At 44.4% G+C, this 52,345-nt stretch overlaps 2 protein-coding genes across 2 annotated transcripts; one reads left to right on the forward strand and one right to left on the reverse strand.

Annotated features, from left to right (window-relative positions):
• Positions 1-6,156: 6,156 nt before the first annotated feature.
• LOC146989352 (NACHT, LRR and PYD domains-containing protein 12-like) lies at positions 6,157-34,591 on the forward strand. Its single transcript, XM_085772997.1, has 9 exons — positions 6,157-6,252; positions 7,497-8,857; positions 10,751-10,867; positions 16,512-16,795; positions 17,579-19,373; positions 19,472-19,645; positions 27,521-27,694; positions 33,857-33,903; positions 34,044-34,591. The coding sequence occupies exons 1-9, from the start codon at positions 6,157-6,159 to the stop codon at positions 34,580-34,582; spliced, it is 4,587 nt and encodes a 1,528-aa protein (XP_085629123.1). The 3' UTR covers positions 34,583-34,591.
• Positions 34,592-39,010: 4,419 nt separating this feature from the next.
• On the reverse strand, positions 39,011-40,726 carry LOC146989353 (uncharacterized). The gene is made up of 2 exons (XM_085773049.1): positions 40,334-40,726; positions 39,011-40,288 (listed from the first exon to the last, which is right to left on the reverse strand). Exons 1-2 carry the CDS (start codon positions 40,724-40,726, stop codon positions 39,797-39,799), a joined length of 885 nt encoding a protein of 294 aa, XP_085629175.1. The 3' UTR covers positions 39,011-39,796.
• Between the last annotated feature and the right edge of the window lie 11,619 nt (positions 40,727-52,345).

Genomic DNA, 52,345 nt, shown 5'->3' on the forward strand with positions numbered 1-52,345 from the left:
AACTTTTGAATGGGCCACGGGGCTACTGCCGGTTTTGCCATCTCTGTCAACATGGGAATCAAACCCACAATCTTAAGGTGAAGACAGAACTGATCAGACACATGATCACCTTTCTATAAGCACTGATATGGAGGAGCTGTAACCACATTAGGTTAACTGTGTGTGTGTGTGTGTGTGTGTGTGTGTGTGTGTGTGTGTGTGTGTGTGTGTGTGTGTGTGTGTGTGTGTGTGTGTGTGACTATGAGCTGCATCCTGTGTCAGTCTGATTTAGCTGTGTCTGTGTTTATAAACATTTAAACGAGCGCCAGGTGGATTGTTTATGAAGTTAACGAGCTCTGGCCTGAGAATCAGACATTACCACGGCAACTCGAGGTGGTTACCACGGCGATAGGGGCCCCCGCAGGCTGAGACAGACAGAAACGTGGAGAAAAAGAGCCATTTTCTGCCTCTGCACCGGTCTCGCAAAAGGCTTAGCGTGACAAAACGGTAACTCCTATCAGAACAAAACACAGATCAACGTTGCTCTAAGGACTTCCTGAAAAATGTGGTAGGATTTGGTGTTTCTACAGTAAATATTTTGGTGACACTGGCAGTTTTAAAACATCGGTCCGTTCTGCTTCTCTCAGAAAATATTTGTATTGGAGTCAATGAGGAGCAGAGACAGACGTGGCCGCACTCAGAGGCTGATTCTGTAAATTCTGTAAGTCTCTCTGATATTTTGAGCACATGATGAGAAACAGAACAAGTTTGTCTTACAAATTCTGAAAAAATCATGTGTGTAGAGTGTTAAGAACCACTGGGGGCGCGGCTCTGCTGCTGACCCTGTGTCTCACGCTCTCATTTTCTTTCTTGTTTTATGTTTTAAGTAAATATTCCAAGTGTTTTTAACGCAACCCCTGCGCTTGTCGGAATATTCGTCCTGCACCGAATCAAAATCGCCATGGACTTCTCTGCTGCCTACGCTGCTTTGACAGTTTTATTAACTCTGATACCTGGAAACAATACAAGCACTGCTGACAATGGGATTACCCAGCCACCAGTCATCACTTACTCCTGGGAGTTTCTGCTTTCCTACGGGGGTAAAACAAACAATCTGGGAGTTGATATTACCCTACCCCATGAACTGCTAAGGGTGAGAAGAATGAATAAAAAGCAGAAAAGAAAAAAGCGAGGCTCTAGAGGTGGTGTTAAGAACCGGCTAAGAAGACGAGGAAGCCGCCACCCTCTACCGGTGATCACTCTATCAAATGTGAGATCGCTTAATAACAAGCTGGATGAGTTATCGCTTCGCATGATCTATGAGGAGGAGTTCCGACGCAGCAATCTCATCTGCTTCACGGAAACTTGGCTAAAGCTGGACAGCAATGTGGACTTTGAAGGATACATCACAATCAGAGCGGACAGAGATGCGGTAAAGTCACAGTAGTCCATAGGCGGCGGCCTCTGTATTCTGGTTGATAAAAAGTGGGCAACACACTTCACAATTCATGAACAGATATGTGCAAGAGACTATGAGATTCTGGTGGTATCTTTTAGACCATTTTATTTACCAAGAGAATTTGGACAACTTACTTTTATATTGGTGTATGTACCGGGACCCAATAACAAGGAAGCAGCTGACCGCATATCAGACTGCTTTAACAGTGCGCTTGCACGATCAGCTGATCAACCGGTGTTTATCCTGGGGGATTATAACGCGCTTTCCCTAGGAACGCACCTCCCACACTGCAGCAGTACGTTGATTGTCCAACCCTGTAGAAGCAATTTTAATTACTCCTTTTGGTGGCTGGTCCAGACTTAAGCTTGACACATGCAGTTGGTTGAAAGATGAAAGATGACTATGAGAAAAAGTTCCAGTTGGTCCCTTTTTGACCATTTATTGTAAATACAGAGTGCTTTAGATTGATCAACATAACATAAGAACTGGGATTAGACCAGGATTGCAGGCCTCAGCACGGTCAAAAACTTGTTACCTTTCCCAACCACGCCTGGATGCAGTGCTGCTTGGTTTTAAGGCCTCCTGCTCCTCTGGCTCCACCCTCCTCACAGGTGCCCACCAGATGGGGCTAGACACACCCAGTCACACACCCAGTCACACACACTCTCACTCACATAATGACAAAACACAAGTTAATCAGCAAAAACTCATATTGGCTCCTACATGCCGGCCCCTAATTGTTCTTGAAGAGGCAAAACAATTACTTAAATCAAAAGATAAGGAGCCATTTCACTATACAAGTTAACATAATTAAATCAAATTTTAAATTTTTCTATCACGTTAAAGTACACTTATCTTTTGCTCTTTAAGTGTCCTTCCGTGTCCTCATCCTCCAAAATCAGGCAGATCTTGGTCACGGGCCTCTCCAGGACACTTGTTTTTGTACACACTTTTACTACCCGGACATGGTCTTTGGCATCCGGTTTGGCTTCTATGATTTTACCCAGTAGCCATGAGCTGCGAGGGGCAGTGTGGTCTGCTACAAGGACGATGTCCCCGGGAATGAAGTTTCTTTTGGTCCTTGTCCATTTTTGCCGCTCTTGCAGGAGAGGGAGATATTCGAGCAGCCACCTTTTCCAAAATAACTCCACTATGTACTGGACTTGTCTCCAGTGCTTTCTGTGGTACAGATCAGGCTTTGAAAAGACTCCAGGGGGAAAAAGTGGTTTGGTTCTGAGTAGAAGTATGTGATTTGGGGTAAGGGCCTCTAAATCTTGAGGATCATCAGATACTTTTTGTAATAGGCCGGCTGTTTAGAATTGTTTCAACTTCACAGAACACAGTGGTTAGGCCTTCTTCGTCTAATGTTTGCTGCTTCAAGACTCCAAGTAAGACATGCCTTACCATTCTGATGAGGCGCTCCCAGAACCCACCATGGTGAGAGGCAGTGGGGGGATTGAAGCTCCACTGAACTCCCTCTTTCATCAGAGTTTGGTGGATCCTTCTTTGGTCCAAAGTCTTGAGCGCTTCTCTCAATTCTCTCTCTGCACCTACAAGGTTAGTGCTGTTGTCTGATCGTATGTGCTGTGCCTGACCTCTTCGGCATAGAAATCTTCTTATGGCATTGATGCATGAGTCTGTAGTTAAAGAACAGGCCATTTCAAGACGCCATACCTTTTTAGTGTAGTTCTTCCCCTCCGCACCTCAAAAGGGCCGAAGTAGTCAAGACCAACGTTTGAGAATGGTGGTAAATCCGCAGTAAGTCTTTCACTTGGCAGGTCAGCCATCTTTTGTTCGCCGGGGGTGTTCTGCAGGTCACACAATGAGAGAGAACCTTTCGTGCAGCAGAGTTACAATTAGTAATCCAGTATGATTTTCGTACCTCGGATAACATATGATTCCTTCCTCCATGCCCAGTCTGGATATGGATGTGGCGCAGGATCAGAGTGGACACGTGGTGGTCTTTGGCCAGTTTCCTTTCCTCTGGCATTGCTGTTTTTCTCAAGCGCCCACCCACTCTGAGGATGCCATCATCCAACCTTGGATCCAGCCTGTAGATGCTGCTTCCTTTTTTCACACTGGATGCTCCCTCCTGCAGCCTCCTGATCTCCTGTGGGAAACTTTGTCTCTGTACATAGGTAAGTATTGCATTCTCTGCATTTTTCAGATCTCCAGCTGTTATTGATCTTTTCATGTTATCTTTGACAAACCTTGTGTACATTCTGGTTGCAATATGTTTTTTGCTGTGTTCTTCTGAGTGCTTTCCATCTTTTATCTTGTGTTTTAATGCATCCTTCACTTTCAGGATCCATGCCACAGCTACTCTCAACCTCAGCCAGTCTGAAAAGTGATTGAGTAACCTGTCTGTGGGCCTTTCCTCACAGGTCTGCATAATTGAGTTCACTGTTATGGACTTTCTGACCTCTGGGTCAGAACAAAGTTGAATACTGTTTACTGGTTCATTTGGCCAATCCTCTTCTGATGACCAGAGAAACTCTGGTCCACTGATCCATCTGGGATTTTTCATGAACCTTTCTGCACTCACACCTCTAGAGCAGTCATCAGCAGGGTTTAATTTCGTGCCAACATGTCTCCACTGGGACACTTGTGTGGCTTCTCTAATTCTAGATGTCCTATTGGCAACATAGGTGTGGAAGCGAGAGTGGTCATTTGAGATGTATTTTATGACAGATGTGCTGTCAGACCAAAACACAGGTTTGTCTGTTGGTGGTGGTAATTCTGCTTTGAGCATTCTGTCCACTTTGACTGATAGGGCTGCTGCAGCTAACTCCAGCCTTGGGATGGTCTGCCGCTTTAAAGGAGCAACTCTTGCCTTGCCCATCAGGAATGCTATATGGACCTTTCCTTCTGCATTTGTCATTCTGAGGTAGCTGACTGTTCCATAGCCTAGCTCGCTAGCATCAGAGAAGTGGTGGATCTGGCTGTGTATCAACTCACCAAAATCCTTTGGCTTGAAACAGCGAGGAACTTCAAAGTCTGCAAGCTGTGATAGACTGCTGGTCCACTTTGTCCACTGCTCCACTAGCATGTGGGGAATGGTCCCATCCCATCCATAGTTCTGTCGGCACAATTCCTGCAACAACAGTTTGGCTGGCAAGATAAGTGGACATAAAAAGCCTATGGGATTGTATATAGAGCTTACCACAGATAGGATGCCCCTTCTGGTATGTGCACGGTCGCTAATGGTGATGTTGAACTTGAAAGCGTCACGTTGTACACACCACTCAAGTCCTAGGGCTCGTTCCATGGGCAATTGATCTTTGCTCAAGTCCAACTCCTTTACCTCTTTAGCTCTGTCTTCTGGTGGAACGGCAGCAAGGACAGCTCTGCTGTTGCTTATCCACTTTGACAAATGGAATCCTCCCTTATGACAGACTGTGGTGAGGTTTGAGATCAGCTTCACTGCTTCCTGTTCTGTGGGCACAGATTTTAAACAGTCATCCACATAAAAGTTTTCCATGATTGTGTTTGTTACCTCAGGGGGAAAGCTGCTTGCGTTGTCCTGTGCGGTCTTTCTGAGTGCAAAGTTGGCAACGCTGGGTGAAGAGACAGCCCCAAATAAGTGAACAGTCATTCGAAATTCTTTAGGTGCATCATCTATGTTTCCTTGCGGCCACCATAAAAATCGCAGGAAGTCTGTATCACTTTCCATTACCTTGACCTGATGGAACATGGCTTGTATATCTGACATCATTGCTACTGGTTCCTGTCGAAAGCGTGCCAGCACTCCTATCAGTGTGTTTGTCAGATTGGGGCCTTGGAGTAGTTCAGAGTTGAGGAATGTTCCCTGGAATGATGCACCACAATCAAAAACGACCCTAATTGTTTTCTTTTTTGGGTGATATACCCCATGGTGAGGTATATACCAAACTTTCCCATCAGTTCTGTTCACTTGTGCTGGGGGAACAATTTCAGCATAGCCTTTTTGAATGACATCACCAAGGAACTCGGCATACTCCCTTTGATAGTTTGGATCTCTTTTGAACTTTCTTTTTAGACTCAAAAGGCGTTGCTCTGCAATCACATGATTGTTAGGCATTATGATGTTATTCACTTTGAAAGGTAAGTTTATGCAATAATGACCCTCCTTGACCTTAACTGATTCATTAGCAATGTTCAGGAACCTTTTGTCTTCCACTGACATTTCATTTTTTTTCATCATAGACCTTCTCATTGAAATCAGTGTTGTATTGACTCACCAGAAGTTCCTGCAGGTCAACCAAGGAGATCCTATTGGCAGTCACTGTGGCCTTGTCCACACCTTTACCACTGCCTCCTCCCAGTGGGCCGTTAATCACCCATCCTATCAGGGTTCTTACAGCGTAGGGCCCGCTTCCTTGTGAGTTGATCACCTGCCAGGGTTCCATCACATTTGCTGCATTCATGCCAATGAGCAGGTCAATATCAGAGTCTATTTTTGGTAACTGAAGGTCACTGAGGTAAGACCATTCCTTTAAGTCCTCTTGTGTGGGAATGTTGTCCTTTGTTGAAACATGAAAACATGGCGGCGCGACCGACGTTTGCGGCGGCCTCTGCAGATACCGGCGAGAGAGTTTTTTCAGTGCAACAACAGGTAGCCTTGCCCCTGCCCTGCAAATCAGCTGGGCAAAAGTACTTTTACCACCGCGCGGTTCTTATGGACATTAGAAAACGCTGCGGGGACAAAAGACCGAGTGATCTGAACAGGCTGATCAAGAATGGATTGCTACGCCGAGACTGCACAGGGAGATGCCCAGAATCAGCTGGAGCCCCAGCGGAGAGGAAGCACCACCGTAGACGCTGTGACAGGACACGTAAGCGGGGGAAGAGAGCGGGTGTCAACGCAAGGCTAAGGACTGATCCCAGCAGACCAGCCATTCCCTCGGTCCTGTTAGCAAACGTTCGCTCCCTACACAGCAAGATGGAGGATATCGCTCTTTGGAGATTACTGCAGCGGGGTGTCAGAGACTGTTGCGTATACATTTTCACGGAGACGTAGTTGATGGATAAAATACCTGACTCTGGAATTGAGCTATCGGGGCTGACACTCCACCGAGCTGACAGAGTGACATCATCATCAGGTAAACAGCGCGGAGGAGGCTTGGCTGTTTATATAAACAACTCATGGTGCTCTGACGCTAGTCTGCTGTCCAAGACCTGCTCTCCTGATGTAGAGCAACTGGTTGTCAAATGCAGACCTTTTTATTTACCACGTGAACTGACAGCAGTAATCATCATTGCAGTGTATGTCCCCCCCAGTGCAGATGTTAAAAAGGCAATGGAAGAACTTTACTACACAATCAGTCAGTTACAGACTGTGCACCCCCATGCCTTTTATATCATAGCTGGGGACTTCAATAAGGCCAAACTGAAGTCCGTCTTACCTCACTTCCACCAGCATGTGACATGTGCAACAAGAGGGGAAAAGATATTGGACCACTTGTATACAAACCTGAAGAATGCATACACTGCGGCCCCACTACCCCATATTGGCAGCTCTGACCACTTAACCATCCTGCTGAAACCTGCATACAGACCAAAGGTGAGACAAGAGCCACCGACAGTGAGGGAAATCAGAGTGTGGCCACAGGAGGCCATTTCAGCTCTACAAGGCTGCTTTGAGTGCACTCAATGGAGCATCTTCAAGGATGCTGCCACATCCAGGGATTGTATAGACCTGGAGGAATACAGTACGGTGTTGGGGTTCATACAGAAGTGCACTGACGATGTGACTGTGAAGAAAACTGTCAAGGTACGTTCCACCAACAAGCCATGGCTAACGGGGGAGGTTCGTTCCCTGTTGCGGCTCCGTGATGCTGCATTTCGATCTGGAGACAGCAATGCATACAGCAGAGCAAGGAACAACTTGAAAAAAGGAATCAGCGAGGCAAAGAGATCTTTTGGGAAAAAACTATCTTCTCAGTTCACTGACACCAAAGATACAAGACGCTTATGGCAGGGGTTCCAGGCAGCCACGGGTTACAAGCCAGCAGCACAGGTACTAAACAATGATCCATCTCTCCCAGATAACCTCAATAAAAAATTTTCCCGGTTTGAGGTGAAGGACAACAGAACAGCACCTGTGCAGGAACTGCCTTCCACTAACCAGGTACTGCAACTGACTGCAGACAGCATCAAGAGGGTGTTTACCAACATAAACCCACGCAAGGCTACTGGTCCTGATTACATCCCAGGCTGTGTGTTGAAAGGCTGTGCTGAGCAGCTGAAGGATGTCTTTATAGACATATTTAACATCTCCCTCAGCCAAGCCAGAGTTCCCACCTGCTTAAAAAGCGCCATTATAACACCTCTGCCCAAGAAACCAAATCCATCCTCCATGAGTGACTATCGCCCAGTGGCCTTGACCCCTATAGCCATGAAATGTTTTGAGCGGCTTGTGTTGCATCACATCAAATCACAGCTACCGACTTCTCTGGACCCCATGCAATTTGCCTACAGAGCTAACCGGTCCACAGAGAATGCTGTCTCCACCCTGCTCCACCTCACACTGTCACACCTGGAGAATAAGAACATCTATGCCAGGATCTTGTTCATCGATTTTAGCTCAGCGTTCAACACCATCTTGCCACAACAGCTTATTGAAAAGCTGTTGCTGCTGGGTGTGGATCCAGGAATGTGCAAGTGGATCTTGGACTTTCTGACAGGAAGGCGGCAGGCAGTCAGAGTTGGCAGAACAACATCAAAAACAATAGTAGTGAATACTGGTTCACCACAAGGGTGCGTTCTGAGCCCTTTATTGTTCACCCTGCTGACTCATGATTGTGCTGCCACTTTCAATAACAACCACATCATTAAGTTCGCAGATGACACTACTGTCATTGGACTCATTACCAATGGTGATGAGTCGGCGTACAGGAAGGAGGTGGAGCAGTTGGTAGCCTGGTGCTCGGAACACAACCTTGCCCTAAATGTCGCCAAAACAAAGGAGATGGTGATAGATTTCAGGAGGGCTGGGCACCAGCACCATCTCCCTCTGAACATCAACAACTCTGAGGTGGAGAGGGTGCACGACACCAAGTTCCTGGGGGTCCTTCTGACTGACGAGCTAACCTCTAGAGTCAACACCACAGCTGTCATTAAGAAGGCCCAACAACGACTTCACTCTCTCCGACGACTGAAAAAGGTCGACCTTCCTGTACCTGCCCTGACCATGTTTTACAGAGGCACCATCGAGACTGTTCTCACATACTGCATCACATCCTGGTTTGGCAGTAGCACAGCAGAAGAGAGGCACAACCTAAATAGGGTAGTGAGAACAGCAGAGAAAATCATTGGTGTGCCACTGCCACATCTGCCGGACATCCACAGAGTCCGTTGTGTGCGCAGAGCAGAGGACATCTTAAAGGACCCCACACATCCCTCTCACAGCATGTTCACAATCTTGCAGTCAGGAAGAAGGTACAGAAGCATCAAAGCAAGAACCACTCGCCTGTTGAACAGCTTCTTCCCCACAGTGATCAGACTCCTTAACAAAAGAGTGTTTATCTAATGATAACTTTTATTCTCTTTTATTTATGATCATTCATTTTATATGTTGTTTTTAATTATACATGTTTTACTTATTTATTGTTGAAATGAATGCACTGATCTTGACCTCGAACGGTGGATGTGTGAAACATAATTTCGTTTTTATGTGACGCATAAGAATGACAAATAAAACCTATCTATCTATCTATCTTGTTACTGGCATAGACCTCTGAGTGTAGACTTCAGGTAAGGGAATGAAGTTGTTACCTTTGAGTTCACTCACCTCGAGTCCTGACAACAATGTACTCCTGATAGGTCTTTCCTGTGACATTGTTCTCAGCAACACAGTTGTTGGTTTTCCTGCTAAGCCCAACATATGAGCCAGCCTTTCCGTGCAGAATGTTGCTGAACTGCCTGGATTGAGAAGAGCATAGGTGTGAGTGACCTTGTTGTTTTTAACAGACTTTACTTGAACAGGTAAAATTGACAATGCACAGTTAGAGTTACCGGCCCCATTATGCCCACAAACATTGGATGACACCTCCTTGATGCGCAGTGATTCTGTCGTCCTGGAGTCTTCACCTTTGACCTGAAAGTTGATGTGAAGCACACTGGGATGCGTTCGGTTGCAGATTTTGCATGACAGCCATCCTTTGCAGTCTTTGCTTATGTGACCTTTACACAAACAACCAAAGCAGAGTCCTTTTTCTTTTAAAAAGTTCAACTTTTCCCTGTGTGATTTCCTCTGGAAATAAGAGCAGTGTTTGAGGCTGTGGGCACCTTCACAGCTGAGACATGGGGATTCGACATTACTGTTCAAGTTTGAAGTCCCTGGGGTGCTTAATGTTGCCACATTAGTTGCATAATTAAGCTTGGGCCTAAAAATGGACTTGCTTGTAATGGGCCGTTTACTTCTATTTGCAACCGTCTCCTGTATATCACCAAATATTGGGTTAGACCATATCTTTGCTTGTCTCTCAATAAACTGTACAAGATCTATAAATGTTATCTTGTTGTTGCCCTCCAGGATTTCCTGAGCTTTAGCTCGCCACTTGTCTCGCAGCTTAAAGGGTAACTTCATGACAATGGCCTTTAAGGTGGAGGCAACATTCAGTTCATTCATGTAATCCATCTTTGCCATGGCGTTACAACAACCTTTCAGAAACAGGACATACTCATTCAAGGCCTTTGGATCTTCAGGCTTTATAGCAGGCCAGTTAAGAGCCTTTTCAATGTAAGCAGTGGAGAGTTTGTACTCGTTGCCATAATGTTCATGCAACAAGCGCTTGGCTCTGAGGTAACCCTGCTCTCCATCCATGTGCTGACAGCTTCTTACTAGGTCTCTGGCTTGGCCCTTTGTATATTGTTCAAGGTAAAACTATCTGTCCTGTCCATTATCTGTTTTCTTCTCGATGTTGTGTTCAAATGAAGCCATAAATGATCTAAACTGCAAGAGGTCACCATCAAAAATGGTGACAGTTTTAGGTGACAATGTAGATAATTGTTGCTGTTTGAGAAGCATGGATGTAATTTCATTTTGTCTATTTAATATTGCAAGTAGATTATTAGAAGCTACATGTTCCTGCAGTAACCTGTACCGCTCTTGCTCCTGTTCTGACAATGTAGCACCTACCATTTCTGCTTGGGTACTTGCAATAACATTGCTGGGTGCTAGCTGTCTGTATTCTGTACTGAGCTCAGTTCTGCCTGAGTGCTCCAGAGGTTTCACCTCTGGTTGTGAAGCTGCTTTACCTCTCAGTGTTGCATGCTCAGCTGGCCGAGACTGTGTACGCTGTGCTCCTTGTGCTGTCTCTTGAGCTTCAGGGAGCAGCCAACGACCTGTGTGGTCTCCCTGCAGATCTCCATGGCTCCTAGGTACCTGAAACAAAGGAATAGATATGTGGTGCGCTGCGTCCTTGGGACGGACCACTCTTTCCTCAGGTAAGTGAGCCACTGGCTGCAGCGTATCCATGTCAGCGAACTCCAATCTCCTCTCCTCAAAATATGCCTCCATGCCATCAGCTGGGGTAGAAGCCACCTATTCCTCACCACCAGTCAACACTGCAAGTTTGGCATTTACAGCTGACAACTCAGCTTCAAAGTCCGGTCTTCTCTTTTCCTAACTAGATATTCTTCCTCTTCTTCTAGGCCATGCCTTTCTTCTATACAAGCAGCTTTGGCCAAAAGTGCTGCCTTCTCGGCCTGTGCCACCAGACGGGCTGAAGCTGAACTTGCCACTGAGCTTTTAGACGACCTCCGACTTAATGAGGAAATGCTGTCCTTAGGGCCTATTTCCTCTTCTCTCTCAGGTGGAGGTGGAATAACACAGGACTTAATCCACTCATTAGACTTGGACTTAAACTCATCAATAGTAGCTCTCTTGGGCTCAAACCACTGCTCTGTGTCCTGTACACGTTCTTCCTCTGTCAAAAGGTTTTGGTATTGCATGTGCAATTCTTTAAATTCCTCTTCCATTTCTGTATATGTCTGCAAATTTTCCTTTACAGCTTCCAAATTTGCTGGATTAGACATAAACACAGTCAATTTGTTCATTTTGCGAGTCATGGAAGCAATTTTATTCTTTCTGGCATTTTTTGCTTCCTTTCTCTTCTTCTCTAATTCAGACATTTTCTCTTTCTCTTCAGAGTCAACAGGTAACACATCAGGTGAGTCAGTGGCCTTGCCCTCCTCCATTTTGAAACTGAAAAACTGGAGCCCTTTAACAAACTGAAATGTCTTTTTCTTTCAAGAATACAACTCCAGATTCCTCAGATCGATTTAGACCTGAAACATTTAACAGGACTGTGTTCAAGGTGTCAAAATAAACATACCGATTAATCCGATTTGGCTTGGATTCACTCTGGGCCTTCAGCAAGTGACACCTGCATTTCACCTTTGTTCCTTTGTTCCATCCTTTTGTTCCTGTTCATCCATTGCAGGCAAGTTTTTGACTTTTGTAGAAGCAATTTTAATTACTCCTTTTGGTGGCTGGTCCGGACTTAAGCTTGACACATGCAGTTGGTTGAAAGATGAAAGATGACTATGAGAAAAAGTTCCAGTTGGTCCCTTTTTGACCATTTATTGTAAATACAGAGTGCTTTAGATTGATCAACATAACATAACATAAGAACTGGGATTAGAGCAGGATTGCAGGCCTCAGCACGGTCAAAAACTTGTTGCCTTTCCCAACCACGCCTGGATGCAGTGCTGCTTGGTTTTAAGGCCTCCTGCTCCTCTGGCTCCACCCTCCTCACAGGTGCCCACCAGATGGGGCTAGACACACCCAGTCACACACCCAGTCACACACACTCTCACTCACATAATGACAAAACACAAGTTAATCAACAAAAACTCATATTGGCTCCTACAAACCCGTTCATCACACATTCTGGATCTCTGTTATGGCAATATTGAGAATGCATATAAGGCAATATGCAGACCTCCGATTGGTAAATCAGACCACAACGTCATCCACTTATTGCCGAGGTACAGACAACGGGTAAAAACGGAGCATCCCGTCATAAAAACAATCCACGTCTGGGACAGAGAAAGTGAGGACAAGCTAAGGTGCTGCTTTGAAACAACAAATTGGGATGTATTTTTTGACTCATGCAGTGACCCCCATGAGCTGACAGACAACATCAGCTCATACATACAGTTCTGTGAGGAATCTGCAATTAACACCAAGCAAGTAAAAATATTCCCTAACAACAAGCAATGGTTGTCCAGAGACCTCAAACAATGCCTTAATGACAAAAAGGTGGCATTTCTCAGGGGTGACACAGAGGGAGTCAAGGATAAAAAATGGGAGCTCAGGGCCAAGATACAGAAAGCAAAAATTGATTTTAAGGACAAAGTGGAGAACAGTTTCTGTACAGGTAACCCCAGGCAAGCATGGGAGGGACTTAACTCATTGAGTGCCATTGACGTCTATGGACGTCAATCAAAATCCAACGCTTGAGTGCCATTGACGTCCATAGACGTCAAATGCAGTTTTCTGCGGCTGGTAAATGGGGACGCTCTCGCGCTCACTGTGAGTAATTTTGGGGCTTCTGGGATGTGTAGAACGAAGGAGACTGTAGATCAGAGCAAGAAGTGAAGAAGAAGGAGAAGACGAGCGCGATCGGTACAGAGATAAAAAAGTCGGGAAAAGTTTCTATTTCTAGAGAAAAACGATGGGCAGAGCCTGGAACAGGTGTAACGTGGAGCTGGAGGAAAGCTTAGCCACGGATGCTATCAGCATAGCTCCAGCATGAAGTGATCAGAGGAGGCAGGAAAGGTAAACTCATCTAGATGATCAGCACCGAAATGCCGAAGCGGAGGCGGATCGCAGAGTCAGTTTCACCAGTTGCTGTCTAACCGACGTGACGACGAACCGAGAGATCAGCGCGGTGAGTCGCTGCCGCGGCCGCGTCCAGCAGAGAGGCTGAAGACGCCACGACGTCTCCCTCCCTACTTCAGAGACGAGGGGAAGCAGCAGGAGGAGAAGGAGGGGGGGAGAGGAGAGGGAGTGGAGGGGGAGGGGGAGGGGGAGGGGGGCGTAGGAGAGGCAGCAACTGCTCGTACTTGTTGTATTTTAGTTGTTGTTGTTGTTTTGTTTTTTGTTTAGTCTTTTTTTTTTTTTTGGGAGGGGGGGGGTGAAAAAAACATGTGAAATGAAATTTTCAGATGTCTTACATATTTTTGAAGCCAAAATTAAAACGGATAAATCACTATTTTTCTTGAGAGACTCTCTTTCACAAAAATGCATTTTTCTCAGCTTTCTAGAAAAAAAGTGGTCTTTTTGGTGCAACCAGGCTCTATTCAACTTAAGATAAATCAAGAATGGAACAAGGTGCAAACAAATGGTTTTTTCCCTAGTTATATAGAGAGTCTCCTCTTTCCTTTGAGCTGTTTGGTGTTTTCAGAGTCATAGTACAAAATACTCTCTGGGTCTTGACATATTACTCAAAATGCCCCAAAACGCTGGCACCTGGCACTGACCATTTTATAAAAGGTCTGGCACTCAATGAGTTAATAAAATGATGGGAAGAAGGCCCAAAATACTGGAGGACTCAGCCATGGACATTTCCTTTGCAAATGATCTCAACCAGTTTTATGGGAGATTTGACACCTTAGACAGTAAGAGTAAGAGTGATGCCATCTGCACCAATATTCCAAGCAATCCCACAATCCAACTGTCCGAGGAGGAGGTTGGCACCTGTCTTTCTCGGATTATACCCCACAAAGCACCAGGCCCTGATGGCCTACGTGGAAAGGTACTGAAAACATGTGCTGCTCAGCTCACATCAGTTTTAACGAGACTATTTCAATTTTTATTAGTTACTTGTACCATGCCCACTACCTGGAAGGCATCAACGATTAGACCAGTACCCAAAACTACAGGGTCTAAGGAACTAAACAACTTCCACCCCATAGCTTTAACCTCTGCACTGGCCAAGTGCATGGAGAGGGTTGTTTGCAATCATCTTTCCTCATCCATACGACTACAACTGGACCCATTACAGTTCACTTATAAAGCGGGACTGAGGATGCCACGCTCTCCATGGTTAACATGGTTACCAATCACCTTCAAAAGGCAAATACCTATGCACGGATTTTATTTGTTGATTTTACCGCAGCTTTTAACACAATGCAAGTAAATGTACTTTTGCAACGACTCCTGGACCTAGGGCTGAATGGGGGTCTTGTGCACTGAATCACAGATTTTTTAACTGACCGTCCACAATGTGTCAAAGGGGTGCTCTCTGATGAGATTGTTTTGAACACCGGGGCCCCGCAGGGCTGCGTTTGGTCCCCTTTACTCTTTTCTGTGTATACTAATGAAATGACACTGGGCCTGCATAACAGCAAGTATAGACTATTTAAATATGCCGATGATATGGCTCTAGTGGGACTTTTCAACAAAAATTATGATGTTTCAGACTATTTTGCACAGGTCTCTAAGTTCCATCAGTGGTGTGTGTCCAGCTCATTGCTAATTAACATAGGCAAAACAAAGGAGCTGATTTTAAATTATGCAGACTCGCTCCCTCTGATACTATGTGACCAGACTGTGGAAATTGTTAACTGTTTTAAGTACTTAGGATCACTCATAGATGACAAATTGAGATTTACTGATAATACTGACTTCATCCACAAAAAGGCTAGTCAGAGAATGTTTTTAATCAGGAAATTGAGGGGGTTCGGGGTCAGGATGGACATTCTGGAAAGGGTGTATGTCAGCCTGGTAGAAAGCATTTTATCACCGTCTGGTACGGGCACTTGACCCAAGTAAACAAAAATAAACTTAATAGGCTTATCAATACGGCTGGGAAGATAGTTGGCCGTCAACAAAGACCACTAGACAGCCTCTATAACACCGCTGTACAAAGGAAAGCCCTGTCAATAATTAGAGATGAGACTCACCCCCTACACAGTGAATTTGAACAACTTCCCTCAGGGCGGTGCTATAGAGTTCCTCTAGCAAAGAAAAAGATCTACAAGGGCTCCTTTATCCCCAATGCCATCTGCATAATAAACAAGACACAGTAAAGAGGATTTTATTTTATTTTTATTTTTACTATCTGTATGTGATGTGACCTCTGTTGACTTTGTTTTGTCTCATGTAAGCCTTGCTGGCAAGCGTTTGTGCTCTGACTGTTCTGTCTATAAGTGAGACCAAAGATGAATTTCCTGCCTTGGCGGGACAATAAAGTTTTTCTAATTCTAAATTGTGGCCGGGCCGAGTGTGGAAAGAGAAAAAATCTGGAGTTTTTCTGGGCTTTCTCTCACTCTAACTGATGATGTCACACACTCTGACACGAACATTCCATGCAATACACAACCATTATAATCTCATAATTTCTCCAAAAATGATCATGGTCATTGATCAGGGATTGATCAAAAACTATATGACCTATCAAAACTTGGAGTAATACGACAATACACAAGACTTGTGTCTACTGTTTAGATTAGATTAGATTAGATTAGATTAGATTAGATTATACTTTATTATCAGATCACTCTGAAATTTTGTTTAAAGTTTAAATGGAGTCTCTAGGTGAAAGTATGCCTGAGCAGTAGACGTTTGTTAAACTCCAATGATTGGTCTTTTTGGCTCTTGCCCAGGCACTGGGAGCACTGGTCCCTGCAGCTATTTCAAAGCTGTTGGGACCAGTGCCCGGTGCGATGGCCCGTGGCCCTAATTACAGACAACTAGCTACAGAACTTTATAGTGTAACATTATATCTCCCTGTTTTCTATTTCTTTTACAAGGCAATGAACTTCTGTGGTGTTCACAACGGGTTCACACAGGCTCAAAGAGGGAAAACACTGAGTTCAGGGGAATCAGCTGGTGGCTCTGCCTCAGCTGTGTGATACCATTATGAGAGGCAACCAGAGATTCAGACTGGTTTGAATCCATCTGACCATCTGTTTGCCTTTTGGAGGGGTTCATCTCTTCTCCTTACCCCTGTAAACTGCAAAAATGGGCGCACGATAACTACAGAAATTTGAAATGAATCCAAAAACAGTCATACAGTAAGTCAGAATTCAGTCATACAGTGTAAACCCAGTTTCAAACTGTTTGTCATTCCTCTTTCAGGGAAAAGACGGAGACACTCCCAGAGATCCTTTTGAAGACTTTGGAGGATTTGGGAGATGATGATTTTTATAAATTCAGGTGGTACCTGTGGCAGAAAGGAGTCCTAGAAGACCTCCCATCAATCCCAAAAAGTCGACTGGAGAAAGCAAACAGGGAAGACACAGTGGATCTACTGGTCCAGACCTACTGTATAAACACTGTGAAAGTCACCAAAACAGTCCTGGAGAAGATTAATCAGAATGATCTGCTGCGAAATTTCACAGGGCCCATCTCAGAACCCAAACGTAAGTTTGATCAGAAATGTGAAGTTATAAGGACATTGTAGAGTGGTCAGTCAAAACCAGGTGGATGAGGACAGTTTCATCATCCAAAATAGCTTCTTTGGTCTTGTCAGCAGAGTGGGGAGTCTCTGTAGGGAGTCTTAAATGTCACATGTGGGTGGTGGCAGTCTTACAGCCTCACTGAGCCAAAACCAACCAAACTTTGACCTCCAAGGCTGAAACATGAGGCCAACAGTGAAGTGTCAATGTTGCAGTTCCTCTCCTGGCAGGTTGTTGAAGCATCTTGGAGAACTTGCCACAGTTCTTCTGTGGACTGAGGCTGTGTCAGTGTCTTCTGTCTCTCCATGTAATCAGAGACTGACTAATGTTGAGATCAGGACTCTGTGGTGGGGCTGTAGCATCTGTTGCAGGACTCACTGTTCTTGTTAATTGAAATCATTATTTTTGACACTGGCGGTAAATTTGGGGTCATTGTTATGCTGCGGAATAAATTTGGGACCGGTCAGAGGCCTTTTGGATGGTAATGCATGATGGATAAGAATCTAAACATTTACATAGTCAAAACAGAAATGAGAAACGTGTTAAGAAGTGATACAATACATGAAAATATGTGAGAGGTTCACAATGGTGCTAACATGGAGAGGAATTGATCTCTTTGAAATGTTACTTTTATAAAACGTTCTAAATGAACAGAGAACAGAGCAGGTGTTTCCATGATTCATGTTTTCTATGCAATAACTACAATAATAACTTCTCATTGACGTCATTGGTCCTTTATTCTTACAGAGATTCTCATTGGCTGCCAATGTAAACTCAAATCCAACCTGAAGGAGAAGTTCCAGTGTGTGTTTGAGGGCATCGCTAAAGCCGGACACCAAACCCTTCTGAACCAGATCTACACAGAGCTCTACATCACACAGGGAGGGACTGGAGAGGTCAATGATGAACATGAGGTCAGACAGATTGAAACAGCATCCAGGAAACCAGACAGACCAGAAACAACCATCAGACAAGAAGACATCTTTAAAGCCCCACCTGGAAGAGACAGACCAATCAGAAGAGTGATGACAAAGGGAGTGGCTGGCATTGGGAAAACAGTCTTAACACAGAAGTTCACCCTGGACTGGGCTGAAGACAAAACCAACCAGGACATACACTTCACATTTCCCTTCACCTTCAGACAGCTGAATGTGTTGAAAGAGAAAAAGTTCAGCTTGGTGGAACTTGTTCATCACTTCTTCTCTGAAACCAAAGAAGCAGGAATCTGCAGGTTTGATCAGTTCCAGGTCGTCTTCATCTTCGACGGTCTGGACGAGTGTCGACTTCCTCTGGACTTCCACAACACTGAGGAGCTGACTGATGTGACAGAGTCCACCTCAGTCAACGTGCTGCTGACCAACCTCATCAGGGGGAAACTGCTTCCCTCTGCTCGCCTCTGGATAACCACACGACCTGCAGCGGCCAATCAGATCCCTCCTCAGTGTGTTGACATGGTGACAGAGGTCAGAGGGTTCACTGACCCACAGAAGGAGGACTACTTCAGGAAGAGGTTCAGAGATGAGCAGCAGGCCAGAGAGATCATCTCCCACATCAAGACCTCACGAAGCCTCCACATCATGTGCCACATCCCAGTCTTCTGCTGGATCACTGCTACAGTTCTGGAGAAGCTGTTGAAGACCAGAGAGGGAGGAGAGCTGCCCAAGACCCTGACTGAGATGTACATCCACTTCCTGGTGGTTCATCTAAAACTGAAGAAGGTCAAGTATGATGAAGGAGCTGAGACAGATCCACACTGGAGTCCAGAGAGCAGGAAGATGATTGAGACTCTGGGAAAACTGGCTTTTGAGCAGCTGCAGAAAGGAAACCTGATCTTCTATGAATCCGACCTGACAGAGTGTGGCATCGATATCAGAGCAGCCTCAGTGTACTCAGGAGTGTTCACACAGATCTTTAAAGAGGAGAGCGGCCTGTACCAGGACAAGGTGTTCTGCTTCGTCCATCTGACTGTTCAGGAGTTTCTGGCTGCTCTTCATGTCCATCTGACCTTCATCAACTCTGGACTCAACCTGATGTCAGGAAAGAAATTAACCTTTAAACTTTTTAAACTGTTCGGAGACAAATCATCACATTTCTACCAGAGTGCTGTGGACGAGGCCTTAAAGAGTCCAAATGGACACCTGGACTTGTTCCTCCGCTTCCTCCTGGGTCTTTCACTGACAACCAATCAGAATCTCCTACGTGGTCTGATGACACAGACAGGAAGTGACTCACAGTCCAATCAGAAAACAGTCCAGTACATCAAGAAGAAGATCAGTAAGAATCTATCTGCAGAGAAAAGCATCAACCTGTTCCACTGTCTGAATGAACTGAATGATCGTTCTCTAGTGGAGGAGATCCAACGGTACCTGAGATCAGGACATCTCTCCACAGATAAACTGTCTCCTGGTCAATGGTCAGCTCTGGTCTTCATCTTACTGTCATCAGAAGAAGATCTGGACGAGTTTGACCTGAAGAAATACTCTGCTTCAGAAGAGACTCTTCTGAGGCTGCTGCCAGTGGTCAAAGCTTCAAATAAAGCTCTGTATGTGCACATATATCCATATACATTTACTGCATCTTCTTCTTTAGTCACAACAAAAATATTAGTTGTTTACTTTTGTTTTCCTGATTCCTCTTCAGATTGAGTAGCTGTAACCTCTCACAGAAAAGCTGTGAATCTCTGTCCTCAGTCCTCAGCTCCCAGTCCTCTAGTCTGAGACACCTGGACCTGAATACCAACAACCTGCAGGACTCAGGAGTGAAGCTGCTGTCTGGTGGACTGGAGACTCCACACTGCAGACTGGAGACTCTCAGGTGAGGATACAGATGTTTTTTAGACAGCTCTAACACCCTTCTGTAAGTTGTTGGTGATGATGCTCAACATCTGTTGAGATGTTCAGCGGCCTGTTGAGATTCTCAACATCTCTGTTCACATGATTTTGTAAAATTGGGAGTTTATTATATTTTCTATCTCTAGTCTGTCAGGATGTCTGGTCACAGAGGAAGGCTGTGCTTCTCTGGCCTCAGCTCTGAGCTCCAACCCCTCCCATCTGAGAGAGCTGGACCTGAATAACAACAACCTGCAGGACTCAGGAGTGAAGCTGCTGTCTGGTGGACTGGAGAGTCCACACTGTAGACTGGAGACTCTCAGGTGAGGATACAGGTGTTTGTTAGACAGCTTTAACACCCTCTGTAAGGGTTGGTGATGATGCTCAACATCTGTTGAGATGTTCAGCGGTCTGTTGACATTCTCAACATCTCTTTTCACATGATTTTGTAAAATTGGGAATTCATTATATTTTCTATCGCTAGTCTGTCAGGATGTCAGGTCACAGAGAAAGGCTGTGCTTCTCTGACCTCAGCTCTGAGCTCCAACCCCTCCCATCTGAGAGAGCTGGACCTGAGCTACAATAATCCAGGAGACTCAGGAGTGAAGCTGCTGTCTGGTGGACTGGAGAGTCCACACTGTAGACTGGAGACTCTCAGGTGAGGATACAGGTGTTTGTTAGGTAGCTTTAACACCCTTCTGTAAGTTGTTGGTGATGATGCTCAACATCTGTTGAGATGTTCAGTGGTCTGTTGAGATTCTCAACATCTCTTTTCACATGATTTTGTAAAATTGGGAGTTCATTATATTTTCTATCTCTAGTCTGTCAGGATGTCAGGTCACAGAGAAAGGCTGTGCTTCTCTGGCCTCAGCTCTGAGCTCCAACCCCTCCCATCTGAGAGAGCTGGACCTGAGCTACAATAATCCAGGAGACTCAGGAGTGAAGCTGCTGTCTGGTGGACTGGAGAGTCCACACTGTAGACTGGAGACTCTCAGGTGAGGATACAGGTGTTTTTTTTTGATCAAGGTATTTTTATTTAGTTTTACAAGTTATAGTTTACAATTTAACATAAGTACAACAGAACACACAGGGAGAAAAAAAAAACAAACAAACCGTAAATCCCATCCACCCCCCACAAATACCAGACATACAGAGTTCACAGTATGAGATACATAGTTCAGTATACAGAACTCATATAGCCAGATAACAAAAAACAAACAAACAACATATACAACAAAAAATAAATACAATAATAAAGATGACTGAGGGCAACAACAGAGGTTTACAGTGCTATATTGTCTGCTTCCATATCTTCAACAAACATTAAGAAAGGCTGCCATATGTTATAAAATTTTCTAGTAGACCCCCTGATTGTGTATCTGATCTTCTCCAACTTGATATGGTACATGATTTCCCTAACCCAATGGCTGTATGTTGGAGGTGCTGGGTCTTTCCATTTCAATAATATTAGTCTCCTAGCTAGGAGAGAGCAGAAAGCCACCATTATTCTTTGCCACATCTCTAGATGGGAGTCTATCTGAGTTACACCAAAAAGTGCAATGAATGGAGATGGTGCAAGCCTTTTTGCAAAGATCTTAGAAAAGGTCTCAAAGATGGGCTGCCAGAAAGCGCAAAGCTTTGGACATGTCCAGAACATGTGTAGGAGAGTGGCTGGATCTCGCCCGCATCTATCACAAGTGGGGTCTATATCAGCATTGATCTTAGAGAGTTTTACTTTAGACCAGTGCAGACGATGTACAATTTTAAACTGAATGACAGCATGTCTAAGACAGATGGAAGATGAAAAAATTCCCTGTATTATTTTGTGCCAAGTGTCGTCTGTGATTTGCTCATTTAAATCTGTCTCCCATTTATTTTTGAGGAGGTCCAAAGGCATCAAGTTATGAGAATATAGTATTTCATATATTGTGCTAATAGTTCGTTTTCTGACTAGTTTACAATCAAAAATTGAATCCAACAGGCCAGTTGGAGGACGTAAGGGAGAACATATAAAGTTTGAGAATACAAAATTCCGAAGTTGCAGATATCGATAAAAATGTGATTTGGGAATGTGATATTTTTGTACCAACTGTTCAAAGGAGGCAAAGCTGCCGTCAATATACAGATCAGACAGTGATACCATACCTCTTCTGGACCACATATCAAAGACCCCATCTATTAATGATGGGACAAACATATGATTCAGTGTAATTGGGGCAGCCTGAGAAAGATCTGTAAGTGCAAAGGATCTTCTGAATTGGTTCCAAATCTTGATTGAGTGCAAAACAACAGGGTTGGAGGTAAAGTTAGAAATGGGCTGTGTAAATGGCAACTTAGAACACAGTAAGGCTTTTAAAGAAGTGGAATTTACAGATGCCCCCTCCAGACTTAGCCATTCAGTGTCAGTGTTATCATTATCGTTATCCATCCAATATAACAGTACTCGAATGTTAACCGCCCAATAGTAATACAAGAAATTAGAGAGTGCCATTCCTCCCATTGAGCGAGGTCTCTGAAGTACACTTCTTTTTATCCGGGGCGGTTTTTTGTTCCAAATGAAACTTGATATCTGATTATTCAATTTCGTAAAAAAAGATTTAGTTAAAAAGATGGGAAGGCACTGGAATATATATAAAAACTTGGGCAGTATATTCATTTTTACTGTATTAATTCTTCCACCCAGAGAGAGAGGCAGGGGATCCCATCGTTCGATATCCTGATTTAAGTTTGATAACAGGGGCTGATAGTTAGCAGCATAAAGATCTTTATGTTTATCTGTAATCCATATGCCGAGGTATTTGAATTTTTTGAAGCTAATTTTAAAGGGGAGTGAATTTAAGGATGTCTCATCATTACTAGTGCCAACAGGCATCAGCTCACTTTTTTGAACATTGACCCTGTAGCCGGATAGTTTGCCAAATTCTTTTAGTAAGACCATTAGCTTAGGAAGACTCAAAAGGGGTTGTGATATATATAGTAGCATGTCGTCCGCGTAAAGCGAGACTTTGTGCTCCTCCCCAGCTCGGTGAATTCCTCTGATATCAGTATTTTGCCTCAGAGCTAAAGCTAGTGGTTCCATTGCAACCGCAAAAAGAAGCGGTGACATGGGGCATCCCTGTCTTGTACCACGTTTAAGCTCGAAGAAACGGGACAAATTATTATTAGTACGAACAGCAGCCATTGGAGAAGTATATAAAAGTCTGATCCATGATATGAATTTATTGCCAAATCCAAACCTCTGCAGTGTGCTGAAAAGATAGCCCCACTCCACCCGGTCGAACGCCTTTTCAGCGTCAAGTGAGAGGACGACCTCTGGCACACCAGGTGGAGAGGGGCTATAAAGGATGTTAAAAAGGCGTCTGACATTGAAAAAAGAGTAACGGTTCTTAATAAAGCCTGTTTGGTCAGGTGATATAATGGAAGGCAGAACCCCTTCTAGTCGGCGTGCCAGAACCTTGGCAAGGATTTTTGCATCCGTGTTAAGGAGAGAGATTGGGCGGAATGAATTGCACTCTAGAGGGTTTTTTCCTTTTTTGAGAATTACAGAGATTACTGCTTGGCGCATGGTCAGAGGTAGGGTCTTAAGTGAAAGTGATTCTTCAAAAACTGACATTAGTAAAGGGGCAAGTTGGTCTGAGAATTTTTTGAAGAAATCTGTCGGATATCCGTCCGGCCCTGGGGACTTGCCGCTTTGCATAGATCTGATTGCAGATATTATTTCCAGGGCCGAGAAGTCTTTCTCCAATGAATCAGCTATGTTTGGGTCTACGGATGGAACATGTAGGGATCTTAAAAAATCCTCCAACACTGAGGGTGCAGTTTGACATTCTGATGTGTATAATACTTGATAGAAATTTTGAAAACAGGAGTTAATTTTGAGGCTATCTGTACACTTTGAACCTTGTTCATCATTGATTGCAGGTATAGTCTGATTGGCAGTTCTTTGTCGTAACTGATGTGCGAGAATACGTCCAATTTTTTCCCCATGTTCATAGCATCCGTGTCTAGATTTGGAGAGAAGATATTCCGCCTGTTGCGTTGATAGGATGTCAAATTCGGTCTGCAAAGACAGACGTTTTTTCACTATGTCAGGAGATGGTTGATGGCTATATAACATATCTAGTTTCAGGATTTGATCCATTAGTTCTTTAAGGCGCACTGTATTTGTTTTCTTCTTATTTGCGCAATAAGAAATGATTTGGCCTCGTAAATAAGCTTTTAAAGATTCCCATATAGTTGAATATGACATTCCTGGCGTTTGATTAGTGTCAAGAAAAAATTGTATTTCAGATGAAATAAAGTTGGTAAAAGACTCTTCTGATAAGAGAAGAGGATTGAGTCTCCAAGGGCGGTAACTATTTTGTGTGTTAGGAATGCTGATTTTCGTGGTTAGCCGACCATGATCTGAAATGACTATGGCATCATAATCACTTAGTTACAGAAGATAGAAGTCTTTTATCCAGGAAAAAAGTATCTATGCCAGAATAGCTCTTATGCACTGGGGAGAAAAAGGAGTACGCTCTAGCAGTGGGATTACGAAATCGCCATACATCCACTACACCATATGTTTTAAGAAAAAGTTGGATTGTGTGTGCTGATTTAGACAAGGACGTCGTTTTGGAGGAACTGCGATCTAAGGTAGGGGAAAGTACACAATTGATATCGCCACCAAGGATAAGATGGTGTGATGTCATGTTTGGTAGACGAGAAAAAAAATTTGAAAAGAATTCTGGATTGTCCCAGTTTGGCGCATAAATATTGGCCAGGATGACCGGAAATGAAAAAAGTTGCCCTGTCACAACAGGATGACCGGAAATGAAAAAAGTTGCCCTGTCACAATAATGTAGCGCCCTGCAGAATCAGAATCGACATTAGCCATTGTAAATGGTATATTTTTATCAATGAGGATGGCTGCCCCCCTAGTCTTTGTGTGGAAATTAGAATGATAAACTTGTCCTGACCATCCTCTTTTTATTCGGAACAGGTCCGTTGTGCGCAAATGCGTCTCCTGAAGAAACGCAATATCGGTCTTAAGTTGTTTTAAGTGTGTAAATACCTTTTTCCTCTTAATTGGATGGTTAAGTGACTTCACGTTCCAACTCACAATAGGACAAAGCTCACAAAGTTCACTGATGAGAGTCCAACCAGCCCTCTAGTAGAATTAGGATCAGTCATAACCTACTGAGTAAGATATTTAGTGCACTTGAAATTTACATCTGGCTGAGCAAATAGAAAGTAAGAAAGACATACATAAAATAAATCCAAGAAATAAACAAGTCTGGTATAATCCCACCCTCCCCCACCCCACCTAGTGCCTAGAGAAACAAGGCAAACATGGTACCCCTCAAGAACAAATCCACACATATGTGTTTGTGTTGGGGAACTCTATAGAGCCAACTGTTCAGGCTCCCATCGAACGCTTCATGAAAACCAGTTCAGCGCATTGTTATTGTAGTACTACAACATCTGCTATGTGTTCAAGTAAGAGAAAATAAAAAATAAAAATAAAAATAAATAATTTAAACCCCACATCTCTTATGGAATCAATAGTTTAAAGGTGTTAAAATTAAACACTGGATTAGCCATCAAATAAAATTAAAACAATTACATTTTGTAATCAACAGAAATATATTCAGTCAGACAAATCCTGTCACTATAAGGCAACCTTTAAGTTGTAAGAAAAACAAAATCAAAGAACTATTAGGCTACAGTAAGCCTATGAATAAAGGTAATCAGCATTGACAAAGAAAGGAGAGAGAGAAGGGGTCTCTTGGTCCAGTCATTTTACATTTGTTTTCCACTTTGAACCTTGACAGCAGAAGCTGGTGAAACTTAACAGTCTAACAACAGTGACATTAGTCCACTGGGTGCAGCCAGTTTAGCTGCCTTTCCACGGACGAAAACAAATAAAGTATTGTCAGAATAGCTGAAAACACGAAAACAGTCTCACTCACGCTCCTCGGCGGGGATGATGTGGTTCCTCACGTAGGTCATCGCTTTTTCTGCGTCGGTGAATTCCTTTTCTTCCCCGTTGTGTGTGACACGGAGACGGGCTGGGAACAGTATGCCAAACCGGACGTTCTGGCGGTTGTGGAGCAGCTTTCTGACCTCGGTGAACGCAGCTCTGGCTTTGGCGACTCTTGTAGTATAATCCGGGAAGATAGCAACTGACTCTCCGTTGTACCGAAGTGGAGCACGGGTGCGCGCCCGGTTCAGTACCTCAACACAGTCCTGGAAATAGTGAAGTTTGGCTACTATCGCTCGTGGTTTCCCGCCGGGTTTTCTTGGAGCCAGGCTTCTGTGTGAGCGGTCAATGAGCACATCCTTGTCCAGCTGCAGCGCCTCTCGTAGCAGCTTTGAGACCGATGTCGTGAAGCTTGATCCAGGCGTCTCAGGCAGCCCCAGTATTCTGATGTTACACCGCCGCGCTCTTCCCTCCATGTCCTCGCATTTGTCTCGGAGCTCCGCCACCTCCGTCTTCAGGGTGTTCACCGTGGTCTGCAAAGTCACCACCTCGTCTGACCATGCTGACAATCCGGTCTCCATGTCTCGGACTGTGGTTTTCACTTGGTCGATCTCCGAGTGAATCGCCGCCGTGTTATTTTTAACTTCTGCTTTTAATGCCTGCAGCTCGTTTTTAAGGAAGTCGAAGTCGTCGGCAAGTGCGTTTTTCATTTCTGATTTTATCACCGCCAAAATTTCAGTTTTCAGCGAGAGAAGAATCTCCGACTTCAAGGACTTGGCGTCCATCTCTGGTTTAACGTTAGCTGACCGTAGATGTGGTGGAGATGGTCTTGCCGCGGTGCTAGTAGCAGTGTAGCTCCCGGCGGTGTTGGGCCTCGTGTTCGCTGCTCCAGTTTATTGAAATTTTTTCAGATTCGTCGCCATTCACTCAAACGTAGACTTCCTCTCAGCTTCGGAAATGTTTTCAGAGCAGATTAGTCAATATTTTAATGTACTGCGCGCTTATTAACTTAAAATAAAAAAGAAGTTTGACGGGAGCTCAAACAAACACGTCCTACTCCATCGCCAGCTCAACAGCGCCCCCCGAGGATACAGGTGTTTGTTAGATAGCTTTAACACCCTTCTGTAAGTTGTTGGTGATGATGCTCAACATCTGTTGAGATGTTCAGCGGTCTGTTGAGATTCTCAACATCTCTGTTCACATGATTTTGTAAAATTGAGAGTTTATTGTATTTTCTATCTCCAGTCTTTCAGAATGTCAGGTCACAGAGGAAGGCTGTGCTACTCTGGCCTCAGCTCTGAGCTCCAACCCCTCCCATCTGAGACACCTCTACCTGAGTAACAACAACCTGCAGGACTCAGGAGTGAAGCTGCTGTCTGGTGGACTGGAGAGTCCACACTGCAGACTGGAGACTCTCAGGTTAGGATACAGGTGTTTGTTAGACAGCTCTAACACCCTTCTGTAAGTTGTTGGTGATGATGCTCAACATCTGTTGAGATGTTCAGCGGTCTGTTGAGATTCTCAACATCTCTTTTTACATGATTTTGTAAAATTGGGAGTTTATTATATTTTCTATCTCTAGTCTGTCAGGATGTCTGGTCACAGAGAAAGGCTGTGCTTCTCTGGCCTCAGCTCTGAGCTCCAACCCCTCCCATCTGAGAGAGCTGGACTTGAGTAACAACAACCTGCAGGACTCAGGAGTGAAGCTGCTGTCTGGTGGACTGGAGAGTCCACACTGTAGACTGGAGACTCTCAGGTGAGGATACAGCTGTTTGTTGGACAGCTGATCTTGAACATCCTTCTGTAACTTGTTGGTGAAGATGCTCAACATCTGCAGGATTTTCCTGTTGATGTGATTTTCCAAAACTCTGAATTCATCATTTTTTCTATCTCCAGTCTGTCAGGATGTCTGGTCACAGAGGAAGGCTGTGCTTCTCTGGCCTCAGCTCTGAGCTCCAACCCCTCCCATCTGAGAGAGCTGGACCTGAGCTACAACCATCCAGGAGACTCAGGAGAGAAGCTGCTGTCTGCTGGACTGGAGGATCCAGACTGGAGACTGGAGACTCTCAGGTACAGTCAGACAACAATGACTCAGTCTGTCTCCTGTCTTTTATGTTTCCCTACTTGGTAGGGGTGGAGCCGAACCCGAATATGGTACTCGGAAAGGCACAAATAACGTGTTTTTTTACGAATACTTATTTTGAACAGATACTTTAAAAATCTATTTGTATCCGGGAAAAAGAAAAACATCATATCAAAAAGCTGCGTTTCCTCATGAGACCGCAGTGCATGCCCGATGAGTGAGTAAGGTTCAGCGGACGCCCCCCCCCCCCCCTCACTCCGAAACACCGCAGCTCCGACCCCCCCGCCCCCACAGCTCCATGGTGCTGCTGAACCAGGTGACGTCTGCGTTGTGGCTTGTCTGTGAAACGTGCGCTGGTCAGAGACTGGGCAGATCTGTCCCACTTGCTTTCTCCCCCACTACGTTGTGGGAGATCTCCACAGAGTAAAAGAAATAAACATTTTTTTCTCTCCCTCGCTCCGCTCGAGCACAGCTGAACCCGGCTGAAGCCCACTTCACAGGTGCGAGGCTGCTGCAGCTGCTGCTCCTGCTGACAGCAGACTGGGGGAGAAAAAAATTCTTTGGTTGGGTTTTAGGCAATGAAGAAAGGAGTTGGTTAAGTTTAGTAAAGACCAGGTATATGGAAAGCCGTTTTAGTCATAATGAAATAAATTAATAAATGCATAAATAAATAAATATAGCCATGAAATGAGTCCCAAATTAAATAAATAGGATGATAAATAGATATAAATGAAATATAAATACATATATTTTTATTTTAAAAACAACATTTTTATTTTTTCAGGAGACTTTTATTTTCTAACGCCTCATTTATTTATTTCCAGATACTTTTATTTCCTAATGTCACATTTATTTATTTCTGGGGTCTTTTATTTCATAACGTCACATTTATTTATTTCCAGATATTTTTATTTCATAACGTCACATTTATTTATTTCCGGCGACTTTTATTTCATAACGTCACATTTATTTATTTCCGGCGACTTTTATTTCATAACGTCACATTTATTTCACTGCTCTTTTATTTCATGCTGCAATATTCAAATGAGGGGGCGGGGTTATCTGGACCCTTTCAGAGTAAAACATCACACGACGGCCTATTTACCTTATTTTGCGCTGGATCTAGTGTGCGGAAGTGGTGTTGTGAATTGTCGACCGCTACTCAGCAACTTGATCAATAACTTGGGGAGGAGAATAGTGTTTTAAACATATTTCGTTTTTTCTAGTTTCTATTGTTACACATCGTCTCTCTGCCTTATGAGGTCATGTCGTTTAACGGCTAATGTTATGTGCTGCGTAGCTAACCAGCTAGCTATGTCTAGCATTATGTCCCTGCCACAGCAACTGGGTAAAGAGGAGACGGCAGTATGTCTCGAACACAAAGTGGAGAGGCAGCGTTATTGTGGAGCAGGCTAGCAGCATACAACCTGCACCCACCTCCCAAAGAAAATATATGATGAACAGCAATGAAAATATTTAAGTCATTACCGGGTGTACGTATAACCAGGGTAGAACAGCAGGAACGGGTGCCGCCGTGTCTGAATGATTATTAAACCATAGCCTACTAATGCAGCGGAGCTAATGTTGTTAATGTTGTTTTTTTACTGGTAAAATAAATAACTTAATACAATACAACCACATATTCATCAAGTCCGCGTTGAAAACTTCACTCGACTTTTATTTTGAGCTATGAGGTGATGCTCATTAATCAGCTGTGTAAACAGAAACAGTCTCTTTGTCTTCCGGACACCAGAGCCCAGACTGAAGAGGGAGACGAACCGCTCCGGTGTGATACCTGTCGCAGCAGTATTTTGTCTGTGTGTGTATGTGCGTGTGTGTGTCACCGGGACCCGACAGTGGGAGAGCAGGTCGGTGTGTCACATCCCTCCATCAGCCGCACCATGTCACCGCAGTGCTGGCGGTTATAAAGTCACGTTCACGGCAGTAGGCTCCGATTTCTCAAACACTTTATGTTTAATAAACTGCAAGCGCATTTCATGAGATCGCTGTTTCCTAACGTGATCGTTGATATCGATAGTTGATATCGATCGTTGATAGCCTACATCCACCAGTGATGACGTTATCAATCACCCGAGCGCTGGAGCTGCTACGCACCACTACCGGCGGCAACGATGACGGCTACTGCGGTCCGACAGCAACGGGACCATAATGACAAATTCACGTAAGCTACTGCTTCTCTGGGAAAGAGCAGAGCACGTAAACGTACTTGTTCTTCTCAACCGGAGTACCAGTACTAACACATAGCGAAGTGGATAGGGAAGTGGATTGTTCAACAATTCACAACACCACTTCCACACACTAGATCCAGCGCAAAATAAGGTGAATAGGCCGTCGTGTGATGTTTTACTCTGAAAGGGTCCAGATAACCCCGCCCCTCATTTGAATATTGCAGCATGAAATAAAAGAGCAGTGAAATAAATGTGACGTTATGAAATAAAAGTCGCCGGAAATAAATAAATGTGACGTTATGAAATAAAAATATCTGGAAATAAATAAATCTGACGTTATGAAATAAAAGACCCCAGAAATAAATAAATGTGACATTAGAAAAAATAAAAGTATCTGGAAATAAATAAATGAGGCGTTAGAAAATAAAAGTCTCCTGAAAAAATAAAAATGTTGTTTTTAAAATAAAAATATATGTATTTATATTTCATTTATATCTATTTATCATCCTATTTATTTAATTTGGGACTCATTTCATGGCTATATTTATTTATTTATGCATTTATTAATTTATTTCATTATGACTAAAACGGCTTTCCATATACCTGGTCTTTACTAAACTTAACCAACTCCTTTCTTCATTGCCTAAAACCCAACCAAAGAATTTTTTTCTCCCCCAGTCTGCTGTCAGCAGGAGCAGCGGCTGCAGATTATGATAGTTATACATGACTAGTTATACATGACTATAAGCCAATTGTAACACATAATAACTATATTTATAATGCATTATAATAGAGTTATAATGCTCTATGATGTGTTATGCTAATTGTTATAAAGCCCTATGATCATTTATGAGTGTTTATTATGATAGTTATACACGACTATAAGCCAATTGTAACACATTATAACTATATTTATAATGCATTATAAATGTGGGCATGGTCAGCGAGGTACTAACAATTATAACGTATTATAATACCTGACCTTATTAGTCATGATAAAATGCTTTATAGTGTGTTATGATTATTGTTATAAAGCATTCTGATCATTTATGAGTGTTTATAACTATAGTTATACAGTGCTATAACCGCATTATACCTCATTATAAGTATGATAATAATGCATTATAGAGATAGGCATCAAATAAAGTGTTACCACAATTTTTAAGTTTCTTATGCATGTTATCAACGCAATGACATGACATATTTCAAGTTCTTAAAAAAAGATGTAGATAACACATATCAGGTGTAAAAAGTAGTATGTCTGTCAATGATCAAAGGTTGTAAATGGCTTTAACATGTCTAGCACTAGCTAACTCCAAAATTCTTCACTTTTAATGCTAACCAACTACAACTACCCACTAAACAATACTTAGGCCGATTTACCATGGCAATACATAAAAAGAAGAAGAAAGCAACCTTTTGTGTGTGTGTGTGTGTGTGTGTGTGTGTGTGTGTGGGCTATGTGTATGTTTCCGTTTTTACTGGTATGTTAAATCTGGTGTGCACCTGATGTCTTTCCTTCTCTCTCGCTCCCGATCCGCATAAAACTAGTAATAAAAACACAGACATACAAAAAAAAAACGTAATGGAAACACTGTTGCCACGGCTGACCACAGCGGTCCATGACAGCAAATTTGCTGAAAAGTTGCAGTGGCAAGGCCAAAGAATTCATGATTGAATTTGCATTAATAGTTGCAATTGTGACATCACAAAATCCTGGAGGGTGTGTATGTCCTATAGAAAAAAGGGTAGAATATAAGTTATATTATATTGAGTATTTAGTGGTAATATGTGACACAACCTCTGCTAAGGAATGGCTTCTCTGCAATACATTCTATTGGTGGTGGTAGTGGGGGTTCCGATGAACAAGAAAAGTAGGTGTGGCTGTTTTTTTCTCCATCAAGGAGTGTTTTGGGTGTAAAACTAATGTTTGCGATCAACTCAGAATCATGAAAACCCCCTAGTTTGACCCCTCACAAGTTACTTAAGGCCAAATTTAACATTTCGGAATGTTCAAAAATCCAGTTACGGGTACCCCAACTTTGAGTAGTTTTTTAGGGGGTTTCCCACGGGAGTTGAATTTCAACATTTTAAGACATGATATTACACACGTTCCTAAAGACAATTGTGAAGAAATTTCTTGGTAAGGATTTAGTTCCCAGATTTTCATATGTTGCCCTTACTATGGTCAGGAAGCATTACAAAGCAAACAATCAAAACAAACGAGAAAATACATAGCAAGAGCAAGGTAGCAAAGAGACAATGATAATTATACAATAAAAATGTATGCATTTAGCATGTGTCACCCTGTACAGTCCCACCACAGACAGGAGCAGTGTGTTGCAGACCCGGCCTTGGACACTCAGGCTGCAGACAAAGAGGGGAGACAGAAATCAAACTCAAATCACCATCCAGGAAAATAACACACATTTCATAAATAATAAAAAAATAATTAGCCTCAAACCTACACCTATGTTTAAGAGATCACATCCACAGGAACTAAACCAATAAATGAACACAGAAAATAAAGCCTAGTACGGTTCGGCACAGTACGGATCGGTACGGGTACGGTTCGGGTCACATATGGTCAGCTTTGCATTTCCGTGGTATAAAGGGGACTTTCAGGGGTAGGCGGAGTGCGTGCCGAAGCGTCACTACATCGACTTACGTAGTGACACTGGCTCGCGGTCCGGTTGAACCCTTTTTTTTTTTTTTTTAATTTTAAAACATTTATTTATTAAAGTATATGTGGTGATTTCTGCACATACAGACAGCGCCAAGTCAGCGCTGCTCCTCTGACCAGCACACACCTGAAGCTTCACTTTTCATTTACAGTCCTCAACGCAGGCGTTCCCGGTTCGAGTCCCGCGCCGGGCAGACCTTTCCTGCATGTCATTCCCCCTCTCTCTGCCTCCCCCTTTACTGTCTATCTCACTATATCAAATAAAGGTAAAAACGATAGATATAAAACCACTCTGACTGTGTTTCATCCTCCAGGTTGAACAGTAGTTTAGATATAAAACCACTCTGACTGTGTTTCTTCCTCCAGGTTGAACAGTAGTTTAGATATAAAACCACTCTGTGTTTCTTCCTCCATGTTGAACGGTAGTTTAGATATAAAACCACTCTGTGTTTCTTCCTCCAGGTTGAACAGTAGTTTAGATATAAACCACTCTGATTGTGTTTCTTCCTCCAGGTTGAACAGTAGTTTAGATATAAAACCACTCTGACTGTGTTTCTTCCTCCATGTTGAACGGTAGTTTAGATATAAAACCACTCTGATTGTGTTTCTTCCTCCATGTTGAACAGTAGTTTAGATATAAACCACTCTGACTGTGTTTCTTCCTCCATGTTGAACGGTAGTTTAGATATAAAACCACTCTGATTGTGTTTCTTCCTCCATGTTGAACAGTAGTTTAGATATAAACCACTCTGACTGTGTTTCTTCCTCCAGGTTGAACAGTAGTTTAGATATAAAACCACTCTGACTGTGTTTCTTCCTCCAGGTTGAACGGTAGTTTAGATATAAACCACTCTGTGTTTCTTCCTCCAGGTTGGACAGTAGTTTAGATATAAAACCACTCTGACTGTGTTTCTTCCTACAGGTTGAACAGTAGTTTAGATATAAAACCACTCTGTGTTTCTTCCTCCAGGTTGAACAGTAGTTTAGATATAAAACCACTCTGACTGTGTTTCTTCCTCCATGTTGAACAGTAGTTTAGATATAAACCACTCTGACTGTGTTTCTTCCTCCAGGTTGAACAGTAGTTTAGATATAAACCACTCTGACTGTGTTTCTTCCTCCATGTTGAACAGTAGTTTAGATATAAACCACTCTGACTGTGTTTCTTCCTCCATGTTGAACAGTAGTTTAGATATAAACCACTCTGACTGTGTTTCTTCCTCCATGTTGAACAGTAGTTTAGATATAAACCACTCTGACTGTGTTTCTTCCTCCAGGTTGGACCATGGTGGAGAGAACATGTTAAAACCTGGTCTCAGGAAGTGTAAGTGTGGATTTAATGTGACTAATGATCAGACAACAGCTCTGTCAGTTTGTCTTTAAATACAATGTTGATTCAATAATCAATCAATGAACCATCAGATGATGAACTGCAGCTGTGTTGTGTCTTGTTCTCTCCATCAGACGCCTGTCAACTGGAAGTGGACGTGAACACAGTGAGCAGAAACATCAAACTGTCTGACAACAACAGGACGGTGACATGTGTGGGACAGGATCAGTCGTATCCTGATCATCCAGACAGATTTGACTGGTTGCCTCAGCTGCTGTGTTCAACTGGTCTGACTGGTCGCTGCTACTGGGAGGTGAAGTGGAGCGGATGGGCTTATATATCAGTGAGTTACAGAGGAATCAACAGGAAAGGAAACAGTTATGACTGTGTGTTTGGAAAAAATGATCAGTCCTGGAGACTGGACTGCTCTTATAGTCGTTATTCTGTCTGGCACGACAACAGAGGAACACTCATCTCCTCCTCCATCTCTACCAGAGCAGCAGTGTATGTGGACTATCCTGCTGGCTCTCTGTCCTTCTACAGAGTCTCCTCCTCTAACAGACTGATCCACCTCCACACCTTCAACACCACCTTCACTCAACCTCTGTATCCTGGGTTTGGGTTCAGGTCTGGGCTCATCCATGGTGCCTCAGTGACTCTGGTTGATGTGTAGGATGGAGAGGGTTAGGGTTAGTTATTTGAACCACTGGTTGTGTCTTTAATTATCTTACGTTCACACTGTGTTAACACTTTTCTTCCAGCAGAGTCTGGAAGCTTCTCATGTTTTATTGTTTTAGGAGGAGAACAGCAGAGACTCTCAGACTTAGTAGAGAAATGTTTTCACCTTGATGTTGAACTGGTTCCACTGAAGCTTCAATAGTGAAGTGAAGTAACAAACACTCGTCCTGCCTGTTGTTCCAAAGTAGAATAAAGAAATCCAGGATCAGTGGAAAAGCAGGTTGGACAAGGTCTCATCAGTCCATCCTGGTTTAGTTGGTTGTTGGAACGCCGAGCCAGGCTGAGGAGCAGCTTGGTCAACCAGGTGGAACTAGTTCTCTGGTCAGTAGATGATTGATCACAGATTCACCGATGAGAGGACAGGTGTGGCTACTTTCCTCCAATCAACAGCAGATCTTAATGCTGACGTCAGCTGACTCACCTCTTTAAAAAAAAAGCACCGCTGTCGTAAAGCTCAGAGAGAGCAGACGGACAACTGTGGACTGACTGAATAATCCAAAACTATAATCACAACTCAAGTTCCTTTCACAGATTAACAGTTGTGCACTTTGCCTTAATGATGAGCAGTGGAAGTTGATTCACTGTACAAATTCCTTATAATCTGAAGTACATAACGAGTAATACAAGTTCATACAGCAAAAGTGGCCAAAAGTGCAACAGGTGAAAATTAATTAAATATGAGAACATTATGCAGTCTGCTGCTTCAATAAATTGCTGATAACAATGTTCAGATGAGGTGTATAAATTATCTGGAAGGAGCTCACACTTACTCAATTTTATATTCTCCAATATATTTTGTAACATATTTTATAAAAATAAAAATAAATCTATTGCTGTTTTTGCTCCATTGCTTTTTTATGAGGCAGCGCTGGCTGATGCAAAGATTCAGTGTGAGAAGAACATGAATAGGCCTAACTATGAAGAAAAGGATAATTCACATTGTAAATGTTTCATGTTGTTTGATTATTGTGAATGTATTTAGTTTGTTTATAAATCAGGCCAATGTGTACATAAGAACATGGAATAAATGTATGAAACACATTGATTTCTGACCAGAGTGACTGACTTCAGAATCAACTAACTGGTGCATTTATCACTTCTAGGCTAGACTACTGCAACTCTCTCCTGTCAGGATGTCCGAAAAACTCTCTAAAGAGTCTCCAGCTGGTCCAGAATGCCGCAGCAAGGGTTTTGACAGGAGTTAGGAAGAGAGAACACATCTCTCCCACCTTAGCTTCTCTCCACTGGCTATAGGATTTAGAATAGACTTCAAAATCCTTCTGCTGACTTATAAGGCTCTTAATGATAAGGCAAGGCAAGGCAAGGCAATTTTATTTGTATAGCCCGTTTTTACAAACAGTTTGTCTCAAAGGGCTTTACATGGCATCGTAACAACATCCTCTGTCCTTAGACCCTCACATCGACTGAGGAAAAACTCCATGGAAAACCCTTTTAACAGGAAAAAATCGGAGAAACCTCAGGGTGAGCAACAGAGGAGGGATCATCACCCAGGACGGACAGACGTGCAATAGATGTTGTTACAGACAAGAAAACAGTTTACAGTTTGTCACAGAATGTGCGAAATATGGAAATGTTAGCAGGAGTTGATGAAGGCAGTCCCTGGTGAGGGGAGGGGGCGGGGGGGGCAGGGAGAGCCGGTCAGCTCGATGGGAGGACTGGGTGGCAGACTGGTCCATGGGAAGGAAGGGGAGGCCGGTCTAACAGCAGGGGAAGGGGAGGGAGGGGGGCGATGCAGGTGGCGGCTGGTGCAGAGAGATGGAGCTCCGGTGGATCTGTGGAAACACAGAGAGAGAGAGAGACACCAAGGCCAAACTACAAAGTACAACAGAAAATGACAGTTCAAAAATATACTGAGGAGAGGAGAGGAGAGGAGAGGAGAGGAGAGGAGAGGAGAGGAGAGAAGAGAAGAGAAGAGAAGAGGAGGAGAGGGCTCTGTGTAACCAGATATGTCCCCAGCAGTCTAAGCCTATAGCAGCGTAGCTATAAAATGGTTCAGAGCTACCTGAACCAGCCCTAACTAAAAGCTCTGTCATAAAGGAAGGTCTTAAGTCTAGACTTAAATGTAGTTAGAGTGTCTGCCTCTTTGACCCATGGAGAGAGCTGGTTCCACAGTAAAGGAGCCCGGTAACTGAAGGCTCTACCTCCCAGTCTGTTTTTAGAGATACTGGGAGTCACTAACAGACCTGCGTTCTGGGAGCGGAGTGCTCTGGTAGGACAGTAAGGAATGATTAGTTCTTTCAGATAGGTTGGAGCTTTATCATTAAGAGCCTTATAAGTCAGCAGAAGGATTTTGAAGTCTATTCTAAATCCTACAGGAAGCCAGTGGAGAGAAGCTAAGGTGGGAGAGATGTGTTCTCTCTTCCTAACTCCTGTCAAAACCCTCGCTGCGGCATTCTGGACCAGCTGGAGACTCTTTAGAGAGTTTTTCGGACATCCTGACAGGAGAGAGTTGCAGTAGTCTAGCCTAGAAGTGATAAATGCATGTACTAGTTTCTCAGCATCACTCTGGGAGAGGATATTCCTAATCTTAGTGATACTGCGCAGATGGAAGAAGGCGGTCCTAGTCACGTGCTTTATGTGGGAGCTAAAGGAAAGGTCCTGGTCAAAAATGACTCCAAGGTTCCTCGCGGTTGTACTCGGGGTCAGGGTGATGCCATCTAGAGTAGCGATCTGATTGGAGAACGTGTCCCTGAGATGTTTAGGTCCAAACACAATAACCTCAGTTTTATCTGAATTCAGTAGCAAGAAGTTAGAGGACATCCAGGATCTAATGTCTTTCAGACAGTCTTGCAGATTGATGAGGCGGCTTCTGTCATCTGGCTCCATGGACAAGTAGAGTTGCGTATCATCAGCATAACAGTGAAAATTGATTGAGTGCTTCCGGATGATGCCACCTAATGGGAGCATGTAAAGAATGAAGAGGATTGGCCCTAAGACTGAACCCTGCGGTACACCATACGTAACTCTGCTATACTCTGAGTGGTCGTTATTAACATTAACAAATTGAAACCTGTCAGATAAGTATGACTTAAACCATTTTAGGGCAGTTCCTTTAATCCCTATTTCATGATCTAGTCTCTGCAGCAGGATGCTGTGGTCGATGGTGTCGAATGCAGCACTGAGGTCCAAAAGTACAAGAACAGAGACGAGACCTCTGTCTGAAGCTATAAGAAGATCATTAGAGACTTTGACAAGTGCTGTTTCAGTGCTATGGTGTTCTCTGAATCCAGATTGGAAAGCTTCAAAGAGCACGTTGCTGTGCAGATGTTCATGTAGCTGCTCCAGGACAATCTTCTCAAGGATCTTAGAGATGTAAGGAAGGTTGGATATAGGCCGATAGTTGGCTAGGACATCTGGGTCAAGAGAAGGTTTTTTAAGTAAAGGGTTAATGACAGCCACCTTGAAGGCATGTGGCACGTAGCCTGTGGCTAAGGAAAGATTGATTTGGTTCAGAAAATAAATGTTAATTAAGGGGAAGACATCCTTAAGTAGTCTTGTCGGAACTGGGTCCAGCAGACATGTGGCTGACTTGGAAGAAGTAATTGCAGAAGTTAAGTCTAACAGGTCGATGGGAGAGAAGCTGTCCAAGTGTGAACCAGGTCTGGGAGGTGCTTCTATGGGTACCGTAATCTGTGGTCCATTACTAGCAATTTTTGTTCTAATATTAATTATCTTTTCGGTAAAGAAAGTTAGGAAGTCGTTGCTGCTGAGAGTTGGAGGGATGGATGGCTCAACAACACTATGGTTCTTGGTTAGCCTGGCCACAGTGTTGAAAAGGAACCTGGGGTTGTTCTTATTCTTTTCTATTAGAGATGAATAGTAATTGCTTCTAGCATTACGGAGTTCTTTTTTATATATTAATAAACTATCCTTCCAGGCTTGACGGTCTTCCTCATGTTGGCTGGAATGTGTTTTCCTTTCCAGCTGTCTGGTCTTCTGTTTCAAAGCGCGCAAGTTTGGGCTGTACCAGGGAGCTATTCTTTTCTGATTGATAACTTTCTTTTTCAGGGGAGCTACAGCATCAAGTGTTCCAAGGAGTGTTGCTGCAGTGCTATCCACAAGATAGTCCACCTGTGTGGGGGTGAAACCAGCATAACTGCCCATAATATGGTTACAGAATGTGGTGAAGTCAGCATCACTGCCCATAATATGGTTACAGGATGTGGCAGCAAGCTCTGCTGGAATAAGCTCTTTAAATCTAGAAACAGCAGTGTCAGATAGACATCTACTGTAGCGGGATTTTTTTCCCAGGTAGGATATAATTTGTTAAAGTAAATTCAAAAGTTATTAAAGAATGGTCGGACAAGACGGGGTTCTGAGGAAGAACTGTGACATGGTCAGCTTCTATTCCATAAGTAAGTACTAAGTCAACGATATGATTAAAAGTGTGAGTGGGTTTGTTTACCCTCTGAGAGAAGCCGACTGAATCCAAAAGTGACTTGAACGCAGTAGCCAGACAATCATCATCGACGTCCACATGAATGTTAAAGTCACCCACTATAATGACTTTGTCTGAGCTCATTGCTAAATTTGACAGAAAGTCAGGGAATTCTTCTAGAAACTCAGAATAAGGTGCAGGAGGACGATACACTACAGCAAGTAAGAGTGGTTTTTCTGCTTTCCAGGCTGGGTGAGAGAGGCTGACAGTAAGGCTTTCAAATGTATTATATGAACTATTATGTCTAGGGTTGATAATCAGATTTGACTGATAAATAGCAGCCACTCCTCCTCCTCGGCCTGTGTTACGAGGCACATGACAGTTAATGTAACTAGGAGGGGTAGATTCATTCAAACTAACATATTCATCTTGCTGCAACCAGGTCTCAGTTAGTGTTAATATGTCAATATGGTGACTTGTAATTAAGTCATTCACTAGGAGAGACTTGGATGGGAGAGAACGAATGTTGAGCAAACCACATTTAATAGTTCTATTAGTTTGGCTTGCTGGAGCAGTGGTTTTGATTTTAACTAAGTTGCTATAAACAACTCCTCTAGATTGGGGTTTAGGCTTAGACAGCCTCGAGGCAGACACAGTTTCTATAGGCTGGGTGGGTGACAACAAGAGGGACCCAGCAGAGGGGCGTCTTAAACTGCGGCTCTGCCTGCTGGTCTGAACTCTGGGTGCTTGTCAGGGATTAGCACGGCTAATAAAGTTCCCTATATTCCTAGATAGGAGGGATGCGCCATCCAGAGTAGGATGGACGCCATCTCTCCGAATCAGACCAGTCTTTCCCCAGAAGGAGGTCCAGTTATCTATGTAAGCCACGTCGTTATCTAAGCACCACCTAGACATCCAGCGATGGAATGAACGCATGCGGCTAAACATATCGTCACTCACTAGGTTGGGCAGCGGGCCAGAGAAAATTACGGAGTCCGACATTGCCTTTGCAAAGTTGCACACCGAAGCCATATTAACCTTAGTTAACTCCGACTGGCGAAGCCTGGTGTCATTAGCGCCGACATGGATTACAATCTTACTGTATTTAACCTTACGTTTACATGCCAGCAGCTTCAGATTAGCCTCAACGTCGCCCGCTCTGGCCCCTGGGATGCACTTTATGCTCGCTGGTTTCTCTACCTTCACGTACCGTAAAATGGAGCTGCCAATGACTAATGCCGACTTCACAGCGGGGCTGTGAGCAACAGAGTCGACATGTTGAGTTACGTTCTCAGCGGGTGTGTCGCTGAGTGGGGAAAAGCTGTTGGAGACGTGAAGGGGTTGGTGGGCCAACACGGGCTTATTGCGTCTATGTTTCCCTCGGTTTGTTGTCACCCAGCCGGACTGACTAGTTCCCGGCTGCACGGGGGCTGGGAGGGAACTGCTAGCGGCAGCTAGGCTAGGTGGCTCTTCACCGGCTAAGCTGGTCTGTGAAGCTACTATAGCTGGACTAGCCTCCATGGTGCGGAGCCGGGACTCTAGCTCGCTGAGCCTCGCCTCCAGAGCTACAAACAAGCTACACTTATTACACATACCATTACCACTAAAGGAGGCAGAGGAGTAGCTAAACATCTGACACTCAGAGCAGGAGAAGGAGAGAGAGGAGGGAGGGGAAGCCATAGCTAGTATGCTAAGCTAACTAGCGGACCTGTGGCAAATATCTGCAGTCGTCAGCTTTATTGTCACGGGTGGTTTCAGAGTCAGGACTGGTGGATGTGTGGAGGCTTAAACATCCTCAGGCGAGGCAGTATACCTGGGTAAGGGTGGTCGATGGGAGGGTGAGGGCAGCCAGGCTGGACAGGCTCTACATCAGCCATGGCTACAGCAACAGGCTACTGAGCAGCCATATTCTCCCAGTAGGTTTCACTGACCATCATCTAGTCACTGTAGAGTTTCACAGCTCACCAACCACCAGAGGCAGCTCCTACTGGCACTTTAATGTGAGGCTGTTACAGGACCAAGTTTTCTGTCAGACTTTTCAGACATTTTGGGGAACATGGAGGGACAGGAAGAGGGATTTTGTGTCTCTGAGTCAATGGTGGGAGGTGGGAAAGGCTCACATTAGGGTTTTCTGTCAGCAATACACAAGTCATTCCACAGCAACAGTCAGGAGAGTCATTAGGGACCTAGAAAAGGAAATTGGGGATTTAGAGAGCAGTGTTCTTACTGGCAGCAGCACAGACAGCAGCAGACTTCAGATTAAGAAGCAGGAACTAGGTTCTTTCATGCAGGAGAGGGTTAAAGGGACCCTGGTCAGGTCTCGCTTTATAAATATTAGAGACATGGATGCTCCCACTTCTTTTTTCTTTAACTTGGAGAGGTCTGTGTCGCAGACCAAGCAGATGGTCTGTCTCCGCCTCCCTGATGGCTCTTTATCCACGGACCCGGTGAAGATGAGGCAGCATGCTGTGGATTTTTACAGCGCCCTCTACAGGAGGGAGGACTGTTCCAGAGAGTGTGTGGACGAGCTGCTGCAGGACCTCCCTCAGCTGACGTCTGGGGACAGAGCGGTGCTGGATGCTGAGGTCTCTCTGGAGGAGCTCACCGCTGCTGTGGCTCAGATGGCTTCTGGTCGCGCTCCTGGACTGGACGGACTCCCGGCGGATTTTTATAAACATTTTTGGAGGTGTCTTGGAACTGACCTGTGTGAGGTGCTGGGAGAGGCCTCTCAGACCGGCATCTTACCAACATCATGCAGGCTTGCAGTCCTCTCACTGCTGCCTAAGAAAGGCGATCTGGCTTTGCTGGAGAACTGGAGACCGGTTGCTTTGTTATGTACTGACTATAAACTTTTATCCAAAGTGCTAGCAAACAGACTCAGGAATGTGATGGGAATAATAGTCCACAGGGACCAGTCATACTGTGTACCGGACAGAACCATCACTGACAATCTTTTTCTTGTGAGAGACTTACTGGACATTTGTAAATTGCATAACATGGATGCTGGTGTCATCTCTTTAGATCAGGAGAAAGCTTTTGATCGAATCGATCACGGGTTTCTTTTTTCCACTTTAAGAGCTTTTGGTTTTGGAGATGGTTTTGTTTCACTGTTGAGTTTGTTGTATAGTGAAGCTTGTTGTTTGGTCAAGGTGGGGGGGGGGCTGAGCTGTCCAGTGCAGGTACAGAGGGGCATTAGGCAGGGGTGTCCACTCTCTGGTCAGCTGTACTCGTTGGCCATTGAGCCACTTCTGGCCAAGTTGAGATCCAGGCTGTCTGGGATCAGTTTGCCGGGGTTGCTTCACCGGCCCCCACTGGTGGTTTCGGCCTATGCTGATGATGTTAATGTCTTTATTCGGAATCAGGGAGACGTGTCCTTTCTTACACATGCCTTGGATCTTTTTAGCAAAGCTGCTTCAGCAAGGGTAAATTGGGGGAAAAGTGAGGCTTTGCAGTTGGGGTCGTGGGGGGAAACAGGGGCACCGGTGTTACCAGGGAACCTGAGCTGGGGAAGGCAGGGCATGAAGGTGCTGGGGGTGTTTCTGGGGAGTGAGGAGTTTCAGAAGAAGAACTGGGAGGGTGTGATGGAGAAAGTGTGTGCCAGACTGTCTAAGTGGAAATGGTTGCTCCCTCAGCTCTCCTACAGGGGCAGAGTCCTGATTGTCAATAACTTAGTTGCCTCGACCCTTTGGCACAAGCTGAGGGTCTTGCAGCCACCGAGGGGCCTGGTCGAAGCCATCCAGAGGAAGACGGTGGATTTCTTCTGGTCGGGACACCACTGGCTGAGATCAGCGGTGCTGCACCTGCCGGTACATGAGGGTGGACAGGGCCTGGTGAACATCGCAGCACGGGTCGCGGCTTTCAGGCTGCAGACGGCCCAGAGACTCCTGTACAGTTTTGGTCTGCCGTGGATGGACACAGCCTGCCTGCTGCTGAGGAAGGCCGGTCGTCTCTGGTACGATAAACATCTGTTTCTGCTTGAGCTCAGCTCAGTGGACTTATCTGGTTTGACATCGTTTTACCAGTCGGTGCTCGAGGCGGCGCAGGTCTTCACGTTCCAGTGGAAGGCTGTTTTAACACCGGGGATGTGGCTCTTTGAAGAACCTCTGCGATGGAACAGTTTTATCACCTCGGGGGTCCTGTCCTCCGACAGCCTCAGGGTCAGACTGAGGGAGGCCGGCTGCCTGAAGCTGGGTCACCTCCTAAGGACCTCCATCCCTCACCTGGCAGAGCGACTCAGCATTAGGTCCAGCAGAGTGCTGCACAGGCTGGTGGCAGAGGTCTGTGGGTCCCTGCCGGAGGTTCTTAGGGGGTTTGTGAAGGACCGGACTGTTCTGGACCAGTGGGATGAGCAGCATGAATATGTGTTTCCGGCCCTGATGGTTTCTCCTGCGGTTGGCCAGTGGCGTGAGGAGGAGGACCTCCTGCTTTCTCTGAGGACCCCACAGCTGGGAGACCTGGAGTCTCTGGGGAGAAAGGAGGCGTACAACATCGTTGTGAAGGTGGCAGGCCTGCGCTCTCTGGCCGAGTTGAAGGTGTCGAGGTGGACTGAGTTTTTTGGCAGGGGCTCTTCTCCAGGAGGTTGTTGGCGGTCCCTGTACAAACCCCCCGTTGAAAAACGGACGGGCGACCTCCAGTGGAGGATTGTACATGGGGCCATAGCTACAAACAGGTATCTGGCACACCTTGATCCTAGCACGGGGGTCAGCTGCTCCTTCTGCTCCGACACTGAGACGTTACAACACCTGTTTGTCCAGTGTCCCAGACTGGAGCCTCTGTTCAGGCTGCTGCAGGGCTGGTGCAGGGGTTAGGGGAGCACTTCACTTCCTGTTTATACATCTACGGGCCACGCTACTCTGCAAGGAAGAAGGCAACACACACACTCATCAACTACATCTCAGGGTTAGCGAAGTTAGTCACTTGGAAAACACGTAAGAACAGGGTGAGGGGTCAGGGGTCACAGGAGGTGGTGGCTATGGTAACGGGGATGCTGGCAGCTCGGCTCTCCTCTCTCCTCCTCTCCTCTCCTCTCCTCTCCTCTCCTCTCCTCTCCTCTCCTCTCCTCTCCTCTCCTCTCCTCTCCTCTCCTCTCCCCTCCCCTCCCCTCCTCTCCTCTCCTCTCCTCTCCTCTCCTCTCCTCTCCTCTCCTCTCCTCTCCTCTCCTCTCCTCTCCCCTCCCCTCCTCCCTTCTCCACTCCTCTCCCCTCCCTCCCCTCCCCTCCTCCCTTCTCCACTCCTCTCCTCTCCCCTCCCCTCCCCTCCTCTCCTCTCCTCTCCTCTCCCCTCCTCTCCCCTCCTCTCCCCTCCCCTCCCCTCCTCTCCTCTCCTCTCCTCTCCCCTCCTCTCCCCTCCTCCCCTCCCCTCCTCTCCCCTACCCTCCTCTCCCCTCCCCTCCCCTCCACTCCCCTCCTCCCTTCTCCTCTCCTCTCCCCTCCCCTCCTCTCCCCTCCTCCCCTACCCTCCTCTCCCCAACTCTCCTCTCCCCTCCTCCCTTCTCCACTCCTCTCCCCTCCCCTCCCCTCCCCTCCCCTCCCCTCCACTCCCCTCCACTCCCCTCCTCCCTTCTCCACTTAGGGTTAGGCGTGGCGTGTGTGTGTGTGTGTTAGGGTTGTATATCTCCACCACTGACCCGTCTAGAGAGACACGCGTCTATATGGGACAGGCTTTTATTTAATTCAGAACAAACCTTATGCTCAGCAAAGGTGGAAAATATATAGTCTATAATAAAATGGTTCTGTTGTTCCTGTTTAAAAGAATCAGAATATAAGGAAATAATCTGATCCAGAGCAGCATTCATTTACAAGTTTAATCAGCACAGATTAAACATTTAATAACTCCGGTGCGCTCACCTCGCTTCTCTCTGACTCGTCGGTGCTCATGGTTGTGATTGGTCTGCTGCCTTGAATCCGCCCTTTATACGTACGTGTTCACAGATTCACAGCAAGACAAGTCGGGGTTGAGTTAGCGAGTTGATAACCAGCGTCGTGGTACCGCTGATCCAGAGTGACAGTGTTGTGGAGGTTCAGCTGGATAGGCTGAGAGTAACCCCGGGTAGGCTGAGCTCGCTTCGTGGTACAGGCCTCAGCTCTCCCTACAGGTGGAGGCTCAGCCCTCACTTCACGTTTTTATTTACACACAGTTAACACTGAAATAATAAGTCCTGAAGGTAGCAAAGGGAAGAAGACTTAAAGTTAAATGACAGCACTGACACTTTCTCCCCCACCCAAGCAATAACTGTGTCAACCACAAAGTCACATCCGCTCTGTTCTCAGAAAAGTCTTCCTGTTGAGTTGTTCCACTTCACTTTGCTTTGACAGCAGCTCAGAGACCAGTCAACTGTCACTGACTGAAGGATAAACTGATGAAGATCCTCACATGTTAAAGTCCTGATGGAAAGTCTGTAAGTTCTGTTACTTTTCTCTCTTTCTCACTCTTTCTCTCATTTTCTGTTTGCAGTTCCCTGTTTTCTACTTCCTGTCTTTCCTGTTGTGTTCACTGTTGTCATGTTAATGTCTCTACTCTTTGACTCTGAAATGATTATAGACTGATGCTAACCTCTAACCTTTAAATTGACGGAGATATTGAGGATTAAAAAAAAACAACCCTGCACCAGTCCCAACCTGGTTAGATGCGAACATGAACTGATGAAACCTCTTGGATGAGAGGTGAAACATCTTCCTAGACAAATAACCAAGTCCAGTTGCATTCTATTTAAATTTCCTTGAGAAAACCTGCAAAATGTACACGTTTGGGGCCTAGGGTGCCCTGAGGGTTCATGTCTCTACTCTTTCACTGTAAAGTGATTATAGACTGATGCTGATGCTTCTCTCTGTGTTTCCTCGCCATGTGAAGGAAGAACGACTCTGACTGGATGTGGGTCTGAATTCACCTGGTGAGTGTCGTCTTTGTTCTACCACTCAGCTGATTCATGTTCTCAGTCCAGAGGGGAACTCTCCTTTATTCTGTTGTTCCCCAGTGGATAAAGGTTCAGTTGTACATGAAGGAAGGTGGTGAACTTTGCAAGATTTGACAGAACAGTTTGATGTCAGAAGGATATGAACTTTCCTTTCTTCAGCAAAATCTGCCGGTTGACAGCAGAATGACACTGTGGTGGACAGGTGTGTAAACCTTGTTGTTGTGACTGAGTGCAGCTCTCCCTGCAGGTGGAGGCTCAGCTATGGATCAGTGTGAGGACAGAGAGGAGGGAGCCGTCCCCTCTGAAACCACTGTGTGGGGAACATGAGAGCCAGACCAGAGGTCAAAGGTGAGATGAGGATCTCTAACTGTCCAGGACTCAGATCTCTGCTCTGTGGAGCAGCACGGGTGGAGATACTGCTGTTATCTGATAGCAGCTTTTTAATGTGACAGGGTTGTGCATTATTGTTTTACTATTATTATTGGTACTAATAACAGTGAATAACTCATTTAAATCAACAAGCCATTGTTTCAGTCTCACAACAAGATCAGAAGAACAGAGTAGAGAGGCTTTATTGTCATTATAGAAATATACAGTTAATTCTCCTGAATGGTAAATATATATATAAATGTTAAGTACAATAACAAATGATCTTGTGCTCAAAATAATATTGTTATTGGGAACATAATTGATAAGAGAGTTGGTAATAGAAAAATCTCAATTCCTGTTGTGATCAAAGCCCTGAGATGAACATCAGGTAGAAGTTAACAGTGCAGAGTGAAGGTCAGTAACTCTGTTTCTGCTTTAAGATCATCATACACACTGTCATTTTAGAAATTGTTCTATTTACTCACAGTATATGTTAGAAATAAACCTGTCTGGCCGAGAACTTCATGACTGTTTGAGAGAATGCACACTAAGGAGAACTACACTGTCTTGGCCATTTGTGCTGTTCAAAAAAGAGATTCAGGTTTATATGGACAAGGAAAATGTGGCCAATAGGGTTCATCCATTTTAAAAGGACTGTAAACAGCAGTTAAATATAATTAAGGTAAGGTAAAGGTAAAGGTACTTTATTTGTCACATATACAGCTAGTACAGTGAAATTCTTTCTCTGCATTTTACCCATCCCTGAGGAGCAGTGGGCAGCCGCGGTGCAGCGCCCGGGGACCAACTCCAGATTATGAGCCAGTGCCTTTGGTCAGTGGCGCTGACTGGAGGATTAACCTAGCCGACATGTTTTTAGTGGTGGTAGTTACAGACAACTAGCTACAGAACTTTATAGTGTAACATTACATCTCCCTGTTTTCTATTTATTTTACAATGCAACAAAGTTCTGTAGTGTTCACAATGGGTTCACACAGGCTCAAAAAGGTAAAACACTGAGTTCAGGGGAATCAGCTGGTGGCTCTGCCTCAGCTGTGTGATACCATTATGAGAGGTGACCAGAGATTCAGACTGGTTGGAATCCATCTGACCATCTGTTTGCCTTTCGGGAGGGGTTCATCTCTTCTCCTTACCCCTGTAAACTGAAAAAATGGGCGCACAATAAATACAGAAATTTGAAATTAATCTATTCAATTCAATTTTATTTGGGGTGGGACAATGCAAGTTCATGAACAAAACATATAGAATCGTAAACAAGCCGGATTTTAGCCGCAGGCTAATCCGTTGTCCCATACTTAGATGTTCCCTAGTACAAATACAATAACAATTATAGCAATTAATAACAATTTGAAAATGGCAAAGCTGTAGCACATATGTGACCCGTTCCATCAAAATGAGTCGGAAGTCGCAACGTTCTATTTTTAGATAATCCCATAGAAAATCAAAAAAAAATTGTTTACCCTAATTTCAAAGCAATGACATTCAAAAACAATCTCCCAAAGTTTCACAGTCCAGATAATTGAGAAAAGGCACGTAAATGATGATTAAAGTTGACTTGCAACTTAAACCCTCTGAAAATGGGGAACTGCCCATTGGTTCGACCTCTCGTTACTCCGACAAAATACCCACTGGTCCGACCTCCCATTGGTTCGACCTCCCGTTACTCCGACAAAATCAACCACAAGTCGGACCAATAGGAGGTCGAACCAATGGGTGGTCCCGTTCGTTCTAACTGTCATTGCTACTTTGTGACAAACTCCTCCATTGACAGGAGCATGCAGCTTTCTCTCTCTCTCTCTCTCTCTCTCTCTCTCTGTGAGAGAGAACAAAATAACGAGAATTACTGAAAGAGAGAGAGCTCCCATAACAGAAACGCACATCACACACATACACGCGCGGCCCAGAATATCACCATATTCAGTCATAGAGCCAGATCATGTCAGATCGCGCACAACCATCATAAATGCTGATCAAGATGTGTAAACTGATAATCAAAGCCCCCCTCCCAGAGTACAGAGTAAAAGAAATACACTCCCCCCCTCCGCTCGAGTGTGGCTGAACCTGGCGGCTTGAGCTCACTTCACGGGAGCGAGGCTGCTGCAGCCACCGCTGCTGCTGACAGCAGACTGAGAGAAAAATAAAAAAGTAAATTTCGCTTTGGTTAGGTTCAGGCAATGAAGAAAGGAGTTGGTTAAGTTTAGTAAAAAGACCAGGTAGAGGCTAGACAGGCTGGAAGCATAATGAGCCTTATATGTTAAATATGAAGTGCTTGTTTTGCAGTTAATTATGCACATGATCCGTTTGATCCCAGAAAGGAAAAAAGGATCAATGCGCAGCCTCCGTTTCCTTTCTGATTGCTTCCGTCTGTCTGTTCGGAGTGGGAGAGAGAGACAGAGAACCCAATCCACCTGTCTGTAATGTAAGTTTGATTTGATATGAGTGTCAAGGTTTAATTACGGACACTAATGAGCGCGCAGCAGTGCGTAAAAGTCGTGCGTAATGACAGCTCCTCCTTGGTGAAACACAATAAACTGCACGTCTTCTTCCACGTGTGTCTTATTGACAGGTGGAGCCTATATGAATAATTATATAAATGCATAGTGAACAGTAAGAATGGAGAGTTGGACTAATGCTAATAACTAGTCCAGTTCGATCTAATGAGGACCTCCCATTAGTTCCAACTCTCATTACTCCGATTGTCGGACCAATGGGAGTTCGAACCAATGGGAGGTCGGACTAATGGGAGGTCGGACCAGTGCCATGGACCCCTGAAAATGAGTGTTGCTTCGGTGCAAAACATGAAATATCTTCTGAACCGTTCATGATAGAGACGAGCTGTAAACTGCATCTGAATCGCGGGATTCTCTGCTTTCCGACGGTCATTGAATGTTGCCTCTATGACGAGAAGGGACGGATACAGAAACAGATGCTAAACCGAGTAGCATCGATGCTAACAGAGCGTAGCATCGATGCTAAACCGAACGTAGCAACGATGCTAAACCAAACGTAGCATCAATGCTAAACCGAACGTACACGCTTGCACATGTTTTACAAAATGTCAACAAAACATGACAACTTCTGAACCGTTTATGATAGAAACGAGCTGTAAAAAGCATCTGAATTGTGAGATTCTCTGCTTTCCGAGGGTCATTGAATGCTGCCTCTATGACAACAAGGGACCGTATAGGGAGCATGTAATCACACCTACAGGAACAGATGCCAGAGTCACTGGCAAAAACTTTAACTGCTATTTTCTCAGGTTTTAGAACAGAATAAGAGAGTAGGAGATCGTAATTCAAATGGCCACATCTCGAAAACCATCAAATGTATGATTTTGACTAGGGTATCATTTTAAAGCTTATTTTCTAATCTTTCCATTGATACCAAAATCTCAACAACAATTTGGGTCACTGTGACTCATTTTGATGGATCGGGTCACATATGGCTGATCTGTTATGAATTTATTTTCAGAGTTTTGAAATTTAGATACTGTAACGCCACCATCACCACCATCAAACACTGTCCAATGACAGCTGAATATTTGAAAGTCAAGCAATGATGTGTCATTTCTGAGGCAGGAATCGAACCCATGATCTCATGATCAGTAAACCTTTACGCTGCCACTTGGCCACCGAGAGCCAAGAATCACATCAGTTCCATACTGTCATAATTGAAAGCTGTTTGCTAGCTGGAAGTCTTGTGAACATTTTACAAGAAACATGTTAACATAAACCGAGAGAGAAAGACAAAGAGGTAAAGAGACAGATCGGTTGGAAAATGCACCAACAAGGTTATTGAAGTGAGATGTGAACCCACAACCTTTGTGTTGCCAAGCTGACACCATACACACTGAGCTACAGTGAGACTGTTTAACAGGGATTTTGCACTGTGATCAATTTGATGTTATTCAATGATGGCTGAAAGCCAAGCAAAATGCTAGAAAATGAGACTGACCAAGTGGTTGTAGTTTAAGTTCAAAGAGGCTGGTACATGAACAAAGTTGTCATGGTGGGATTTGAACCAGTGATCTTGCGGTTGGGAAGCAGCCACCTTACCACTGGACTATAGCAATACTTGAGAAAATTAGAGGTTGAGACTTTTATGAATATGAGATTTTTCATTGATTCACACTAATAATAAAGAAAATGGCGGACACAAACAACAATAGTGTGAATGCTGAAAGAAAATGGCGGACACGAACAACATTCAGCATTCACACTAATAATACGGTCAATGGGTGGTGCTGGGGCAAGTTTTTTTTTTCCTTTTTAAATTTAAAGGCATGTTGTGACACTAGCATTGAGGACATCTGGTATTTTAATGTGTCTTCATGTGTCACTGTGACAGTTCCCCCTGCCACCGGTGACACACCACCATCCATTTCACATGCCACATGTTAGCCAGGTAGCACGCTACTGCTAGTTTGGTGGGTGCACACACTAGACTACATGTAACATCGTAGCAGGTTTCCTGTGCTATTTCCTCCCATGAGGTTACAGAAACATAGTCAAACACATGTTCTGAGTAACACACACCAACACAGTTTTGAGTTACCTTTTTTATTGTTTAAATATTGGAGATCATTGTCTGTTTCTTTTCTCACCACAGCACTTCCTGGTTCTGGTCAGTGGCAAAGGACCTGAGCATGGTGTTTGGCTGGCTTTTGTAGTGCCTGAGCGGAGTGGAAGCCTGCACCGAACCAACTGATAGGGGTGCTCAAATGTGGTTAAAGGTTTATTCCTTGTTCTGGATATTATGTAAATGTTTTGATGATCCCTTTGATGTGTGTTTAGCAAGCGTATGATGACTTTGGGTGGGTTTCTGATGGGGAAACAGCCTGTGGGGTCGAATTGAGTACTTAATTGAATCCATTGAAGATGGTGTGGTCCAGTGGCAGGGGCCTGGTCTTCAAATGTTGGTGTAACGGGCCGGGTGAAACAGTGTATGGTCGTCTGAGTCGTCAGTCCCGTCAGACAAAGGGTGACGTCATGTGCGTCTTACACCATAACCCCCCGAAACCCCACACAAAACATTCACAATACACAAGATTAGTTTGCTTTCAATTGTAGTCTGTATTTGCACATATTCAGTTCACGCGAGCATCTCATGTACAGCCAGAAGTCACGGTGTCCCCTCCGGGTTTAACCACGGATCCCACCCTCCACCAGTCTGATCAGTCAGTCTCAGTCAGGAGAAAGGTACGGCGGCTGCCGCTCGGTCCGAGGGTCCGAGGGTCGTCCTCCGTCCTACGATGTGACTGCTTACTGCTGCTGGCTGCTTCTGTGTCTCGAGTACTCGTGAGTGAAAGTGGAGTGAGCTTTTTCCGGGTTTGCTGGGGAGTGTGTAAGCGGTGATAGGCTGTGTAGCTGTGGGCGTGTGTATGAATGGCCGGTTTTATGAATGAACGTGGGCGTGGCTTGTACAAGGAGAGATCAGGGAACACCTGGGTCGCTACAGTGGGAGAGCTGCACTGCCAAGGCAGTTAGAGAAGGGCTGTGATGCTGGGCAGGCCTAACGAAGTTTCTGATCAGATAATTGTACATATATTTTTCCTGCTGAATTTTTGCTTATTTTGATTTGTCTCAAAGGACAATAAAAAACACTTTCTTTTTGCACCAACCCGACTTTGTCTCGCTATCTGCCATTGACTTTTTCAGTCAGCCTTTCTGCCAAATTACCTTCACTCAGGTCAGAGTGTGACAGTCACCCTTACTGGGACTTGAACCCACAACCTTTGACACCAAGAACCAGCACCTATCTCACTGAGCTAATTGTCTTGAAGTGAGACCTGGTGTGTTGCTTCTCAAATAGACTCAGGGAGTCACCGACCGGGCAGCATCTGTCGTAGCAGATTTTGAAAATTGTCAAAATGTCACAAATTGTATTATCTAAACAAAAATCTGATAAAACATAAATTGCATCTAGACACCATGGACATGTTGGTAATTAGTTTTTAATGATAGGTGTTTTGCTTCATAAGAGAAAATGTGATGTTTAAA

This window comes from Trachurus japonicus, chromosome 3, assembly GCF_045865225.1.
Source record: "Trachurus japonicus isolate A0001 chromosome 3, Traja_1.0".
NCBI lineage: Eukaryota > Metazoa > Chordata > Actinopteri > Carangiformes > Carangidae > Trachurus > Trachurus japonicus.

Bases quoted from the DNA above. Each gene is read 5' to 3' on its own strand.
- LOC146989352 (XM_085772997.1), top strand. From the start codon at position 6,157: ATGGATTGCTACGCCGAGACTGCACAGGGAGATGCCCAGAATCAGCTG. The intron at 10,868-16,511 runs GTAAGTGAGCCA...TTCCTCTTTCAG, and splicing joins ACGGACCACTCTTTCCTCAG to GGAAAAGACGGAGACACTCC. The intron at 19,646-27,520 runs GTGAGGATACAG...TTCTATCTCCAG, and splicing joins TGCAGACTGGAGACTCTCAG to TCTGTCAGGATGTCTGGTCA.
- LOC146989353 (XM_085773049.1), bottom strand. From the start codon at position 40,726: ATGGCTTCCCCTCCCTCCTCTCTCTCCTTCTCCTGCTCTGAGTGTCAG. The intron at 40,289-40,333 runs GTAACTCAACAT...CCCGCTGTGAAG, and splicing joins GCGACACACCCGCTGAGAAC to TCGGCATTAGTCATTGGCAG.